The sequence below is a fragment of the Cavia porcellus genome, unplaced genomic scaffold (genome assembly GCF_034190915.1).
Source record: "Cavia porcellus strain 051 isolate PalLab524CR breed Dunkin Hartley unplaced genomic scaffold, mCavPor4.1 scaffold_16, whole genome shotgun sequence".
Lineage (NCBI taxonomy): Eukaryota > Metazoa > Chordata > Mammalia > Rodentia > Caviidae > Cavia > Cavia porcellus.
The window spans coordinates 58,395,213-58,467,301 of NW_026947499.1; positions in this window are offsets into that span (position 1 = coordinate 58,395,213).

Below are 72,089 nucleotides of genomic sequence, written 5' to 3' on the forward strand. Positions count from 1 at the left end.
CAGATAAATGAGTTCAGAGGCCTTTTGCAGTCTCTATGAGGTGAGATCCCACATGCTGAGAAAATGTGGTTCTAGTTTCTTGTTTGGTGACTACGTGAATTTAGTTATGCACAGAATGTGCTGCTGAGAGTCTCTGCCTGGAATTGTTCCCCTAAGGAATGCCCTGCTATGACAGCTATGCCAAGTCCCTGGCAAAGCAGATCTCAGAGGGCAGCCAGGTGAGGGAAAGGAGCCACCCACAGGGGCCTCTAAAGGGCAGTGCCAGCTTACAAGTCTATGGTCAGGATCCATGAGTGAGGTTAAATAAATAAGGTAAACAGTCAGTCTTGGATATTCACTCTTCTTGGAGTTCTCCACATGCAAGGATAAGTAGTAACTGAGTTCTGGGTTGGTATTTCCTCTGAGCCTTGTTGTTTTGGATTCATCTTGGAATTCTAATACTTTTGAGATAGAGAAGAGGATTTCAGATGGAATATCAGCAGATCTGAAGCCAGTAGTCAGTCTGCTACTGATAAATTGAGAACCATTACACTGTTTGCTTCAGTTTCATCATCTGGAAAGCAAATTTGTCCTATGAGTTCTTCTCCATAATCTGTTTCCCTAGGCCTTCCTTACGCAATTTCACATCAAGAGGTAACCATAGGTTTGCATACCTCTGGTGTTGGAAACGGTGCATCAAGATGTCCTCTCTGCAGATTGCTTTTCCTCTTCTGCTGTGAGTGCCAGGCCAGACTTCTCAGCCAAGATTGCTTTCTGGCAATATCAGCCTCCCAAAGTCTGTTAAGGCTTGCCAGAACAGTTCATGAGCAAAAATGCCTAGTGATGGTATTTATAACTGGTTGGCAATGGTCAAATTGTGTCACCTTTCAAATTCATATGCGGAGTGCCTGGTCTCTAGTATCTTGACATTTGACCTTATTTGGGAACAGGGTCATTACACATGTATTTACTTAGGGCAAGGTTGTATGGTACTATATCATCACAACTGGTATTCTTATAGAGAGAAGAAGTTTGGACACAGACATGCATACAGGGTGAGTGCCATGTAAAGACTGGAGTTATGTGACACAGGCCAAGAAACAGAAAACAGGGAAGAGGACTGAGACAGATAATGCTCTAGTGCTTCAGAAAAAAAATGTGGCCTATTTGATGTCTTGATCTTGAACTTTTAGTTTTTGGACCCTATGAAACAATAAGCTCCTGCTTCAGAGACCAGTTAGTTTGTATTACTGTTATAGCACCACTGGCATACTAATATATCCCTAACAGAAATCAGTAGATCACTGCACTATATGTTAGATATAGTTTTCCTGGGTAACTAAGAAATCATGATGACTTGAATTATTTCTGCTAATGTACTGTATTTTATCAAAGTCAGCATTACTACGTTGTTCAAATTATAGCATTAAAAAAATAAGATGGGATAAATTTAGTAGGAAGAATGTCTCAAGTTAAATTGAGCTCAGAAGCAAATCAAATGGACTGGAAGTTCAGTAACATAGTTTCAGCTTTAAACAGTATTTGAAATGTGAGAATTCTCATTTGCCCATTCAATAAAGGAAAAATTTGATTTTAAACTACTCTTAATAGTTTAATCCAATTAAATGACTCCAATTTTTGACCATAGCAATGAAGAGAGAAATTAACTGTGTTTACTTCTTTTATAGGAGCTGTCATCTAAGTATGTCTCCAAGTATACCCCAAACCAAAATATACTGAGAAAAATTGTATGTCAGGGCTTGGAGGTGGTAAGGTTATGATTGGAGAAGCTAGGAGAGAAAGGCAATCACGTCAGCATCCAGAGTTCATCTGGGACCTCGTTAACACTTATTAAAAGACCCATCACCAGAAGTTGCTCCAGCGAGGATTATTTCCCTTAAATCAACTTTTGATATTCACAAAAATCCAGGAATTTCAGATATTTTGGAAATTTTGGGGGAAATTCTACAGCTCTGACTTCTATTATTTGGCTGATAGTCCGATATTCCCTGAAGCAGGGTTTCACTCTCTCTGTGCTGCCAGTTAAACCCATCTCTGATTTCTTGCATTTTCACTCTCGCATGTTTTTGGCTGCTGTCCAGTTCCCAGACAACTGTAGTCTGGGAGACTAATGTTGTCTCCCAAGACAACATCATGTTCAAGTCCTAGATATGGGCATGGTAAACAGTATCTTTCAAAAGTCCCCAGTAATATTTTTGGTCTTGAAATACATTTTCAGTAAATTCATTTACCTTATTTAAGCAAGGAGCAAAAGATTAGCATTTTTTGGAACTAAAAAGGAAAGATGACTTATTTTAAAGATATTTCAAGGTATCAAGAGATGGAGGGAGAGGAGAGAGAGGGGAGGGAAGGGGATCTGAAGGGGAATTAAGATGTGTTATGTACGTGTATCATCTCCACACAAGGTACATAAGCATTATGTACTGCAAAGATTATTAATAAAAATTTCTGGCAAACAGAATTTATGAGAAGGGAAGAAGGTAAAATATATTTTCATATTCTCTTAATAAGAGCAACTGGGTGGTTTAGGGATGTCAGTCTTTAGTCCCTGATGGGGTATAGATCATTTACTACTGATTCTAGAGATATACATTACACATATTTAAAATATTATTATCTTTCCTACCTGTGAAGGTAATTCCCTACCTGTAAAGGTAAATAAAGATGATTACAAGCTTTGAATTTCCTACCTTTAAAGCTAAATAAAGATGATTACAAGCTTTGATATTTTGATGGAAGGATGCATATGATTCATTTCATCAACAGTAAATTAAGAAAGTAGCCTTGGTTTATTGGAAAGGTCCTGGTAGTTTGGTGGAGGGTAGGACTCAGAGCCAGGATGGATCACCCTTAATCCTAGCATTGCATCATGAATCAATCCTGGCATCGCATCCTCGATCCTAGAATCACATATCCTAGATCCTATATCCTAGATCCAGCCACCTCTGAAAAAAATCCACCTATGAAAGCATGAGGCTTTGGGGGACATCCAGACACAAGCTTTAACTCTGGTGCTGCACCATCTCAAGGCTTGGCAGAGGAAGGCGCTGCATCCAAGCTCCCTCACCCTGGAGGTTAGCAGGATTGGATTCTCTGTTGGCTGCTGGTCAGAGGCATTCACAGAGCTCTCCCTAGGGTGGCTTCCAGCATGGCAGCTAGCGTCCATCAAAGACTCAGTGAGAGGCCAAGAAAGTAAACAAGACCCAAACCAGAGTCCTTCTTGTAACCTAATCTTGGAAATGGCACCCAGTTACTGTTGTCTTATTTTATTTGTTAAAGTGAGCCACTTGGCACAACCCATTAGGCAAGGGTGTGAAAAGCATTACGGGGCATAATTCAGAGCCTTTTAGAATCTGCCAACTGCAGGGATGGCAAGTTTTGTGGAATTAACTATAGATGTTTTAACTGAATAATTTGATAGGTTCTGTAATTATCTTTCTATTTAAAAGATATTTCATCTGATAGGGACAACAGGGAAAAGGTACATATTTGATGGACAATTTTGCTGTTTCATGATCTGGCAATGAATGATGTTTGTAGTATACTATCTAGTCACTTAAGCATTGCTATTCTCTAAATATTTTCTTACTAAATTTTGTTTTTAATAGAAGTAACAAGAATGCTTTTAAATATTTTCTTTGTTAATATCTACATTTTTTACACTAAAATAAAAATATTATTTGTCTTAAAAAAACCCCCAGAAGTGCTAACATGAAAAACCTGTGGAGAAGGGTCGATGCTGTTATTTTGTAGGTGTGATGCAGATAGGTAAGCGAGCTTTTACAGTGTTTTACAACTAACTTATCTTATCAGGGTTTTTGGTGTCAAAAATTCTGTACAAGTCTAGGGAAACTGCTGAGATTATTTCTTTGGACTATCTTTTGATCATTTGTTTTTATGAGTAGCAAACAATCTGTATGTACACAAATGCTAAATTGTGTACTTAGAATTCCTTTTAGTTTTTCTTTCTTTCTATTCTTATCTTTTTAAAAATTTTTATTTGTTTTTGTCTTTTTGAGATAGGGTTTCACCATGCAGTTCAAGTTGGCCTTGAATTCACTTAGTAGACCAGGTTGGTCTGAAACTTGAAGTGATCTTCCTGTCTCAGCCCCCTGAATCCTTGGCCCTTAAGTCTTTCTTAATGACCCTGTCCCAGAAATGGGCTGCAGTTGATCATGTTTCTACTGCACAGAAATATTTCTTCTGTGCAGTAGAATGATTAGGGAATATTCTAGCATGCTGATCTGTTGGAACATGGCTCCACTTGCAGGTATTGGCAGTTTTGAAAAAATTTCCCCCCTTCCCTGGGTATAATTCTTGGTCTAATCAGAAAGGAATCTTATTTATTCTCTTTAGAAACTTTTTAAATAGGGGTTCCAATTTGATGATGAGCAGACATAAAGGAAGTCAGCAGAATGGAGCGATGAGGAAATTCAGTGTTGGTAGAAGGCAGAGCAGGACCCAGGTTTGGCTTCAGGTTATGTGCTCAGGCTTTAGCTGTCTGGAAGAGCCAGTGTGTCAGTCATAGTGAACCAAATCAGAAGTGGCTGCTCTGCCCACTTTCACAGGGGCCTGGCTAATATATATGGAAATAATACCCTGTTCTGGTCAGTTACTTAAAAAAGTAGCTAGGCCAAAAAATATTGAAGACAATGGATTGTTTGACAGACTTTGATGGTTTTATGTGGATTTTGATTACCATAATGGCTAAATCAGCTGTACATGTAGAAACTGTCATGCCTATAGCCTGCTTGCTGAAAAATAGTAGCATATGCCTCAAAAACTCTGTGAAAACATCTGAACTTTATAGTTTCCTAAAGGTCATAGTCAAAAAACAGTTTTTCAGTACTTTTTTTTACTAGTGTTTCTAGTTTGAATTATGTGTCTATGGAAATAAACTTAATCCTTTTAACTGTGGATGACCTTGAGTTACCTTTTAATGACTTGTCCCACCCCCAGACAGTGTTGGCTTTTTCCATCTTTAGACCCTGAAGTCTTATTAACTTTCCTAAAACACCTATGTCAGTGTCTGCACAGAAGCCCTTAATGGCTTCTTATTCCTCCAAATTAGAGGCCTTGTTCTTAACATTTATTCCAGGTTTACATCAGTCTTCCCATGTCTTTGCAAAAAATACTTATAAATGAATATGCATCCTTACCATATATTATTAATATTAAAAATAAACTGAGTACTTGATATCTTAACTTAGCAATAAACATCTCATAATCACACATTCAAGGCCAAGGCATAATTTTGTTACCTGTTTTTCATCTAGGCTTTGGAAGTCCTCCTTCTATTTTAATTTCATTAAAAATAAAACTTTAAATGTTTTTTGTATTTTAAATTGACACAAAATAGTTTTACATATTTGGTGGGGTACATTGTGATAGGTCAGTGCATGTATACAATGTATAATGAACACATTAGGGTAATAGAGATATTGATCACCTCAATTTTTTAATTTTAAAAAGAGGAAAATAAAAACAGAAATACAGAATTTCAAAAGAAGATCATAGGAAGTTAACAATGGTTAAATAGTGCATGTGGCTGTCTTCAAAGTAGTTGTTCAGGTTACAAGACGTAGGTATGTGAAATGGATCAAACAATTTAAGCATAAACTGTTCTTTTCAACGAGCCCATGGAAATTAGTAGTATAATTATCTTACCTCCCTTGATATATATATATATATTTTTTTTCCCTTTCTTTTCTCCTTTCCTCTTTTCCAGTTGTTCTTTCCTTTTGTGCCATTTCTTTCCCTTTTACAATATCTATTATACATTTTGGATCTTATTTATACTTCCAGTTTTTTACACTAGGGAGACAATATGATGTTCACAATTGCAAGTCTGATTTATTTCATTTATTAATATGGTTTCTAGTTACACCCATTTACATATAAAAGCTTCAAATTTATCATTATTTATGGCTGAGTAGTACTCCATTGTATAAAAATATCACATCTTTTTTATCCATTCCTCAGTTGATGCGCATTTAGGTTGTTTTCAAGATTTAGCCATTACATATTATGCTACTATGAACATGAGTTCACATGAATTTCCATGGCATGATGTTTTTATTTCTTCTGGGAAGATACTAAGAAGGGGAATAGCTGACTGGATTCTAGTTTTCTGAGGAATCTTCACACTGATTTCCATAGTGGCTGTACCAGTATACACTCACACCTACAGCAGAGAAATGTTCCTTTTTCCCCACAAGCCCAGCATTTGATTTCCTGATGATAGCAATTCTTTCTGGAGTGAGATTAAATCTCGTTTTAATTTGCACTTCTTGAATGACAATATTGTTGAACATTTTTTCAGATATTTATTTGCCATTTGTATTTCTTCCTTGGAGAAATGTGTATTCATGTCAGATGCCCATTTTTGGATTGGGTCTTTGAATCTGAGGGGCCAAAGTTTTTCAGTTCTTTATATGTTCTTGATAGAAGTTCTTTGACTGAGGGACAGTTTGCTAAAAGTTTTTTCCACCTTATGGGTTATCTTTCCACTTTGTTGGTGATTTTATTTTGTATGCAGAAGCTTTTTAGTAAGATGAGATCCCAGTTGTTGATTCTTTGAAGTATTTCCTGTGCAGTGTGGGTTTTGGTGAACTCTCTACTTACACCTATGTCTTCAATATTTCTAACTACTTTCTCTCCCAGTAGATTTAGTGTTTCTGTTTTAACATTTAGGTCCGTTGATTTATTTTGACTTTAGTGTATGGTGATAGAAATAAGTCTAATTTAAATTTTCTGTATGTATAAAGCCAGTTTTCCCAGCACCATTTATTTTTTATTTTTGGTACCGGGGATCAAACTCACGACTGTGTGCTTGCAAGGCAGGCACTTAGGCCACTGAGCTAAATCCTCAGACCCCCAGCACCATTTATTAAAGAGGCTATCCTTTTTCTAGTGTACATATTGGGCCCCTTAGTCAAAAGTAAGGTCGACCAATATGTGTTATGGTTTATATCTAGATGTCCCCCAAAGCCTCTTGCCATCATGGGGGTGGGCCTTTCAAAGGCAGTTGAATCTAGTGTTTGTGATTGATTCATTGTCTAGCACTGCGGTTGGCAATGTGAATGCTGTGCCCACCCACCCAAGGGATGGGTAGCTGGCATTCAATACAAGGGAGAAGGCAGGTGTGCTTTTCCCTTTTTTGCCCTCTTGCTCTTTGACTCTTGTTGCTTGTGGCCACCATAAACTGTTGTCCCTTAGTCACCCCACCCTGCCTTGGAGCCAGCTGAGTATGGACTGAGACTTCCACATAACTGTAAGCTAAATAAACATTTCCTTCTTTCATTTTGAGCATCAATTATTTTGCTCAGCAATAAGAGAAAAGTAACCAAGGCAGTGAGTTTATAATTGTTTCTACATCATATAATCTGTTCCACTCATCCCCAGGTCTGTTTCTTTTGTCAGTACTATGCTGATTTTATCACAGTAACTTTGTAGTATAATTTTATGTCAGGGATTGCAATGCCTTCTGCCTTGCCTTTGTTGCCCAGATTGCTTTTACTACTCTGGGTCTCTTCTGGTTCCAGATGAATTTTAGGAATGGTTTCTGTAGTTCTGTGAGGCCTGCTAATGCTATTTTGATTATGACTGCATTAAATCTATATAGCAATTTTGGAAGTATGGTCATTTTCACTGTGTTGATTTTTCCTACCCATGAGCAAAGGTTATCTTTCCATTTTCTGATACACTCCTACATCTTCTTTTTCAGAGCGCTATAATTTTGAATGCATAGATACTTTACTTCCTTTGTTAGATTGATTCCTAAGTATTTCATTATTGGGGATGCTATTGTGAAAGATGTGGTTTTACTCAGTGCATGTGTTATTTGTGCTACTGATTTTTGAGTATTGACTTTGTATTCAGCTACACTACTGAATTTGGTTATTAAATCTATAAATCTTTTGGTGGAGTTTTTGGGATCTTCTATGTAGAGGATTACTTCATCCTCAAATCTCTTTCTGTCCCTTATATTGTGTGACAGCTACCTGGCCTAGAATGTGTGTAACACTTATACCCTTAATCCTAGCCAGAACAATGCCAAACCAATCAGTGTAATGATTTACTAATTCCACATTCTTGATCCCAATATCACACATTCAATTCCACCACCTCTGACAAAACTCTAGATTCTACGAGAGTTTAGGGGGACATCTGGACATAAACCATAGCATATAATTTCACTTAATCTTGAAGTCATTTGCAGTAGTTATCAAAACAGGAAAATATAAGTATTAAAGAGGTAAAGTAAGTTACTGAAGGACAGCAATAGCTTAAAAGGGTACCATGGTCCTCCCTAAACGTCCATCTAAACTACTTTTCCTTACTCACTTTCAGCATGGTACAGCCATTTCTGGTATCCTTATAATTGGGAAAAACATAAACATTCACTTCTTACAAGATGAAATAATATAGTTATCTATGCTTCATAAATATTACTTCAAATATTGGCTTTAAACTAAATACATCTTTTATTTCACAATTTCTGTAGGTTAGAAATCCAGTTGTGATTTTTCTGGGTCCTCTGCCTCAAGGTTTCGTATAAAAATGCCACTGAAGTATACCCTAGGTGTGTGGTCTCATCTGAGGATTCTTCTGGTGAACTGTCTTTGTACTGGCAGGATTCACAGCATATGATTATTGGGAGGTTGAGGACTTCATCTCATGCTTGCTATGGACTGGAGGCCACCTTCAGTTCCTGACCACATGAGCTCTAACCTAGGGCCCTTATGACACAGCCAGCTGCTTCATCAGACCAAGAACAAGGGAATAGTCAGCAAGGAAGAAGGGGGCATAAGCAAGATGGAAACTATAGTCTTTCAACCCCGTCTCGAAAGTTCCATCTCTTCTTGTTGTTTTATTCATTGAAAGCAAATCACTCCATGTAGCTCACACACAAGGAAGAGGGGCAACACAGCAGGTAAGTAATGGGGCAACGAGGATGTCTTAAATCCATTTGAGATTCTTCTTTCTCCCATTACCTCTCCCTTTCACCCTGTTATAAATTTTTATAGAGCAACTTTTGTATGAGGAGCTATAAGACATGCTCTAAAGAAATTCAAACAGATCTTGATGATTATCAAAATGACTCAAAGAAGTTCTCATAAATATAGATTCTTAGGCTGACCTTTAGAATTAAATTTGAATAATATCTGAGAATCTATTTTATTAGCACTTATGATAACTCTGACAACATATAAGACCATAATCCATTTCTATGTGTTGACCTACCTCAGGAGCTCGGTCTAATGCGGGAAGATTAGACCAATACTCAACAGTCAGTAAACCAGTGTTTACTCCTGAGTTATATCCAGTGAACCCTTGATTTATGAGCTCAAGTCATTCATGGGTGTTGGTTGTAACTCAAGTTTTTGTAAGTCAAGACTATTTTTCCAGGATAAATAAAGGGGATACCCACAATGCATTCTGGAACTCCCAAAGCACCCCTTAACTAACCTTTTCATAATAAAAAGTATTGTAAAATGTGTGTAATTTACCAGAAACACCGATACTTTTCCTAGTGTATTCACTGAAATGTTCTAAACTGTGTCTAGTTTAACAGAAAGAACAATTTCATACTGTACTCACCATTAAAGTTGACATCTTTGATTTGCAGGAAGGGAGGATGAAATGAAAGGTGATTATTGTTTGGAAGGAGAGTCCCCTTCCATAAGAACATCAGAAATCTGGCTCTCTGTCACTTCTCTCCTTGGAAGAGTCTGTAGCCCACTAGCACCCACTTCTGGCTCACTAGCACTCAACCTTTTCAGAACTAAGAACTGGTCTAAGGTTGTCTATTTCTGTCTTTTCTTTAACATTGCTCTGTAGTGTGACATGACATTGTCATTAGCAAGTGAATACAGTGATTGGCCTTTTCCTTGTCTGAATGGGTCTTCTCTACCAATGCAGCTCTGCCCATTTTTTCAGGATTTCCTTTATTTCAGAAGAAGAACATCGCCACACTGACAGTTGATACACCCCCTCCTCTTCAGGAAGCTCCTTAGTGGTCATTCTCTGTTGCTCAGCCAAAAGTTGCTGAAGTTCCTCTATAGACAATTCCTCTGAGCTCCTCCACCAGTTCTTCAACATCACTACTGTCCACCTGCAAACATATGCACTCTGTTGTAGTGACAGTGTCATCAGCCACAAGATCAATTGAAGTCTCAGGCTCTTTTACACAGTCTGCAAAGTCTCCTGCATAATTTCAGGCCACACTTTCTTCTAGGCAGATCTCAGTGTCCTTAAAGAGGCACTGGCCCAGGAAAAAGATGTTGTAATATTCCTTCCAGAACTCCTTAAGGGTTAAATTTGTTGCTGAGATCATCTGTAAGCACTTTAGGAACATTTCATTGGTGGATAGCTTCTTAAAGTTATCTATAGCCTTCTAGTCTGTCAGCTGCAGTAGAAGTGTTATATTAGGTAGAAGGAACTCGACTGAGAGCCATTGGGAGTCTTCAGCCAACTCTTTCAAGTATCAAGAGTGAGCAGAAGCATTGTCCATGATGAGGAGAGCCTTTAGTGGTAAACCTTTGTCCTCTAGATATTAACAGTAGGACAGATAGCCTCCCTGATTCCCTCAGTTGAAAGTACTGTACCCAGGCTTTTGCTTTAGATCTCCACATTATTCTTAATCTATTTTTATGGCCTTATGTTTTCTGAATATTCTAAGGATCTCAGAGTGATAAACCAAGAGAGACTTAATCCTGAGATCACCACTTGCATTGGCACATGACAATAAGCTTACCCTCATAGGCTTGTAGCCTGGTATTTTCTTCTCTTCCTGGATAATGCATATTCTGGACATTTTCATCTAGAAAATAACAGTTTCATCACAGTTGAAAACTTGATGAGAGCAAAATCCATTTCTCTATGTCATCATTTTGAAGTGGTGCATGTAATTTTCAGCAGCCCTTTCATCAGCCCTGGTTGCTTCACTGTGCCTGGTTACACTGTGGGCCACAGTTCTCACTTTAAAATTATGAACTACCCCTTATTAGCACAAAATGTTTCACCACTGTCTCTTATTGATGAATTGTCCTTTATGAGATCTACCCTTATAGCCCTAGCTTTTTCACAGATTATAGACTCAGGCTACAGCCTTTAGTTTATCCACACTAACAATGGCCTTTCTACCTCATCTAACACATTGATCATGACTTAACATTTTGAGTAACACTTTTAACAACATTAGCTTCTTTATACAAACTTTTCTCTGTAAAACTATTGAGATGGTGGGTTTTGACATGCTATAGGTATTAGCTAGATCAGTTACATAAATGCCACTCTCATATTTCTCCACAATTGCCTCCTCTTTTCAATTGTGACTGCTTTCTTGATCTTCCCTTCCTTCTTTATCTTCTTTTCTAGCTTTTTTGGGAGCCATTTGGAGAGCAGTAATTGTAATGATTACACAAAGCACTGACCAAAATCGTGTCCACAAACATGTGCATCTGGGCTCAGACTGATGCTTCTGTAGGCTTACATTTGCTTTTCTGGTATCATGAGTCTTTGTTTATAACTACACAAATGGAAAGCATTTGGGTTGTAACTCAAGGTTTATCATAAGATGAACCTAAAGTTACAGTCATTATCCAAACTGTTCATATGTGTGTGTGTCCACTGTAAACACCATGCTAGATGCTTGCATAGGATGACCTGAAGTATAGAGAGCATTCAGTGGGTGAGAGGACTAGGGGGTGAATAAAACTAGGAGCTATTTCTCAGGTAATGTATTCCTGAGCAATCCTAAAAAAATAGGATTAACAAAGAATAGGGGAAAACAGGGTCTCAGATGAGAGGAATAATATGTAGAAAATTATAGAGGCCTGCAACAATGAAAGGAGTCCAACTAGTTTGGTATGAACGGGAACAAGTATCTTTCTCTAGTAACACTTGGTGGTGGGGGTGGGGGCTGATTTACTTGGTGTCTTAATTTGGGATGCTATAAAGTAATACTAAAATTTGGGTGCCTTTCACAAAAAACAAACTGACAGTTCTGGAGGCTGAAAGTCTAAGATCAAAGTCCCGGCATGGCTACATTCTTTTCAGATTTTTGCTGTATACACATTTGTTGGAAAGAGCAAGAAAGCCCTCCAGGGTCTCTTTTATAAAGCACCACTCTCATTCATTAGGCTTCCACTTTTGTGACCTCGTTGTTTTCCGCATGCCCACCTCCCAGTGCCATCACACTGCGTGTTAAGAAGGCAAGAGAGGAGCTTTCAGGTGAATAGTCAGTTTAAGGAGCCCAGGCTTGGGGCTGTGTGGGAAATGGAGGCCACAGGTCAGCAGGTTTGGGATAGCGACACAGGAGCACTTAAAACCATGGTTCTAGTTGGTGATGAAGTGAAGTAGGAAAGGAGGCAAAAGCTGGGGAATAAATACAGAGTAGAGACCCAGTGAGGTTCCAGGGTTCAGGTTTGGGAGTGAGGAACAAGAAACTGGCATGTTAGAAAAAGGCGAGCCCTGAAATTAAGGTTGTAGCAATGGAGCCCTTCATGGGATGGTTCTAAATTGACTTGGGAGAAAGAGACCGACTACAATTAGGAGTGACAAAGAGATAGGGAAAGAAGGTGGCGAGATATCTGCTATTACACAGTCAGCGAAGTTTGTCTATTTTAAGCTAGAATTTTGGAGACTTCAAAAAAATTCTGTAAACATCAACTAGTAGAATCCTCATTTTAGTGCAAGAAAGATCTTACAGAGGGCAACATACATTTTGGAGGCTTCTTTTTTGTCCTACAAGAATAAAGAATATGTGTAATTTAACTCATGAAGTTTCATAATATAAATTGTATCCATACATTAAAAACATAAACTCTGCCTTTTGTTGATATTTAAAAGACCTCAGATTTTTCCTTGGGGAAAATGCCAATTTACCGGTGAGTAGAAGACTGTCATGTGGTGCTCTGGCCCTCTGTGGGGCGGCCATCCCTTCCACAGAGGCTGCCCTGGGACCACACAGGTTTGCAGGAATCTGGGCTTTCTCCAGAGAGAGAGATGTAGTATGGATGTTTCTGAAAAATTTGTTCCTGAAATATGCTGAAGTTATCTCTATTTGTTTCAGGTCATATAGGCTTAGCTTCATTTGGAATGAACTTGTGCTCTCTAACCATAACTAGAGGGTGCATTATAAAAGAAATGAAAAGGCTTAATAAAAAATTGATGACAAATTCCACTCCAGAGTTTTGGGGGGAAAACCACGTGATACTCTTGTTCATGGCCTCTTCGGAGGTCTGGTTCTGACATAAGGCTGCTGGTTATTACAGTCTCAAATTATTTAATATTTTTAAAATCAATAATTCTGAGCTGTGATGACTACAGTGTAAGCTTAAAACAGAGAGACGCAGGTCTCAAACCATGGTTAAAAAAAAATGGTGCTTGTTGTTTTAGCCCTGTTTCATGGATTCCATACTATGTGTATTTAAACTGTCCCCAGCACATTTTCATTTCCACTCCTGAAACTTTGATTCTGGTGCAAATAGTAAGGTAGAACTAAAGGAGATTTGTGGTGCCTGAGGATCTTCAGAGGAGTGATCTGTGAATTGATATGCATAGACTCAGCATGGTGGGACACTTGCTGGTTGCCCCCTAAAGTCTGAACCTTTCCTCTTATAAACAAACCCCATCCAGCAAAACTTCAGGGACATGACCCAGAGGCTAGCACAGCTCGCAGCCACACTTTGCTCTCAAGATTTATGGGGAGCTGCTGATTGTAATTAGCTGAAAACATTCAGAAGTCTACTTTCAATAAAGAATGAGGAACTCTCAGACTAGTTATTTATTTATTTATGACTGTGGTTGTGGGATAATTTCAAACCAATAAATCTAACAGAATGTCTTATGGAACAAAATCCTAGTGGTTCAAAAAAAGTATGTAAAACATTTATTTGGCTTGATAAATCTGCCATTACTTAAGAACAAATCCTGGAACCTTTTGATTTATCTAAGGAGATGGAAAATGCATTTCCTCTTAGAAATGTATCATTACTGGCCTGGTTTATGACAACTAGGGTGTGACGCAGTTTTTCAGTGTTTTTTTTAAAAGTATAATTTCTTTTTAAAAAATTTCTTTAAATTGTTACATATTATAGAAAATCATGAACATATAATACAAAACACCTTAAAACATCCTTACACATAAATCAAAACAAAGATAAGTGTATATTGAACTAGTTTGATACACATCTGTTTTGTCTTATATAAACTATGATTTGTCATTTTATATTTTGATGTAGTACCTTGTCTTGTGTTTTGCTTAGCTATCACTTCTTTGCCCATGGGTTCCCCTTGTCTGTCCCTGGGGTGGGGATCATATTTTAAGAGCTGAGATACTTTGGGCAATGAGTAGAGACACCACTGAAATGTTTTGAATGGCTAGTGTTTGGAATATGGCATGGTTGGTCCATGGGTCCATGGGTCCATGGGTCTTTAAACATTCTAGGCAAATAGATTTGGGACACATTTGTTATGACTTCGGGTGGCATTGTCTCTTCTCTACCAACCCTGCCTAATGGTCATATCTCTTTTTCTTTTCTCTGTGGTTAACATAAATTGTGTATTTCCTATGTGCTTAAAACTTCCATAACTTTACATTGTAGTGATTGTTCTGGCTGTGTCTAATAATGTTTTTTGTGTTGTGTGCTCATCGGACACAGCTGCTGGATATGGAGTTGGACTAAGACAAAGCAACAAATTTGACCCTGACCACTACTGCTGATGCTGTGGGGTATCATGGCTGTGCAGAGGTCAGTGTGGCCCTCTTCTCAGAAATGAGCACAAAGCTGGGAACCTTGAGTATGGTTTGATTTAATTTTTGATGTTAGGGATAAGGATAGTCAAGTGGCACTAGAGCACAGGACTTCTGTGACCTTGTGAGTTAATCACACCAAAAAGATCTGCCCAGTTTTTTTGCTTCAAGAAATTTAATTAACTTCAGAAGCCAGTTTCATGGTGCTAACACACTTAATTAATTAAAGTCACTTGAGATTCAAAACAGGGTGGAAAGAAAAATGAGGTTAGGAATTTTCCTCTTTAAATCTACAGCTAAATCTTGTCTTAAATTAAGCAATAATAATAATTCATGAATTTATTTGAATAAGTCATGCTCAAAGTAGTTGTTGTTGACATGGCTAAGACAGAACTGGCACATACTATAGTAGCAGAAAGGAACCATTTTCCTAGTAAACATAATATATTGCTTAATCCTGGCCCTGAAAGCCCGATTGGCAACTGTTCTGAATGACTGAGGTGGCTTCAGTGAGAAATGCCAGCTTTCGCTGGGAGTCTGGAATCACATGTGTGGGAAACAGCAGGAGTGGGTGGGGCCAGCAGGGGTCAGGTGGGACAGCCAGACAGATGTCCAGGAGTCAGAGACTGAAGAGGTGGTAGTCTAACGAGGCCAATAACAAATGGAGGCAGTGGGGAGGAATTCGGCCTGGGCTGTGAAGGGCAAATGAATCAGAGGTTCACAAGTTCAGATCACTAGCTGGTCTTGTGTAGTAAAAGCAAGACCCAAGTAAGAATTGAATTGGAAAATGTATCAGCCTTTTATACCCTTTTATGATTCTTTAGCAAATTTAGACTTTCAGTGTTTTACCAAGTCATTCCAAAAGACTTGAGGGATGTTATATTTTCTACTTTTCTATATCTTGCCCTTATTAGCTGTACGCTATTAAGCAAGTGATGGAATATTCCTAAATGTTAGTTTCTCTCCCTGTGAAATGGTGCACTATTTCCTACATTCCACGGACCTTCTGAAAGCAAGTTCAGAGACATTTCATGACAATTTGCTTGTAAATTTAAGTTGTGTGTACTTAGTTGATTATATGTAGTATGTTCCAATAATATGTTTGTTAAAAAATATGCCTTGTAAATAATAAAAACTATTACTGTGAGTGGTTTAAAATGTGAGAAGAGATTGTAAATAGATTCCTCATGAAGTAAAATTTGAGCAAATTCTTTGAAGTTGGTTGTCTCTATCAAGAAAGCAATCCCATTTCAATAGCTACTAAAAATACCTAGAAATAAATTTAACCAAAGAAGTAAAATGTTGATATAATGAAAATTATAAAAAATGGATGTAAGACGTTGAAGAGGATTCCAAAACAAAAACAAAAACAAGTCAAAAACAAAAAACAAAGGAAAGACATCTAATGTTCAGGGATTGGCTGAATTAATATACAGGTTTTATTGAATTTGTAGGTTCCTTTGAGTCGTATGTACATTGTTAAAAATTCAGTAAAACCTATATTAGAACATCAATGATATTCTCTGAAGAACTCAAGTGAAAGAAAAATATTTATGGAATCATGAAACTCTCAAGTAGCTGAGTAATCAAAGTCATCTTGAGCAAAAAGAAGAAGGCAGGAGACATTATGTTTTCTGATTTCAAGATATACTAAACAGGTAAGGATGGCAATGGACACCTATATTCCCTTCAAGGGGAGGCTGAGTCAGGAGCATTACAAGTTGGAGCTGAAACTGAGAGACTTAGCAATAGGTGTCTCAAAATTTAAAAAATGGACTGGAGATGTAGCTCAGGGGTAGAATGCCCTTGAGTTTGATCCTTAGTACCAAAAAGCAAAATAAGGAGAGTAAAATAAAACTGTGAAGCTATGGTAACCAAAACAGTATGGTATTGGCATAAAAACTGACACATTGATTAGTGGAACAGAATAGAAGGCTTAGAATTACATTTACACATTCAAAGCTGTTATGTTTATACATGTAGGGAATGTCCCCTAAAGGCCACATGCACTCATAGGTAGGGGTTTGGGAAGGTAGCCGAATCATGGATTGTGACAATGTTGTTGGGGGGGGTGGTCTGGTCAGGAAAGGCAGGCCACTGGGGGCATGAACTGAGGCTGTATCTCCCTCCCTGTTTCCTCTCTTCTATTTCCTGACTGCTACAAGGTGAACAGTTTCCCTCCACAATGCCTTCTTACCTTGGAGCTGGCCAGCAGTGCACTAAAAAGGTGAGCAAAATAAATCTCTTGTTCTTTAAATTTTGGTTATTAGGTATTTGCCCCAGCAATGAGATGAATGACTAGGTCAGGAACCAACTAATTTTTGGCAAAGACGTTAAGAGTGCATTTGAGAGAAAGGGCAGTTTCTTCAATACATGTTGCTGGAAAAACTAAATATCTATATGCAGAAGAATGAAACTAGACCAGTCATAGAAATCAACTCAAAATGGCTTAAAGACTCACATGTATCTGAAACTATGAAACAACTAACAGAAAACATAGGGGAAATGCTTCTGGATATTGGAATGGAGTGAGTAAAATTTTTTGTTTTGTTTTTTAGAAGATTCCAAAAGTACAGGAAACAAAAGCAAAAATAGACAAGTAGGATTACATCAAATTAAAAAGTTTCTGTACTGCAAAGGAAACCATATAATGGACATCCACAAACTAGGACAAAATATTTCAGACTGGGCATCTGATAGGAGATTCATATCCATGAAATGAAAATAAAACAAAAACAGAAACTCAAAAGCAAAAGAAACAAAAGCCAGAAACAACCTGATTGAGTGATAGACTTAAATAGATGCTTCTCAAAAGAGTTTATGCAAATGGCCAACAGGTATATAAAAAAATTCTAGTCTCACTAATACTCAGGGAAATGTAAATCAAAATCATCATGAGATATGGTAATACTTCATCCCAGTAAAAATGGCTATTATAGAACGGATTAATGATAAAAAGTTCTGGTGAGGAAATAGATGAAGAGGAATCTTTGTAGACTGTTGATGATAATGTAAATTAGTACAACCATCATAGAAAACAATATGGGGGTTATCATAAAAGTAAAACTAGGACTTCTATATAATCTGACAATCCCATTAATGGATATGTAACCAAAGAAAATGAAATCAGTATGTTAAAGAGACCTTTGTGCCTTTATGTTCATTATACCATTATTCACAATTGCCAAGAAATGGAAACAATGTGTCTATATGTGGAGGACCACCTGGACGACTCTTCTTGAAAAAAAGTAATTATCTCCATTTTGGCTAAATCTGTCCCTGTCTCCATGTATTAATATGTACAGAGCTAGGCCATTTTCTTATCCCTTCAGTTGGCTTTAAGCAATGTAAGTTGGTCTGGCTGAGGTGCTGATGTGTAGTCTTTGAAGCAAGATGACAGTCAATGTTTCCCACCCCAAGACTCCCAAAAGCATGTGTGAGCCCAACGGGATGGAAAGCCATGCTCCATGCTGTTGGCTGGGACTGAGCCTGGAGAAAGAAGCTATGACTTCCCAGGGTATAGAAGATTACCCATCAGAGCCTAAGCGCAGACTCAGAACATTAGATACTATCTCAAACTGTGTTAAGCAGATTACTTCTACACATCTTTTTCTCTCTGCATACTGAAGAGGTAATTCCTGGCCAGCTGCTTGACCCTGCTCACAGTCCTCACGTACTTCCCACCACTCTCACAGTCATTCATTCCTGAGCCACTCTCTTGTTAAGAATGAATAAAACACAGGTTCAGCCTGGGTCAAGGCCTTTGTTCTGGTGAACCACCATCTTGGTTGGATCTATGGTCTCTTGACTCCCCATAACTATAAATATGTCTTAGTGTTTCGATTCTTGCTGTGGGTTGCACTGAACGTGGTAGATTAGATTTAACTTATTGGAATTGCAATAACATTTCCATGGAATCACAAATATAAACTTCCCGATTGAGACAAGGGCCAGGAAGAACTCTCTATATCCATCAACTGTTCATTGGATAAAAAATGGTGCATACGTAATGGAGGTCATTATGTTAAGTGAAATAAATCAGACGCGGGAGACAGATACCTCAGGGTGTTGCCGTATGTGGAATCTTAAAAAAGTTAATCTCACAGAATTTGAGAGTGTAATGTGGTTACCAGAAACCTCTGGGAGAGCAAGGGTAGAGAGTCTGGGAAACAGCAATCAGTGGGTGCAAAGTTCAAATTAGATGGAAGCCAGGACTTCTGGTAATTAAAGATAAGGGTAATGTACTGTGTATTTTAAAAAGCTACAAGAAAAAAATTTTTTTTTGTTCTGGGGATCAAACTCATGACTTCACACTTCCCAGGCAGATGTGTGCCACTGAGCTATATCCTTAGCCCCCTGAAGAAAGAATTTTTAAAGTTTTTTTTTTCATAAAAATATGGTAACTGTTCGAGGAGACAGATACGTCCAAATTGATTTATTTAATTTAATATAATTGATTTTGTTTTGTAGTACTGGGAATTCAAACCAGGATCTTTACACTAAGCTTACATTTCAAGACTCTTTTAAAATTTTGAGAGAGCCTTGCTATTGTCCAGACTGGCTCAGAACTTGCAGGCCTCTGGCTTCTGTCTCCTAGAGTGCTGGGCCCACAGGTATGTGTCACCATGCCTGGCTGGTTTAAATAAGATACAATAGATACATGTATGAAAGCATCATATTACCTCACTAATACATACAGTTTTTATGTTTCTCATGTCAGTTAAAAATAAAAATTCAATGAATGAAAACAACAGTAACAACAACACTTGGTGTGTTTAACTAAGCTTAAATGACATGAAGTTGTTTGTTTTTTTAAACATAAGTGAATGTTTCTTTTTTTGCTAAGGCTTTGGAATGCAGTGGGATCTACATCAGAACATTCCAAGAAAATATAGTTCTCTTTCAAAAACCACTTGCCCTAAAGAGTCATAAAGTAACGTTAGAAGCTGCCCAAACTCAGATGATCGTGAAACTTCATTTGTGCCTTAATAATTAGTAACACCCCACAGTTCCCAATAATTTGGGAAATCATAATCACATTATTCTAAGCAACAGATTTTGTGTTCTTTGTCTTATTCATTGTTTTTGCTTCTGGGTCCTGATTACGAACTATAAGAACTTCTACATACAGTTTAAATTCTGAGTCATCGTTCATATTCATTAAATAGGTTAGCCAATTCCAAATAGCAGTGGGAATTTCTGCTTAAAGTTGGCATGTATTTGTGAAACACAATATTTACATTCATTTTGGGGAACTTCCACTTACCCACATCATATCTCATTAATTTCCCACTTCCTATTCTTATTTCTTCCCATCTTAAATAAGTCTGCCTATTTCCTACCATGTCTTACATATTTTACTCTGTATTTACACTTTGGGTTTCTCATACAAGTGAAACCATGTGATATTTAATTTCCATGTCTGAATTATTTTGCTTAACGTTACGGATGCAATTTCTTAAAAACACAGGTGGAGAAGGAGTAGAGTGACAGAGCCCTCTAGAGCATTACTTGTTGATTTCTTAAGAAATATTTTCAGATCTGAAAACAATGAACACCGTATTATTAGGGGAGACAATAAAGTTAAGATAATTAAACAAAAATTTAGAAAAGTGTTCCCAGAAAGATTTCTTTAGGTTTAAAGTTTCTTAACTTTTGAGTTGGGCATGGTGGCGCGTGCCTGAAATCAGACTATTGAGACTGAGGCAGGATTACTGAAAGTTCAAGGCCATTCTGGGGTACACAGTAAAACCCTGTCTCAACCCTCCCCCAGTAAAGCTTCTTAACTTCTGAATGTTTATTCATTCCTTTCATGAATATTTATTGTTGATCTACTATATCCTAGATATTGTAGAGTATATGGATGTTAAAGATGTTACAAATAATGAATATTTTGTATATTATTTTGGATATTTTGAAACACAAGCCATAGTCTGGACCTCTGACCTTATTTTGTGTTTTTATTTTTTGACAGTGAGAGAAAGTTGGAGATTGGGCATTAACATGCTATCTTGTATGGAAAAACACTTAAAAATTGTTGTTATTTCAATGAAGCAATCTCTGTGTTCCATTTGATTTGATGTTTTTGTCAGTTTACTTCTCAAGGTTAATGAATCTACCAGACTGAAATAACTGGTCCTCCTCTAGAATACTAGCCAGTGTAACTCAAATTAATTCTGGAATGAAAGACGCAAATTTAATCAAGGTAAATACATTGGTATCCACTTGAAAATAGGTATATTTTTAAAGATGACTTTGCCAATCTAATGACATATTAAAAAACACACTGTACAAAGTAAACACAGACATGGTGTTAATTGAGAATGAATTTTGCCTTTTAAAATATTGACTACAGATGGCCTAAGACAACACATTTGATCCTAACCTCAGAGCAGAGGCCCCTCTCCAGGTCAGTGGTAGTGGCTGGGCAGTAGTACTGGTATCCTGGCCTCTGTCCTGGGGTCCAGCTCTCTGGTGGCCTTCATAAGGACACTTGTGAAGCTGTTATCCTGTTGTCCAAGATCAGCCTTGGGCTGCAACTTTGAGACCAGCGTTCACTGCTCTGAGCATAAGCAAAAAAACCCACTATTCAAACCTTTTCTCTTTGTGTACGATGTCTGTTTTTTTTGCTTGGGAGTGGGAGGATTTATTGTTCAGCTGAGGGCTGGAAGAAAATGGCCAAAGCATACTGTCCTTGTCATTTGGTTCCAGATTGTATATGCTTTCTTCACATAGACATAAGTGTTGGCTGGATGACTTACCAAAGCTACAGAATCACAGACAGGAGCAGTGCAGGGTTTACTTGGTGAGTGTTGTCCTCTGTGCTTCTTTGTACATATCTGTAGATCTATGTTCATTTGTTAGAGACCTTGTGGGGAGAGGAAACAGTATAAGTACAGAATTAAATTAGAATCCTATAACTAAGCCATATATATATATATATATATATATATATATATATATATATATATAAGTAAAAATTAGGCTCCTATGACCAAGCTATACATGTATTTTTTATTTATATAAACCTATACACCTTATTATATAATTTAATTTACTTTAAAAAAACCTAGACCTTCAAATGTAGTAGAGAAAAAAGTTTTGTTTTTTATATTATGAAATGATGTATATACATGATAAAAATAAAGCAGTTAAAAATAATTATACCATCCATAATCTGGAGTCCCACTCACCAGAAGTAATCACTTTCAACAATTTTAGAAGTTTATAAAATAAAATAAACATATTTGAAAAACATATATGCACAAATGGGGAAAAATAATTGTGCAACTTGCTTTTTCAAATTTAATAATATTTTGAAGATTGTTTAAAGTAACACATGGAGACCTGTTGTATTCATGGTTACATGGTTATTCACAGTGGGAGTATATAATAATTTATTTTATAAGAGATTGTTTTACATCAACAGTCATTATGTATTTTTTAAATTTTTTAAAATTTTAAAAAGAAAAAGTCAGAAAAGAAAAATAAAGAGCAAAAGATAAACAACAACAAGAAATCCAAAACAATAACAATATAGGTTTTCAAAACAGAATGAAAGAAATGTAACAATGGATGTTGTATTGGGTATTGTTCTTTTTTTTTTAAAGAAAGAAAAGAAAATTTAAAAAATAGAAAAACAGAAAAAAGATAGAACAATACCAAATTAAAAAATTAACATCATAAAAGTGCTAGTTGATACATTACCCATTGTTGTCTTAAAAATAGTTGCCAAAGCCAAAAAATCAAAGCATAAAAAGTGGCTAGACACTCAAACACTGATGGCACAAACCCTTCTGTCTACTGACCCAACAGAAACTCCATAATATGGTCATCTATCTTACATACTGTACATACTGTTACATCCTTTAGAGCAGTTTCCTTCCCTTTCACTTTCACAATATCTATTATATGTTTTATGTCCCATTATTCTGTCAACTTGTATAATTTTTTACATTAGAGAGACAATGTGATATTTACTAATGTGAGTATTACTTATTTCACTTATGATGATAGTCTCAAGTTGCCTGTATTTACTATAAAGACCTCAAGGCCACCCTTTTTTATAGCTGAGTAGTATTCCATTGTATAGAAATATCACATTTTTTTCATCCATTCTGTGGTTGATGGACATTTTGGTTGTTTCCAAGATTTAGCTATCACAAATTGTGCTGCTATGGATATGGATGCAAATATATCACTATAACATGAGGTTTTCAGTTTTTCTGGGAAAATACCCAGGAGGGGAATAGCTAGATTGAACAGAACCTCCAATTCTAGTCTTTTGTCTTCTCTCCATACTGATTTCTATATTGGCTGCATAAGTCTGCACTCCCACCAACATTGGAGAAGTGTTCCTTTTTTCCCTACATCCTCGCCAACATTTTTATCAATTGTTTTCTGGATGGTAGCCATTCTTTCCAGGGTGAGATGAAATCTCAATGCTGTTTTAATTTGCATTTCTTGAATGGCCAGTGGCGGTGAGCATTTCTTCATGTATTTATTTGCCATTTGTGTATCTTCCTCTGAGAACTGTATGTTCATCTTCAATGCCCATTTTTGGAGAGAGTTTTTGAATTGGGGACTTGATGTTTTTCAGTTCTTTATATGTTCTAGATATAAGTCCGTTGTCTGAGGGATTGTTGGCTAAAATTCTTTCCCATTCTGTGAATTCTCTTTTCATTTTGTTGGTGATTTCTTTTGAAGTGAAGAAACTTTTTAGTAATATGAGGTCCCAGTTGTTGATTCTTGGAAGTTTTTCCTGTGTGGTTTGCATTTTATTCATGAATTCTCTGCCTGCTCCTATGTCTCCAAGATTTTTACCTACCTTGTCCTCCAGTAGATTTAGTGTTTCTGCTTTAATGTTTAGATTCTTGATCCATTTTGACTTTAGTTTAGTGTATGGTGATAGGCGTGGGTCTATTTTCAGTCTTCAGCATGTGGAAAGCTAGTTTTTCCCCACACTATTTATTAAAGAGGCTATTTTTTTTCCAGTGAACATGTTTGGCCCCTTTGTCAAATATAAGGTGGCTGAGTGTCTTTGTAGTAGTGTTTGTATCTTCTAATATGTTCCATTTATCCTCAGGTCTGTTTCTTTGCTGGTATCATGCTTATTTTATTACTGTTGCTTTGTAGTATTGTTTCAAGTCAGGAATTGAGATACCTCCTGTCTTGCCTTTGTTGCCCAGAATTGCTTTTGCTATTTTAGGTTTCTTCTGTTCTCAAATGAAGTTTAGGAATATTTTCTCTAGATCTGTAACACATGTTAATAGTACTTTGATTGGTATCGCATTGAATCGGTATAACAATTTTGGGAATATGGCCATTTTCACAATGTTGGTTCTTCCTAACCAAGAGCAAGGAATATCCTTCCATTTTCTAATATACTCTTCAATCTCCTTTTTTAGAGTAGTATAATTTTCAGCATATAGATCTTTTACATTCTTGGTTAGATTGATTAAGTATCTGATTTTTTTGATGCTGTTGTGAAAGGTGATATTTACATGATTGCTTTCTCATGGAGTTTGTTGTTTGTGTACAGGAATACTATTGATTTTTGAGTATTGACTTTGTATCCAGCTATGCTGCTGAATTTATTATCTCTAGTAGTCCTTTATTGGAGTTTTTTGGGTCTTCTATGTAGAGTATCATGTCATCTGCAAATAATGATAATTTAACTTTTTCTTTTCCTATTTTTATTCCTATTTCTCCCTCTTGTCAAACTCCCATACTACTACAAAGACACTCAGCCACCTTATATTTGACAAAGGGGCCAAACATGTTCACTGGAAAAAAGATAGCCTCTTTAATAAATAGTGTGGGAAAAACTGGCTTTCCACATGCTGAAGACTGAAAATAGACCCAAGCCAAATATTGCTCTGGCTAATATTTCTAGAAGTATATTGAATAGGAGTGGTGATAGTGGACATCCGTGACTTGTTCCTGATTTTAGAGTGAAGTTTTTCAGTTTTTGTCTATTTAGTATAATGTTGGTTGTTGGTTTGTCATAAATGACCTCTATGAGATTGAGGTACATACTGTCTATTCTGAGTTTCTGTAGGGTTTTTTAAAATCACGAACAGGTGTTGGACTTTATCAGAGGCTTTTGCTGCATTTATTGAGATTATTAGGTGATTTTTATTTTTGGCTCTGTTGATGTAGTGTGTTACATTTATTGATCCCTGCATTTAACCATTTAACCATCCCTATATTCCTGTAATAAATCCCTCTGCTTTTGATGTATAATCTTGATGATTTGCTGCATTCTATTTGCCAGTATTTTATTGAGAATCTTTGCATCAGTGTTCATTAGTGAGATTGGTCTATAGTTTGGTCTATAGTTCTCCTTTTTGGTTGGGTCTTTCTCTGGTTTTTGTATCAGAGTGATACTTGCCTCCAAAAATGATTTATGGAGGACTGCTTCTCTTTCAGTTTCATTGAAGAGTTTAAGGAGTATTGGCATTAAATCTTCTCTAAATTTCTTATAGAATTCAGCTTTGAATCCATCAGGACCTGGGCTTTTCTTTGTTGGTAAAACTTCATCACATTTTGATTTCAGTAGCTGATATTGAGCTATTCAAAATTGTTATATTTTCTTGATTGAGCTTTGGTAGTTTATATGTTTCTAGAAATCTGTCCATTTCCTCTGTGTTTTCTATACTATGTGATTGATATTTTCAAAGTTAGGTGTTCTTGATTTTTTGAATTTTCATTGGATCTGTAATAATTTCCCTCTTTTGAGTCCTTATTGCATGGATTTGAGTTTTTTCTTTTTTTCTTGATAAGTTTGGCTAGAGGTTTATCAATTTTGTTTATTCTCAAAAAAATAAAACACAGCTCTTTGATTCATTAAGTCTTTTCCTGTCTGGTTGGATTTTGTCTTTTTTTGTTTTGTATTTTGTGGTTATTTTTGTATTTTTTCTTTTTTCTCCTTTTTTTCCTCTGGCTTCTTTTTTCTTTTCTTTTTCATTTTCTCTTTCTTCCTTTTTTCTCCATTGTTAAGATTTATTACCTTTCTTTTTGTCTTTTTTCTACTGATTCTCTTTCTTTCCTCAGCTACCTCTTGAATTTATACTTGCATGTGAATAAACATTGTATTTTCTATTTCTCTTTCAATAAAAAAACAGAAAAAAGGTACAAATGATACTCCTTCATTCTTTTCCTCATACATATTCATTTCCCAAAACTCAGGTGATCATCGTTTGACCTCCAGCCTTGACTCTACTATATTTGATCTCATTCATCACTTTATCTTGTTCCCCACCCACCTTAACTCCTTACCCCTGCAACAGAGTAAAATCACTCCACTAAAGAGGAAAACTACTGCACATGAGTACATAGTACATGTTGGATTTTGGTAAATAACTTTATAATTTTCTCCTGTAGTTAAAGATATCAGATTAATAGTTACCATAGTTTTTCAGTATCTAAGATGTACTTGAAATTATTGTTATTGATAATTATACTACTTTAGCCAGAATATCATACATGTTATAATCAGATTTTCTCCCTCATGTGATAACACTGATTGTGTGGGGTTGTAATCTTTACCACAGTCTAGTACCAAAGGACTGAGTGCTGAGACAAACAGTAACTTTGCATACTTTATAAATTGGGAAGGTAGGTTCTTGGGACAGATATAAAGAATCACCTACATCTAAAATACATCGCTAGGGATTCCTCAGTGCCAATGATAAAGCTATAAACCATAAGAAATTGGCAAGTATCAACACAGAAAAAATAAAATTATAAAAGGGAAAATAGAAAATGACAAGATGTAGAAGCTACTGTCAATTTCTTATTGTCTTACCTTGAACTTTTGCATTGTTTACACAAATTTGTTAGGTTTGACTTTGCTCTGTCTTGGTTTGTTAGATTTTATGGTGTCATATGGTAGGGACAGCTATTTTGAATATAATGGTAATCATGATTTTCTAGTACATTGCTTTGAAGTCTTATAATGCTTTCATTTATTGGTTTGATTGGTTTTATTCTGTTTTGTTTGATTTTATTATGTGTGATAGTATGAACAGCTCTTTTGAAGAAAACAAGAGATTATTTGGCAGCCATTGCTGATTTACTATCATCTTGTTTTGAAGCCTTATCATGCTTTTGTTTTTGTTTTGATTGATTCCATCCTGTTGTGTATTATTTGCTTTTATTATGTGTAATGGTATAGACAAATTTTTGAGTAAAATGAAATATTATAGTAGCCATTTTTCATTTTCTGTTATTTAGTTTTGAAGTCCTGTAATGCTTTCATTTTTTTGAATGGTTTTATACTGTTTTGCTATGTTTGATATTATTGTGTGTGAAGGTATGGTAAACTATTTTTTTAAAAAAGAGACATTATGGTAGCGACTGCTGATGTCCGGTTTTTAAAAATTTTTATTTAAAGAAAGACTAAACAAAACAGAAAATAGGTAGAAATAATACATACATTCAGAGGAAAAAAACAGTAAGAAATTACTAGTTGATGTTTACATATTGTCATTTTACAAATAGTTGTTCAAGATACAAAAGTGGAACATGTAAAGTGGGAAATTCAAACAGTGAGACTGCAAACAGTTCTGTTCAACTGTCCACCAAAAACTTAGTAACATGGTTGTCAATCCTATACACTTAAGCATACATATCTTCATTTATGCTTAGATTAAACAAACTAAAGCAGGTTAAAATCATTCTGAACAAAGAATAATCATATTGCTGGATTTCACATCATGACACTGTAATCTACACTAGGTACGGTAGTGTCTTTTTTTAAATTTAATTTAAAGAAACACCAAGCAAAACAGAAAATGGACAGAAATAACACATAATTTCAAAGAAAAAAATAAACAGTAAGAAATCACTAGTTGTTGATTACAGATTGTCTTCTTACAAATAGTTTTGCAAGATACTAAAGTGGAGCATATAAAGTGGGGATTCAAACAGTGAGATTGCAACCAGTTCTGTTAAACTATCCAACAAAAACTTAGAAATATGGTTATCAATCCTATACACTTAAACAAACATGCAGTTATCCATCTCTTCAATTATGTTGAGATTGAACAAACCCTAGCAGGCTAATATCACTCTGAACAAAGAATACTACTACTGCTGGGTTTTACATTATGACACTCCAGGATCAGCACTGGGTATTTTAGTGTCTCTTTTTCTTCAAAGTATCTGTTCATTTCATCATGTGTCATAAGATCAGTTCTCATAAACTGTTTATAGATTCTACACATGCATGAGTCTTAACATGTATTTCTATAATTTCTATATTAGAGGGAGAAACAAAACAAAGCAAGGCAAAACAAAACATATTCCTATAAACACATGAAATGAAATAAGCACATAAGACTGTTGTACAAATCGTTCTATCATGGTTCCTGTGTTGTCTCTTGCTATCTCCAATAGAATTGGCTATATCATCAGACATAGTATAACTGAATATATCAGTACATAACAGTATTAATAAAAACACAACTTTGTATATAGTATAGAACTTCAAAAACCGGCAGTTATCAAACCAGAATGTGTATCATTGAGTCTTGTCATCCTCAGTACAGTTGCCTATACTCTCAGACTTGATACTATCAATCATATCAGTTTTGAATAAAATCTTCTCTGCCTCATTTCTGTTATGCTCTTTTTTTGCCATCAGTTGTCTGCTTATCTTCTTCATTTTTCTCCTGTTCCATGAATTGAGGCCTCTCTGCCACCGTTCCTGGAATCCTAGTACTTTTCTCTCTAGAATGCCCTGGAGTATTATCTGTAGAGTTGGATTGGTGGGTGGGAATTTCCCAAGTTCCTTTTGGTCTTGGAATCATCTTGTTTCTCCATTAATTTGTAGAGACAGTTTAGCAGGGTATATTAATCTGGGATGGAGGTTATTTTCTTTCAGGGCTTGTAATATTTCGCTCCAGGCTCTTCTTTTTTTTTTTTTTTTTTTTTTGGTCTTTTTCATTTTTATCAGTACCAGGGATCAAACTCATGACTGTCTGCTTGCAAGGAAGGCACTTATGCCACTGAGCTAAATCCCCCGCCCCTCCAGGCTCTTCTTGACTTGATGGCTTGTGTTGAGAAGCCTGCCGTTATTCTGATGGGCCTTCCTCTCTAGGTTATCTGTTTCTTGTCTCTAACAGCTTTTAATATTCTGTTCTTATATTGAATTTCTGGGATCTTGATTATTATATGCCTGGGTGTAGCTCTGTTTTGGTTGTAGGTGCCAGGAGTTCTGTATGCTTCATATATCAGAGTATCATTTTCTTTTCCTATGTTTGAGAAGTTTAACTTAATTATTTCTGTGAATAACCTTTGTAGTTCCTTTGTTTATACCTCAGCTTCTTCATTTACATTCTTTATTCTTAAGTTATAGATCCTCTTGTCATCTGCTAACTTTTCATTGTTACTGCTTGTTTCCTTGTTATTTTTAAAAAGTTTTCCCTTTCATACTCCCACATTGCAAAATTGTCCTCCAGTTTGGATAATCTATCCTTAGTTTCTTTCAAACTGATTTGCCATCTTTCCATAGAGTTTTTCATTTCCTGGTGATCTCTTTAAAACTGCTTCATGAATTTATATATATATATATATATATATATATATATATATATATTTTTCATCAAATGCTTCTTTCCTTTGTTTGAGTTCCTCCCTTCTTCTGGTACAACAACTGTGGAAGTCAGTCTGGAGATTCCTCAAAAAGCTGGAATTGGAAGTCCCATTTGTTCCAGCTATTCCACTTCTAGGCATATTCCCAGAAGAACTGAAAGCATCATACCACAGTGATATATGTGCACCTATGTTTATAGCAGCACAATTTGTAATCGCCAGATCTTGGAAACAACCCAAGTGCCCATCAACTGAGGAATGGATAAAAAAGTTGTGGTATTTCTATACAATGGAGTATTATTCAGCTATAAAGAAGGATCACATTGAGATATTTATCAATAAATGGGCACAGCTTGAGACCATACTCATAAGTGAAATAAATCAATCTCGCATGTGTGAATACCGAATAGTTTCCCTAATGTAAGTAATGATTCAAATATATAAAAATATGTGGTAATCATGATTCCCCATTAGGTGGCCTTGAAGCCTTATAAAGTTTTCACTCATTAATTAGAAAGGCTTTATTCTGGGCTTCTTGATATGAAAATATTTGAAGCTAGAGTATATGAAGTTTTACCCAAATATTTCAAGGAAAAAGACACTATGGTAACTACTATTAAGTCAGGTTATAAGGTGGTGAAGTACTAGGTTATTGAAACAGTCATGCTGTGACCTCTATTGTTATATTGTTATGTCCTGTTTTATCTCAATCTCCCCCTTATTGTTTCAAAAAAAAATTATTTAGTCATTTCTTATGTTTGTCTTAATTAAAGAAAAAATTCAAAAAAATTAGGATATATAAATAGTAACTCTTTTCGATTTCCTATTAACTTGTTTTGAAGTCCTGTAGTACTCCCACGATCTTGTTTTGACTGATTAGACTCTGTTCCATTCTATATGATAGTATCAAGTTTGAAGACATAGGCAACTACTTTGAAGACAATAAGATTCACTAAGATACCCATTCTGGTTTGACTATTGTCTTCTTTGGAAGTCCTGTAATGTTTACAACGCCTAAGTTTTATTGGTCTTGTTCTCTACTGTTTTGTCCAACTTTATAATATCTAATAAGATAGACAATTCTTTTTAAGGAAACAAGGGACAACGTTGATAACCATTGTTGATAAACTTGTACTCTGTTCTACACCATGTGCTACGTCTATCCTTGGTATTGACTGACAGCTTTGTTTTGCCATATTTGACTGTATTCTCCCCCCCCCCAAAGAAAGTAATAAGCACTAAGGAGTAATAAAATCCAAGATGTGTAAATTTTGTTGTAAAAAAGAGAGGGAAAAAAAAAAAAGAAAAGGAGCTCTAACGGATATAACAGCAAGTGTGTTTGGGGGTGTTAAATAGCTGACTTTATCAATGTTTTTGGAACATTGAACACAGCTGTTTGCAGTCTCCCTGTTTGAATGTCCACCTTGTGTTCTTTGATACTGTGATTTGAGGAACTATTTTCAAGAAAATAGTGTGTAATCTACTAGCAGGTAATTTCTTACTGTTATGGTTTTTTGTTTTGTTTTGTTTTGTAGTTCTGTATTGCGTGTACCCTTACGCCGCTTTGGTTTGTTTTGTGTTTTTCTCTTTTTCCTCTTTAAAAAAAAAAAAAAGTTGTGGTATTTCTATACAATGGAGTATTATTCAGCTATAAAGAAGGATCACATTGAGATATTTATCAATAAATGGGCACAGCTTGAAACCATACTCATAAGTGAAATAAATCAAACTCGCATCTGTCAGCACCAAATAGTTTCCCTAGTGTAGGAAATGATTCAAATATATAAAAGTATGTGGTAACTATGATTCCCCATTATGTGGCCTTGAAGCCTTATAAAGTTTTCACTCATTAATTGGAATGGATTTATTCTGGGCTGTTTGATATTATGGCCTCTGATGCAATGAACAGTTATTTTGAAGAAAACAAGACATCATAATAGCTAGTGTTGATTTAATACCATCTTGTTTTAAAGCCCCACCAAACTATGGCTCTTCTGTCTCCATTGGTTTTATCATGTTGTGTCTTGCTGGATTTTATCATATGTGGTAGTATAAACAAAAATTGTTATAGGCAAAGAGACAATATAGAAACCATTGTTCATTTTTCTGTTAGCTGGTTCTAAATACTCTACAATGCTTTCATCCACTTGAATGGTGTTACACTGTCTTGATATGTTTGATGCTATAGCATATGAAGTTATATTCAAATATTTCAAGGAAAAAGACACTATGATAGCTACTATTAAGTTGGGTTATTTGGTGATGAAGCACTAGGCTGATGAAACTGTCATGCTTTGACCTGTATTGTTATGTTGTTAAGCCCTCTTTTATCTCAACCTCTCCCTTATTCATTAAAAAATTATTTAATTTTTTTCTTTTTTAAACTAAGGGGAAAAAATAAAAAAAACTAGCAGGATATGTTATAGTAACCTTTTTGATTTCCTATTAACTTGATTTGAAGTCCTGTAATACTCCCACTATCTTGTTTTGAACTGAGTAGAATCTGTTCCGCTCTGTATTATAGTATTAAGTATCAGAATATAGGCAACTACTTTGAAGGCAATAAGATTCACTTGATGCCCATTCTGGTTTGACTATTATCCTCTTTTGAAGTTCTGTAAGGCTTACAATGTTTAGGTTTTATTGGACTTGTTCTCTACTGTTTTGTTCAACTTTATAATACCTAATGAGATGGACAATTCTTCCTAAGGAAGCAAGAGGCATTATGGTAACCATTGTTGATAAGCTTGTACTCTGTTTTTACATCATGTGCTTTGTCTATCCTTGGTTTTGACTGACAGCTTTGTTTTATCATGTTTGATTTCATTCTCTTACAAAAAAAGTAATAAGATCTATGGGAGCAATAAAACCCAAATGTGTAAATTTTGTTGTAATAAAGAGAGGAAAAAAAAAGTGCCCAAAATGATACAATAGCAAGTGTGTTTAGGTGTGTTAAATAGATGACCATATTAATATTTTTGATTGGATCATTGAGCACAACTATTTGCAGTCTCACTATTTGAATGTTCACTTTGTATGCTTTGATCCTGTGACCTGAATCACCGTTTCAAAGGTGATAGTGTGTAATCTATTAACTGGTGATATCTTACTGTTTTTTTTTTCTTTTTGTAGTTCTATATTACTTGTACCCTTACACTGTTTTGTTTTGTTCTGTTTTTTTCTCTTTTTCTTTTAAATAAAAAAAGTTTTCCCTTTCATACTCCCACATTACAAAATTGTCCTTCAGTTTGGATAATCTATCCTTAGTTTCTTTCAAGCTGATTTGCCATCTTTCCATAGAGTTTTTAATTTCCTGGTGATCTCTTTAAATCCGCTTCATGTATTCTATATTTCTTTTATATTCTTCATCAAATGCTTCTCTCCTTTGTTTGAGTTCCTCCCTTCTTCCGTCTGTGTCTGCTTGAGGAATGCTTAGTATCTCTTTAATTAATCTTCTTATATGGTGCTTTATTTGGCTAAATATTTCACCTTTGAACTCATCTGTGAGATCCCGAATATATCTCTTTATGTCCACTGGCACTGTGTTTGATATTGCATGTTTGGTGTTCTCGTTCTCCTTTGTATTTACCTGTCCTGGGTCAGTGTTCTCAGGGTTGGGACCTGGGGACTTTTTGTTGTTGCTTCCTCTTGCTATCTTTTTTGCTTTTTCCAGGAGGCCCCAGTTTCTTTCTTTGTTGGTTACAGTTCTTCTGAAGCACGCTGGCTAGATGACCTTTCACAATGCTCCGTGCTAGTGAGTTACAGACAGGGACAGTGTATGCTGGCCCCTTCCCTCTGGATCAGTCAAGCTGCTGTGGCCTGCACTGTATTACTTTGTGCTCCTCCCCTCTGGGTGGCAGTGGCTGGAGCTTGGTGGCAGTGGGGGCAGAAGTGGATGCAGCTGGGGAGGAGAGGATGCAGCTGAATGGTGCCAAGTCACTCTGCTCCTCTGGCCTCTGGTGGGCCCACGGCAACAGGTCTTGCCTGGAGGTCTGGAGGCACCGGATGCGACGGGTGGAGCATGGTGGCACAGGGATTCAAGCTGCTGGGACATGCACTGTATTTCTTTGCGCTGCTGCCTCTCTGGGTCACTCAATGCAGGCCAATGCTGTGGCCTGCATTGTTCGTCAAACTTCTGAGGTTTCCGATGTCCGGTTTTCTGGTTGTGAAATACTATGTTGCTTGTGTTAATCTATTCTAATTTGCTTTGATCTGTTCTTTTGTTTTATTCTCTTTAAAATAAAAAATTTAAACCCCCCCAACACCAAAACTTTCTGAAATGATAGCAATAGAAGTGAAAACACATGTGGAAAAGGCTATCAAGAAAGTAATCTCTCAGGTACAAAAAGAAATGACACTTAAAATGAAAGATATTAGAGTAGATTAAAAACTCTACATAAAATTGGAATATATGGTCTTTACCTAAATCTAATAAAAGCCATTTATGAAAGACTAACAGTTAACATCATACTACATGGTCAAAACTGAAAGATTTTACCCTAAAATCAGGAAAAAGGTAAGGATGTCCACTATCACCATTCCTCTTCAATATAGTTCTGGGAATATTAGCCAAAGTAATTAGACAAGAGAAAGAAATAAATGGAATAAGGGTAGGAAAGGAAGAAGTTAAATAATCGTTATTTGCAAATGACATGTTACTTTATATAGAAGACCCCAAAAACTCCACCTAAGGACTTCTAGGTTTAATAAACAAACTCTATAAAAAAACCAACACTCAAAAATCAACAGCATTTCTGTTCACAAATACTGTAATCCCAAATAATGAATATTGTCATTCAAGTATCATAATCCTTTTTCTAGTCTTAAATTCAAAAGTTATATTTGTAATCCCATTGAGACTTTATTGGAGTCCCAGCAAGTTAATTCTACCCTACCACCTCCAAAGTAGCCCATGATGAATGTAAAGAAACCAAGACATATTCAAAGTTAAGGGCAGCCAGGTGTTCTGAGTCTGATCCAAGTGAGGTTGTTCAGAGAAAGGCCCTGATCCAAAGCCTTTCCCAGTATTTATTATCTTGTGAGGAAGGAGATGGCTTAAGAGGAGTGACAGTGGGGATGGTAACTTGAACTGTTTAGGCAGGTGAGAGAAAAGCATCTTTGCAATATGCAGGGAAAATGACATGCAGAAGGATCAATTTACATAATTCAATTAAGGTAGCATTTGAATTGTTTTTGGAGGCTGTTGCTTTAGTTTCTGGTATGCAAATTTTTGTGCCCTGGGGACTCATAGCTTCTTTATTTTGAGGCTTCTACCCAGTTGACATTCCAGAGGCTGACTGGCTCTCCATCCTGCTATGCTAGTATCTTTTACAGAGCTCACTATTTGAAGAAACAGGAAAGTGTCAGAATGGCCCCAAAGATTGCATATCAACATTTGAGTTGGCCTTATTTGCATTGCTTAGAGTCAATTGAAGAGAGAAAGAAACACCATAGCAAGCTCTGTATATATCAGAATATGAAAATAAGACTTGAATTAACTAATGTTGCAGCAACTGTTCTGCGTTCAAGGTAGGTGCCCATGCAGTTTTCTATACAAAAACAACTAATTTACTGAGAGAAATTAGGGAAACCACACTCTTTTAAAAATTTTTTTATTTTATTTTAAGGAGATTAAGACAAAAGAGGACATAACAAAGCAATTCACTCCTAGACAAATCACTCCTAAAATTCATCTGGAGTGAGAAGAGACCTAGAATAGCAAAGATAGTACTAAGCAGTGAAGGCAAGGCAGGAGGCATCACAATCCTTGACTTGAAATTATACTACAAGGCAACTGTAGTGAAATCAACATGGCACTGGAATCAAAACAGAGATTAAGATCAATGGAATAGATTAGAAGATACAACCACAACTACAAACACACTCAACCACCTTACCTTTGATAAAGGGGCCAAATATGTTTACTGGAAGAAGGACAGTCTTATAATAAATGGTGTTGGAAAAACTGGCTTTCCATATGCCAAAAACTAAAACTAGACCCATGCCTATCGCCATGTACTAAATTAAAATCTAAATGGATCAAAGATCTGAATATTAAAACAGAAACACTAAAACTATTGGAAGACAAATTGGGTAAAAATCTTGAAGACATAGGGGTAATTAGAGAATTGATGAACAGGACTCAAACCACACGGGAAACACTTCCCAGAATCAATAACGGATCATCTCTTATTAAAAAGTTTCTGCATGTGAAAAGAAATCTCTAGCATAGTGAAAAGAAAACCCACAAACTAGGAATAAATCTTAGTGAACTGCCCCTCAGACAAAGGACTTCTGTCTAAAACATACAAAGAACTAAAAAAAAAAAAAAATTCAGACCCCCAAAATTCAAAGATGCAATCCAAAAATGGGCATCTGAGATGAATACACAATTGAAGAAATAAATGAAGAAATGATGAAGAAATAAAAATGGCAAACAGATACCTGAAAAAATGTTCATCATCATTACTCACTAGAGAAATGCAAATTATAACCACTCTGAGATTCTATCTCACTCCTGAAAGAATGGTCAGGATCAAGAAAACCACCAACAACTGATGCTGGAGAGGCTGTGGAGAAAAAGGAACTCTCCTGCACTGTTGGTGGGAGTGTAGACTGGTGCAACAACTGTGCAAATCAGTCTGGAGATTCCTCAAAAAGCTGGGATTGGAAGTCCCATTTGTTCCAGCTATTCCACTTCTAGGCATATTCCCAGAAGAACTGAAAGCATCATACCACAGTGATATATCTACACCCATGTTTATAGCAGCACAATTTGTAATAGCCAGATCTTGGAAACAACCTAAGTGTCCATCAACTGAGGAATGGATAAAAAAGATGTGGTGTTTTTATACAATGGAGTACTACTCAGCTATAAAGAATGATCACATTGAGATATTTATAAATAAATTTATAAATAAAAGCTTGAGACCATACTCATAAGTGAAATAAATCAAACTCATGTGTATAAATACCGAATAGTTTCCATAGTGTAAGAAATGATAACAATACATAAAAGTATGTGGTAATCATGATTCCCCATTATATTGCTTTGAAGCCTTATAATATTTTCATCCGTTAATTGTAAAGGTTTTATTCTGGGCTGTTTGATTTTTATTGTCTGTGATGGTATGAACAGCTATTTTGGAGAAAACAAGACACATAATAGCTAGTGCTGATTTAATATCAGCTTGTTTTGAAGTGCCATCAAGCTTTTGTTCTTCTGTCTCCATCAGTCTTAACATGGTGTATCTTATTGGATTTTATTATATGTGATAGTATAAACAAAAAGTTTTATAGACAAGGAGATAATAGAGAAACTGTTGTACATTTTCTGGTAGTTGCTTCTAAATACCCTGTAATACTGTCATTCTCTTGAATGGTTTTACATTGTTTTGATATGTTCATTGCTTCAGTATATGAAGTTATACTCAAATATTTCAAGCAAAGAGACACTATGGTAACTACTATTATGTCGGGATATCTTGTGGTGAAACACTGTGTTACTTAAACTGTTATGATCTGACCTGTGCTGTTGTGTTGTTATGTCCTCTTTTATCTCAATCTCCTTTTTTTTAATTTTTAATTTTTATGTTTTTAAATAATGGAAAAAATAAATTTAAAAATAGCAGGATATATTACAATAACCACTTTGATTTCTTATTAACTTGATTTGAAACCCTGTATTGCTCTCACCATCTTGTTTTGACTGATTTTACTCTATTCTGTTTTGCTTAACCGTATCAAGTTTGAGGGACTAGGCAACTACTTTGAAGACAATAAGATTCACTATGATACCCATTCTGGTTTGACTAGTATCTTCTTTTGAAGTCCTGTAATGTCTCCAATGTTTCAGTTTTATTGGTTTTGTTCTGTATTGTTTTGTTCTGTATTGTTTTGTTCAATTTTATTATACCTGAAGATATAGGCAATTCTTTTGAAGATAGCAAGAGGCATTATGGTAACCATTGTTGATCACCTTGTATTCTGTTTTTACATCATGTACAATGTCCATCCTTTTGATTTGACTGACTCTTACATTTGGTTTTATTCTCTTCAAAAAAAAGTAGTAAGAACTGTGGGAGTAATAAAACCCAAAATGTGTAATTGTCATTGTAAAAAAAGAGAGGAAATGAAAGTGCTCTAAAGGATATAACTGCATGTATAGGTAAGTGTATAAGATAGACAACCATATTAATGAATTTTTGTAGGATCATTGAACAGAACTCTTTGCAGTCTCACTGTTTGAATGTACACTTTGTATGCTTTAATTTTGTGACTTGAACAACTATTTCTAAGATGACAATATGTAATGTATTAAGTAGTGATTTCCTACTGTTTATTTTTTTGAAATTCTGTATTACTTGTACCTTTTTTCTGTTGTTTTTCTTTTTCTTCATAAATAAAATTTTTAAAAAATAGATTAAGACAAAAGAGGACATAACAAAGCAGATCAGAATAGAATCATGTAAGCAAACAGTATTTTACCACAAGAAAACTTGTAATTAACAGTAACTAGCACAATGTCTCTTTCTTGGAAATAGTTGAGCATAACTTCATATAGAATAGTATCAAGCATAACAAAATAGTTTCAAACCATTCAAGAGAATGAAAGTATTACAGAACATTCAGAACCAAATAACAGAAAATGAACAATGGCTACTATATTTCCTCATATTCCATAGAAAAACTGTTTATATTATCATACATAATAAAATCCAATGAGACATAGCATGATAGAATCAATAGAAATAGAAGAACAAAAGCATGATAGGACTTCAAAGCAAGATTAAATTAAATCAGCAGTGGCTATCATAATGTCTTGTTTTCTTCAAAATAGCTGTTCATACCATCACACATAATAAAATCAAACATAATAGAATAAAACCATTCCAACTAATGAATGAAAACATTATAAGGCTTCAAAGCAATGTGATGGGGAATCATGATTACCATAAAGTCTTACGTACTTTTACCATTTCTTACACCAGGGAGACTATACGGTATTTATACATGTGAGTTTGATTTATTTCACTTATGAGTATGGTCTCAAGTTGCATCCTTTTATTTATAAATATCTCAACATCATCATTCTTTATAGCTAATTAGTGTGCCATTGTATAAAAATACCACAACTTTCTTATCCATTCCTCAGTTTATGGACACTTACATTGTTTCCAAGATCTGGCTATTACAAATTGTACTACTATAAACATGGGTGTACATATATCACTGTGGTATGATGGGTCGAGTAGGTCTACCAATCCTACCATTTTGAGGAATCTCCAGGCTGAAGTCCACAGTGGTTGTACCAGTCTACACTCCCACCAACAGTGCAGGAGAGTTCCTTTTTCCCCACAGCCTCTCCAGCATTTGTTGTTGGTGGTTTTCTTGATCCTGGCCATTCTTTCTGGAGATGGATTGTCAGTGTTGTTTTAATTTTCATTTCTCTAATGACCAATGATGATGAACATTTTTTCATATATTTATTTGCCATTTATATTTTTTCATCAGAGAACTGTGTATTCATCTTGGATGCTCATTTTTGGATTGGGTCTTTGAATATCAGGGATGTGATTTTTAAAAATTCTTTGTATGTTTTAGATACATGTCCTTTGTCTGAGGGAGAGTTGTGGGTTTTCTTTTCACTATGCTAGAGACTTCTTTTGATATGCAGAAACTTTTTAATAAGAGGTGATCCCAGTTATTGATTCTGGGAAGTATTTCCCATGCTGTTTGAGTCCTGTTCATCAATTCTCTACCTACCCATATGTCTTCAAGATTTTTACCTAATTTGTCTTCCAACAAATGATCATATGATTCTTACTTAGGTTTATTGATATGGTGGATTACATCAATTGATTTCCATATGTTGAACCATCCCTGCATGCCTGGGATGAATTCCACTTGGTCGTGGTTTATAATCTTCTTGGTGATTTGAAGCATACTGTTTGCCAATATTTTATTGAGGATTTTTTGCATGTGTGTTCATTAGGGAGATTGGCCTGTAGTTCTCTTTTTTAGTTGGGTCTTTCTCAGGTTTTGGTATTAGAGTAATATTTGCTTCTAGGAATGACTTAGGAAGGATTGCTTCCCTTTCAATTTCATTAAAGAATTTGAGGAGTGTTGGCATTAAGTCTCTTTTGTATTTCTTGTAGAATTCTGCAGTGAATCCGTCTGGGCCTGGGCTTTTCTGTATAGGTAAGAATTTAATTACATTTTTAGTTTCATTAACAGAAATTGGGTGATGCAGCATTTTTACATCTTCTTAACCTAGCTTTGGTACTTCATATGTCTCTAGGAACTTGTCTACTTCGTCTGTGTTATCTTTTAGTGGGTACATTGAGATCATTTACATTAATGGCTATCACTGTTATATTTTGGTTTATTGTTGACATGTTTTCTTGATGCTATTGCATCTTTATCTTTCCATTATGTTTAATTGTGTGCTTTGTTTAGTGGTTTTTTTCCTAAGTGTATCTAATCTGTCTTTCAGTATTCTGTGTGTGGTTGGCTTGGTGATCATGAAGTTCTTCAGCTGTTCTTTGTCATGGAAGTATCTTATTTCTCCATTGATTTTGAAGGACAGTTTTGCAGGATACATTAGTCTAGGTTGGAAATCATTTTCCTTTAGAATCTGAAATACTTTACTCCATGCTCTTCTTGACTTTATTTTGTGCTGAGAAGTCTGCTGTGATTCTGATAGGTTTTCCTTTATAGGTGATCTGTCTTTTCTCTCTGACAGCTTTTAATAGTCTAGTCTTATTTTGGATTTCTGGGTTGGTGATTATTATGTGTCTGGGTGTAGTTTTACTTTGGTTATGGCTGTTTGGAGTTCTATATGCTTCACTGCTCCTGATGTCAGTTTGCATTCTCATGTTTCGAAAATTTTCAGCTATTCCTTCTCTAAATATCCTCTTGACATCCTTTATGTTGTCCTCTTCTTTCTCATTTATCTCTATCAATCATATGTTGTTTTTCTTTACATCATCTTGCAGCTGTTGAGTTGTTATTTCCTGATTCCTTTTTATTTTTAAAAGATCTTGCCTTTCCTGTTCACTAGCTGCGATCTTTTCTTTGAGGTCTGAAATTCTATTTTCACTTTCACTGAGGCAGTTTTTACAACTTTCAGTGGAATTTTGATTTCCTGTATATCTCTTTGCATCTGTTTTATGTATTCTGTTTTTTTCTTATATTGTTTATCCATGGATTCTTTTTGTTCAGTTCCTCTAATTTTTTAACTGTGTCTTCTTTAGATATGTTCAGCATTTCTTTGATTTCTTTTATCTTTTCTTCTTTTACTTGGGAGCTTATTTCTAGTTTGAATTCCTTTAAAGCTTCCTGGAGTTGCTTCTTAATTTCAGTTGCTATTATGTCAGGTATTTCAGGTGTATGGCATATATTTTCTTCTGTGTACATAGCTCCTAGGGTTTCTTGGGATGGGCTGGAGGTTTGAGATTGTAATTTGGTCTTTTGTTTTTTCATTTTTCTATATTTCTGTGTTTCAAGTGTTATTCCAAGGCTTCCCCTGGGCCTATTGGAAATCCTCTTCTATGCTCTCAGCTCCTAGGACTCTGGCCACCCAGTTCCCCGGATTTAGAGAGGATCACTGGGTGTGGAGCAGGCTAGCCTGCACCCTATGGTGCAAGTTGAATGTGGCAGGAAGCTGTGAAGTTACTGGGCTGGTGGGAACAATGATCCCAAACTCTGGATGGTGTAGGGTCACTCACCTCAGTCCACCCAGTTTCTGGAATTTAGGGCGCTGGCATGCCCAAAACCCCAGATTCTGCCAAGCACAGCAGGGAGCAGGGAGAGGGGCAGTTGTTGCAGGAGGGCTCAAGACCCACTGAGCTGGTCCAGTGAAACAGGAAGCAGCAAAGTTTCCTGGCCAGGCCTGAGCCAGGTTTCCAAACTTCCTTGGTTTGGGGGATGGTGCGGGGATACTCACTTCAGGCTGCTCAGCCTTCTGAAGTGAGGGCACCAGCAGGTCAGGGACTGCTAGCTTGAGTTTTCTAAGAAAAAAAGTCAAAATATATCACTGCAAAACCGTGGCAATCATCTGTAAGTTTTATTTCTGATGTAAAGGCTAGCTAATACAAAATATTTTAGAAGAATCATGTAATCTGTGCGTAACATTATTTTATATGTTTTTCTTTTGTAACAGTTGCATTTTGTTTATTTATATTTGGTTAATAATTTATTATTTATTTCTCATGTTCTTATTTGTTTCTTCCTATATTTCTCATATTATTAAAGTTTTTCCCTTCTGATGTGAAACTTTACATAGATGTCAGCTGTTTACATTTAAATTTCTTGTATAGAGATATTTTTCTCCTGGACCTATATTTTTATATTTTTATACCTCTTCTGATTAACAGTTATTCACATTTTATGACTACATAAATAAATTTTTATTTTAAGAATCCAACTTATTAATAAAGATAATGAATGAAGTGGAAATTGAATTCCTTATTACCAAGTATTTACTTTAGTTACCAAGTATTTACTTTCAGAGTGTGGTAGTTCGTATCCACAGATTTTCTTGAACAGTTATGCTTTAAGTAAAATGTTCTTGGATGAGTACATATTTTTTTCTTCCTAATAAACACCTTCTTACTTGTATAATTTTCTCTTTCCAACTCCCAAGCCCATTAGTATCATGTTTATCTTTTCTCTGGACTCTGACTTTTCTCACTCTTTGCAGTATTTCTGTTCCCAAGGAGGAAGTAAAAGATTTGACTTAATAAATGTCACACATTTCTTGGGATTGGAGAATGGGAGTGAAACTGTGGATTTACTTCCTGTAAGCAAACATTTTGTGCATCTTTTTCAAGTGCTGATTTCCTTTGTGAGTGGCTTCTGGGACTGTGAAGTTCATCTGGTCTCCAGCCCTCTTTGCTCTATGTTTCTCCTCTTGGGCACCAGCCCAAGGCTGGACCCCACAGAGCCTGTATAGTGAGTCACAGGCTTGATGAACACCAATTCCCATCTGTTCATTCTTTAAGGATATTAGGGTTAAACTTAAAGATTAGCTTCATCTTTCTGTCATCATATGAAATCTGAGACACATCATTTCCTGGAATAGATAATGTCTAATTAAATGTTAAACTGACTTGTCATCTAAAGATGAAGTTCTATTTTGTACTTCTATTCCATTGCACAATTAGAGAATTCTAGAAGGTTAGCAACCATTAATTTATGACTCTAAGGTGCTCCATCCTTTCTTTCTTTCTTTCTTTCTTTCTTTCTTTCTTTCTTTCTTTCTTTCTTTCTTTCTTTCTTTCTTTCTTTCTTTCTTTCTTTCTTTCTTTCTTTCTTTCTTTCTTTCTTTCTTTCTGTTTTCCTTTCTTTCTTTTTCTTTCTCCTTCCCTTCTTTTCCTTCCTTTCTTTTTCTTCCTTTCTTTCTCTTTCTGCTTTTCCTGTCTTTTCACCTTCATCTTTCTCTTTAAATGCTTTAGTTTACTCCATCTTTTCTCTTTTATCTTCCTCCTTTATTTCTTTATCCCTCCTGCTTTATTTCTCTGAGGTCATCATTCTTCAGTCTGCTATCTTCATAATATGGCCGTTCAACTGTGATCTCATATGTAATCTCTCTTATCCTCTCTACTCAAAATATACTTCATTATTTTCCTCTTTTTTATTTATCCTTCCTGTATAGTAATTACTGAACTTAGAAATTCTTCAAAAATAAACATTATTGTCAACAACTGACATTAGGCAAATAGATAAAAAGTTAATGTGCCATTATTTAAAAGTTTAAAAATAGAAATTTTGGGTGAAATTACTATTTATCCTCAATTTCTATATTGATGTTAGGGGTACAATAAACTGAAATGTGTTCTTAATAGTGTTTGATAACATATTAACAATCATTAACACCCACTATCTATTTTGTTACTTAGGATGAATGTGAGAGTGCTGATTAATTCTGAGGAGAAAAATATTCAGATATTATAATGTGTATCATCACAGCATATGTGATGTGAAAAACTAAGACACAGAACGTGGTCTGGGAAAGTGAGGTTGCATTTTTTTAGGGGAGAGTGGAGATTCTTCAAAACAAAATAAACCATAATAGAGCAAAGTTTACCAGGAATATGTGCTGTCTTTCAAGTTTTGCTCAGGGCAGACTCAGCTTGACTCATATGTGGGGTTTTGGCTTCTGAAACATGTCCTTTGACCATTGACCAAACACTTAGGAGGTAAAGCAGCTGGGCCTTATGTTTAGAAGTTTCATTGCTTGGAAATTTACAGTAATAAACAGCTAAACAGATCTTACCATAAAATAAATATGTACCTTAAATTAGTCTTAAAATACCTAAGTGAATGTACTGTCATGAATTCCCTGATTAGACATGATGAAGTCTTGGGAAAATGATTTCAGTCCAACTGGGAAAAGATGTTGTACCATGCAACACTGGCTTATTGGTCTACATAGTTAGAAAACTTTGTAATAAAATGAATATTCTTTTGGTGATTACATTGAAAGATAAGGTAATGATATCAGTATTTGCAAATATATGCAAAAATTCTGTAAGGAGAAAGACAGTTAAAAACTTGATATGATTTGATGCTTTCTAGGTAAGATGGGTTTCTAGAGTTTCTGGTGTGCACCTTCCTGTTATAGAGTCTTATATGCACAGCATAAATATGTCTAGCTATGATAAATAGCAGAAAAAGTTTGATTATAATTCGTCATTTTTCTTATAATGGAAGAAGATAAAAATTCTTTGAAGTGTGTGGTGGCTAAGCTTCTTTTATTTGTTAATAAATAAATGTTATTGTCTTATTTTTCCTGTCCTTTGCATTGAATCAGTTAACTATTTTAGGGACTCTTTCTATGCACTGTCACTCATTCCTCTGAGCCTGGTTGGGTCAGTTTCTACCTTAAACATATGGGATTGTTGCAACTACATCTTCCTCATCTACATCCTTCTTGTGCTTGACCTCTTGGTGAAAATACAGCATTTCCATTATTATTTTTTTTTTTTGGAACTGGAATTTGAACTTAGGACCTTGCACTTGTCAGACAGGTACTGTGCCACAAAGCAATATCCCCAGCCCTCCCAGTCACCTTTTATCCTGGTAGGAATGAAATGGCATTTCATCATGATTTTGAGTTTCTTAATGATTTTTAATGAGTTTGAGAACCTTTTGGGCCTTTATTAGCAATTAGAGATATGTTTGTTAAGTACTTTTGAAATTTCTTGCCCATTGTAAAAATCAGGTTCTCTGCATTATTGCTTTTAAGAATTTTTGTATATTATGGATTAAAGTTCTTTCTTGATTTTGTATGTGCTCAGGATCTTCTCCTAGTGTATGACTTTTTTTCTATATGTTGTCTTTTGCCAAAGAAAATTTACTAATTTGTGAGTTGTTTAGTTTATCAATCTGTTCCATCATGATTACTATGCTCTGTGCCTTCAACTAAAATTTTTTAGAAATTTTATTTAAAGAGAAAAAAAAAGCAAAACAAAAAAGGTAAAAGTTTTCTTGTGGTGAAATACTGTTTGCTTACATGGTTCTGTTCTGATCTGCTTTGTTATGTCCTCTTCTGTAATAATCTCTTTTTTTTTACACTTTATTTAAGGAGAAAAATAACAGAAAAAGGGTACAAGTAATACAGAATTTAAAAAAATAAACAGTAAGAAATCATTAGTTGATAGATTATGTATTGTCATCTTAGAAATGTTCAAGTCACAAAAGTAAAGCATATAAAGTGGACATTCAAACAGTGAGACTGCAAACAGTTCTGTTCAATGATCCAACAAAAACTCAGTAATATGATTATCTAACTTACATGCTTAAATATACATGCAGTTATATGCTTTAGACCACTTTCTTTTCCTCTCTTTTTTACATTGACAATTACACATTTTAGGTTTTATTACTCCCACAGTTCTTATTACTTTTTTTGAAGAGAATAAAACCAAATGTGACAAAACAAAATAGAGTCAGTTAAAACAAAAGGATGGAAATAATACATGATATAAAAACAAATACAAGGTGATCAAAAATGGTTACCATAATGCCTCTTGCTATCTTCAAAAGAATTGCCTATATCATCAGGTATAATAAAATTGAACAAAACAATACAGAACAAAACCAATAAAACTGAAACATTGGAGACATTACGGGACTTCAAAAGAAGATAATAGTCAAGCCAGAATGGGTACATAGTAAAACTTACTGTCTTCAAAGTAGTTGCCTATACCCTTATGCTTGGTACTATCAAGCAAAACAGAATAGTGTAAAATCAGTCAAAACAAGACAGTGAAAGCAATACAGGGCTTCAAATCAAGTTAATAGGAAATCAAAAATGGCTACCATATTATATCCTGCTATTTTTGGAATAGCTGTCCATGCTATCAAATCTAATATAAGAAGACAAACTGGAACAGAATAAAACAAAACTAAACAGAATGATGAAAACAATACGGGTTTCAAATCATGATACAAGATTACCAATATTCTCTGCCTTCCCTTTTTAGACAATTCCTCCTCTTTCACTTTCATGGGGTGCATTGTACATTTTGCATCCCACAAACTCCTTTAGTTTTTAGATTAGGGAGGCAACCCGCTATTTACCCAAGTGATTCTGAACCTTTTTACCCCTGAGCATGATCTCAGGTTGTATCCATTTACCTACAAGAGCCTCAAGGTGTTTCTCTTTATATCTGAGTATTTTCCATTGTATAAAAGTGTTATGGCTTTCTAGCCAATCTGCAGGTGATGATCAAACTACTCCTGCTTTTATCTGGTTCCATGTCACACAGAGAATTGTTTTCTCATCTTTGACTTCCAGTCTATAAACCCTCTTTTGGGTTAATTGTATTTCTTATATAGAGCATATTGATAAACCCTATCTCCTGATCCACTCTGCCTGTGTTTCCTCTTATTGGTGAATCAAGGGCATACATATTTGTGGTTATAGCCAACCTTCTCTGCCTCATCTGTGCCATGTTATTTTTCTACCATTAGTTGTCTACTTTTCTCCTTCATTTCACTGTCTGCCCCATTCAGTGAGCCCCCTCTGTCACTGTTTCCGAAATCATGGTATTTTTTTTCTCTCTCTCTAGAATGTCCTTCAGTATTTTTTGTAGGGTTGGTTTGGTGGTCATGGACTCCCCAGTTCCTCTTTGTCATGGAAGTATCATGTTTCTCCATAATTTTGAGAGATAGTTTTTCAGGATACATTAATCTTGGTTGGAGGTTATTTTCTTTCAGGACTTTGGAATATTTCACTCCAAGCCCTTCTTGAGTTGATGGTTTGTGTTGAGAAGTCTGCCGTGATTCTGATGGGTTTTCCTTTATAGGTGATCTGTTTCTTTTCTCTGACAGCTTTTAATATTCTGTTCTTGTGTTGAATTTCTGGGATCTTGATTATTACATGTCTGGGTGTAGATCTATTTTGGTTATAGCTGGTTTGAGTTCCATATGCCTTATATATCTAAGTATGGTTTCCTTTTCCTATGCTTGGAAAGTTCTCTTTAATTATTTCTCTAAATAGCCTTTGTATTTTATTTGTGTTTAACCCTGATTCACATTTTTTATTCTTAAGTTATATATCCTCTTGTTGTCTTCTAGCCTTTGTATTGTTACTTCCTGGTTCCTGGTTATTTTTAAGAGATCTTTCCTTTTGTGATCACAAGCTGCAAGCCCGTCTTCAAGGTTTTACAGTCTATCTTTAGTTTCTTTCAAGCTGTTTTGACAGCTTTCAATGGAGTTTTTAATTTCCTGGTAAACTCTTTGAATCAGTTTCATGTGTTCTAATTTTTTTTTTATATTCTTCATTGAAGGTTTCCCTCCTTTTTCTATGCTCCTCAATTCTTTCATCTGTGTCTTGTTTAGATATGCTTAGAAATTCTTTTTTATGTTTTTCATATCTTCTTTTACCTGTAATAGTATTTCTGTTCTAAGTTCTTTTATAGCTTCATGTAGTTGTTTATTTCAGTTACTGTTGCTGGTGTGCAACTCCCAATCTCTTCTGTGTTTACATCTCCTGGATCAGCACTGTTTGGGTTGAGGCCAGAGACTTCCTTTTGCTTCTTCCTCATGTCATGTTCCTAATTTCTTCTGGACAAGTGGGTAACAGGGTCCCCAGCACTTCCTGTACTGGTTATAATTACTCTGAAGTGTGTTGGCTAGGTATTTCTGCTGTTTTCGGCTTTCTTCAGTCTTCTGGTGGCTACTGGAGTGTAAGCAGGGACAGGGCAGGCTGGTCCCTCCCTTCTGTGCTGGTTAACCACAAGGAGTCTTCACCACATTAATATGTGCTGGGCCGGTGGGGTTGGTTAAGGATAGCTTTAGGGAAATCTTGGCTTGGCTATTGGACTGTGCAGAGAGGCAGGACTCAGTCCAAGCAATTTCCACCAGTCTGCTCTGAGTTGGAGTGGCTGAATGAAGTCAGCTGCAGTTCTGTCTCCAAAATGGCACCTGGCCAATCTCCCTCTCCTGCGGGAGAACTGAGTCCCACACACTCACCACCAACCAGTGCAGTTCTCTGGTCTGCTGCTCCCCTCCACCACTACGTCTGCCCACCAAGGCCTTTGGGCTTGCTAGCCACTAGCTTCACTGTGCCCATGCATCTCCAGGTTCCAACAGTGCTTCTGGCACAGTGGTTCCAGCTCCTGTGAAAGTGTCACCTGCTACCACCTTCTTCTGTTTAAGTTTTTCTTTTCTTTTTATTCTCTCAGTGGGCTGCAGTTCTCACTTTAGTTTCTTCCTGGGTTGAGGGGACTCACTTCTTTCCTCCTTGTCTTCTCCAGAATGGTATATTCCAGTGTCTGGACAGTTTCTCTCAGAGAGGCTATTTACTCTGTTGCTTACTGTTCTGCCACCTTCCCAGACTCCTGTTCTATGTCCTGGTTAGGAAACAAAATAATCTTCTATGCTGTTTCCTAAGAACTTTATTATTATTTTTGTCACACTTAGTTTCATGTATGGTGTGATATGGCAGTTAAGTTTTATTTTTCTATGGTTATCAAATTTCCCACAATACCATTTACAAAAAGAATTTATGTACTGACTTCTCTGAAGTACCACTTTTCATAAGCATATTCCATATACGTGTCAATCTTTGTCATGATTTTCTGCTTGGTTCCATGGATTTGTTGGTCAAAATGTGCAAAAGTCATTCTGTTCTTAATTTTCTTGGAAAGAAAAGTACTTTGGGTTTGAGTAGGCTGTATAAGAAATTACAATGATCCTTTTAAAGTTTTATTTTATATCAATTGAATTTTACTTTTGTCTTTGAATATTTTTTAAAAGCTGGTTTGTCTTCTGTGAAGTAGAGGTAATGTCTAATTTTGAGATCTATATAGCACTGTAGGCAATTGAATTGTGACGCATGATGCACTGTTGGAACTTACACTTTTCATGGGCTATGGGTGATGCTTTGGCACATGTATGGATGAAGAATAGTATAGTACATTCTGTACTTTAAAAATTCCCATAGCTAAGCACTAGAAAGGAATATTCTTGACATACTTATCCTGAAAGATTATATTCAACATCTATTTTTTGGTATGTGCAGAACAAACACACTGGCAATGATTATATAAATTGGCTTTTCAAGGGTATGATAAGACTAATTTTCCTCATACAATGAAGAGAGTCTTAGAATTAATTATCTCTCTGATTCAAGAGAAAAGTCTTTGGCCATTATGGCTCAATTTTGGGTTAATGAAATGTGCTTATAATCTTTTCTATTTAAGCCATTTAGTACTACAAGAATAGGGAGAAATTCAGATAGTTAAGGAAATAGAAAATAAAAAGTGACAGACATGGAGCACATTGGACTAACCTTTCTTCTGCCCCTATGGGAAAGCATTCATTTGTTTGCAAGCCATGGGGAGAAGCTGGGGTGTATGAACCTGACTCAGGATACAATGAAGTTCAGTGATACTTACAGAGTCCATAAATTTACCATGAAAACTATTTATGGTAAAATCTTTGTACACTACTCCAGGAGCATTTTCCTAGTGGTCATAGAGTGTTAGGATGGTGAACAGGAAATAAAGTTTATATTTAGTTGATGCCACTCTCGGTAACTGATTGCCCATATGTGGAATACACACACAGAAAAACCCTTTTTGTATTTTACAAATAAAAGCAGTGTCTATACTTTTATTTGTAATAAAATAAATGACTAAGGTTGATTTCAGGGAAAAATTGCTAGGTAAAGACTTCATATTTAAAATGCAGGTGAAGAATTTGAAGATGCACATTAAATATTCATCAAGGCCTCCAAGAAAAGACCTAACCTCATGGAATAAGAACACAAAATATCTGGAGGATTAGCTCCATAGAAACAGATACAGTAATCTAATTAGACCAGAGCAGAAGTTGCATCCTTTCCTTACTGGTGAGGATCTCCTATTTCCTCAAAAAGGAGCATGACCGTTAATCAGGATTGTATAGCACATTAAGTACAGTACACTTATGAATGTTTCTGTGGAGTGTTTCTAGGCATGATTACCAGGTAGGCCAGCAGACAGAAACAAGAGGACCTGTCCTGATTGTGGGTGGCACCAAGCAGTAGGCTTGCAGCCCAGATGGAAATATAAAAGAGAAAGAAAGAAGTCAGTTTGTGTATAAAGGGTCCATTCTTCTTGAAGCAGGTACATCTTTTTATGATTGCCATTTCCTGTAGATGAAACTCCAGCTTCTTCTTGTGGACAGACACCAGAAACTCGATAGGGAACCTCCAGGCCTTCAGCCTTGGACTGGTGCTGCGTCTTTGATCCTGCTTATTCTGTGGCTTCCAGTTTCTTGATTTGAGCAGCTACTAAACCCCCGGGCTCTCCAAGATTGGCCACTGTGGACTTTTCCACCTCTAATCTTTAAGGCTACCTAATAATATGCCTCTTGCATAATTATATATCTATTATAAATTTTATTATATTTATATGTTCTTTATGTTTATTCTTTTTCTCTAGGGAACCCAAACTAATAAAAATCTAACTTTTAAAAAAACTGGTAAATTATAAATCTAAATAAAACTACGGAATCTTTATTTTTATGTATGTGTGCATGTGTGTATAGTACATTGTGTTTACGTGTGCACTTCTGTTTATAAATTGTTTACATGTACCAAATTAATTTAGATATAAAGACACAGTCTTTAATTAAAAAGCATAAACCTAAATGCTTCTTAGTTCACATTAATTAGGCAAATTTTTGACAAGTTAATTTAAATCTGTTGGCAGGATAAAATAAAGATGCCTTCAGAATGTTAAAATACACTGGCCTGGCTAACCAATCAGAATTATATTGTAAGTGTTTGACATGTGAAACCTATTGTTTTTTAACTTGATGTACAGCAAATTTTGGACTTCTTTCTCTTTGGAAAAATAAGTGGCTTTTCTTTGCCATTTTGGAACATAAATAACATTGTTCTCATCTGGTGTCACAGGTTTTGTGGATAACTTAAATTAGATAGGCATGAATGAAGTAGTTACACATATAATGTGACATACGTAAATCATCTAAGTTGTTAAAATTAAAAACAGGTGAAATATAAACCTGTGTGATCTCACGAGCTCCAGCCAGGTGAGCTATACTGTTTTTTTTTTTTATTATAAATTAACAAAGAAAAGCTTTGGTTTGATGTTAGAGGCCAATTTGTTCCTCTCCTTACATTTTAAAATATACAGAAGTTCTATACATCTATATAGATGCAATGTAATTCCTCATCCAATTTGAAAACAGTTCAAATGAAGACAAATCATTTGTACACTAGGTGTATCTGTGATCCATGAGTGAGCCCCTTAGGAATGTTTGGGACAACTTGGTGTCTGCAAATTTGAGTTGGGAGAGGTAAGTTAACTGAAAACATTTAAACTTTTAAATCTTTTTTCAGATTTCCTCAAGGAAAAGCAGTGTAGCATTGGGTCTAAAGCTAATTCCCCTATTTTAGAATCTGTGGACAACATTTTATCAATCATGGAGTTTTCCTCTCTGATGGAGGTAACTACTTCAGATCTTCAGGTCTAGGATTATTGGTTCCCCTCCTCTTGGATGGCTTCTTATGGACTTTTGGGATCGTTTCCTCATGTATCAGTACCATCTGAAGACAAGAAAGCAGTCTGCCAGTTTCATGTGGCTTTCTCTTGAGCTATAAGGTCTTTGGGTCCTGGGTCCTCTCTATGGTCCTGCTATGTGAGCTTCTGGGCCTTCTGTGGGTTTTTGCTTCCTGTCCTCTGGCCTAGAAGGGTTGGAAAGATGGGAGGTCATGATCCACCTTGTTAATTTCCTTTTGCACAGGCATTATTTTCCTGTGCCGTCTGATATCTTAAAATATACAGAAGTTCTATACATCTATATAGATGCAATGTAATTCCTCATCCAACTTGAAAACAGTTCAAATGAAGACAAATCATTTGTACACTAGGTGTATCCGTGACCCATGAGTGAGCCCCTTAGGAATGTTTGAAAACCATTTTTGTGCTTGCCATTTGTGTTTAGTTGTTTCAAGTGGGAGGTTACTATGTTCTCTTACAACACAGCAGATGTCCCCTATCTAGTTCCTTCTTTGATTCTCATTCCACAAACCTGATTACTGCATTTTATTTATGAAGTAATAAGATAAAATCAAGCGTCTGTTTGCTATTGTCTTGGTTTTCTCTCCATGTTTTGCTAAATAGATATAGATGCCCCAGGAAGGAAACTACAGTTGCTATGAATTCTATTTCTCAGAGGATGAGGGAGCAGATCAAGCTCCCCTCAGCAGCTGGTGGAGCTTTTGCTCACACAGGCACACACAAACACTCACACCAGATGAGTAGACACCCACAGAAGAACATGCAAACACTTGCATATGTGTATGGAAACAACCACATGGGTACACATAGATGTTCACCTGTGTGCATAAGAACACTTAGACACTCATACAGCTATACCATGCACACATCAGTATCTAACTTTGGAAGTGAAGTCATGACCAGAATAAAAGACATTGGAGATTATCTATGAACTCCTCAGCTGTTGTTGTATTGACCTTAGAAGTAGTTGCTGGGTACTGTGAGACTGATAATTGCTTCTTATAATGATCTTTCAATTGTTAGTTTGAATTTTCACCTTGTCTGCTGTTCCTCGCATCCTCTTTTCAGTCTCTTCAGGCAGCCTGCTCTCGTGCCTCTGAGCGTTCTGTTAGGACACTCCTGTCCTTCTTTGGCAAGTTCTGGCTGATCTCCCTAGCTGTGGGTCAGGCGTCTCCCTGTGCTGTCTTGGGTTCTCCTGTGATGTGTCCCCAGGATACCTGGTCACCTCCATAAGACACCCAGCAAACTGGCTTGTTTCAGTCTTGCCTGGCTCCCTCACTGGGAGCTCTGTGCATCAAAATTTGTCCTTCTTGCTCTATGTCTCCAGTATTCTGCAGACAATTGAAATAAGTATGAAAGATAACTTTTTTGATTAAACTATCTTTATCTTAAGAAGGTTCCAAGTATCCTACATGTATTATGTCATAAAATACACCTGAAAAATCTACAGAATGGTTACAGCTGTCCTATGTTATGGGTAGAGAAGCCAGATAACTTGGTTTATTGAGTGCCTAGTCTGCTCTGTTCTGTGTCTCAGTGTGGAAAATGCCTGATAATCAAAAAACGTTTGTTGAATGAACAGCCTGGAACTTTGCAGTCCCTATGTGTTCATCAGAGCAGAAGGCCTATCAAGATAGCTTTTTAACTGTGCAGAGAGATTCTAAGGCATTGGCGAGGACCCTCAGTAGCTACCTTTGTCCTGTGGTGGAGCCTTCTTCCTAAGCTGGGGCTCGGTGTTTTCTGAAAGCACTTTCTCTTTGCCCCCTCAGTATTAAACTCTTTCTTTTAATCTTTCAAACATCTGAGTGGTGGCAGCTGCAATGCTGAATAATATGCACTTTTCTGGTGTTAGCAGTGTGTGCTCAGCACTGCTACACTCACTAGCTCACTGTAGAAGCCGACTTGAACTCCATTAATCCCAATGAGCCTGACCACATGTGAAAACTGCAAATGTCATTAGAAAAAAATGTGTAATCAATCGTCGCTACATTGAAATGCCACTCCTGACTGAGAAATTTGAGTCATTTTCTTGATGTTACGCACTGAAAATTGGTCAAAGGTTAATAACACATCTTTGAAGAATGTTTTCTAAAACATAGAGCAAATGTAGGCAGGCCATTGTGGTGTGTGAAATGTTGACTTCTCCCAAAGGCAGTCACATCCTTATCTCTCAAACCAGGATTATATTGACTGACTTGGCCAAAGTAAGTTTGAGAATGTTAAGGATTTGAGATAGTGATAGTCTTGGATTGTCTGGATAGGCCCAATTAATCACAGGGGTTCTTTTCTAGGTGTAGGTAGAAACTAGAAAAGGTAAGGAAATCCTCCCTGAGAGCCTCCAGATAAGAATGTGGCCTCAAAGCTGCCTTAACTTTAGCCTAATGAGGCACATCTTGGTATACAAGATAGTTATATCAAGTTGTTTTAATTCTGCACTAATTCATTATAGCAGCTGTAGAAAATGAATCCAGATAGTGTTTTTCCATGTGTGGCATCTGCCTGAGCTATCATGTTGCCTTCAGAGCAAAAAAAAAATGATCATGAATAAAGAGGAACATTACCATTACATGATGCTAAGGAGCCACTTCTCTAAGGAGACACAACAATATGTATGTTAGAGATGTTCTTTAGATGTCTAACAACAGTATCAAGGTATTTGCTGAAAAAGCTGATAGCACTTCAGGGAGAAATAGATGAAGTAATGATTATAGTTTAACACACCTCTGTTAGAAATGGAGAAGTCTAGAGAGAAGAAAATCAGTGAGGTAGCTGAATTTGAGAGCATTGCTAACAATGGGACATAAAGGACATCTGTAGATTACTTCAACCAAAAATAGCAGAACACATGTTTCTCCCCAGATCATAGGGAACATTCACCAAGATAGACCATATTCTGGACTGTAAAATACATCTTAGCAAGTGTGAAAGAATAGATATCATACAGTGTCAATTCTCAGACTATTATGGGCAAAGTCTTCTGACTTGCTGAGGTTGAGTCCTTCTCCAGGTTGGATGCTGTTGAATCTGTTGGTCCAGAACTTGCTCTAATTCACTGTTTCATTTATTACCTTCAAGAAGCAACTCTGGGAACTGATGACTTGTGGTGATATTTGTTCACATTTTCTAGATTGTCCCTAGTTGGTGGACACCATAAACATCATTGTTTACCTCTGTACTCAGTAGTCATGCTAAGAATGAAGTCTTCAATCCTTCCTGCCCTCCTGGGTCAAAATTTACACCTGGGGGCATGTAGGATTGGTGAAATACATTTATCGCTTTGGACAGAGACTTAAGGTGCTCCCCCAAATACCTGACAATCCTGTACCATCTTGTCTTTGCATTTATCTTTCTCTAGTTACAAAGACTTTTAGATAAGCATGTGGGGCTCCTGTTTTCACATCTGAGTTCTTTCCTTTGATGGCAGGCAAGGGGTGCACTTGGATCCCCTCAAACACAGGCAGGAAGGAACGGTCTCAAAAGACAGCCTCCTCCCATATCGCCTCCCAGGCTTAGATCTTTTACCCTCAGTCATCTTCTTGTATTTCCCGCTGGGAGTGTGCCACAAGCAGGGATTTCCATAAAGCCAGATTTCTGAATTATTCTCTCACAGTAAACTGTGAGGAGCTCACGTTTGTAGGACCTCTAAGATTGGACAGTCAGTATTCATTGTCCTTAGCTGTGAGCTTTGGCCTTGATTTCAGGAAAATAAGAAAAAATTCACTCAATATCCTGCTTCATTCCCTGATGGGAGCTTTATATCCATTTATGAGCTGAGAAATAGCAATTTCCATCAAAACTGCTTATATATTAAACTATTTTGTATTTTAATGATATAAATTATCATAAATGATCATGTCCCTTTGGAGACTGCAAATTGTAACCAAAATTTTACTCTGTATAGATTAAATTACTTTCATAAAGATATTTCTTAGTACTTCCCAAGTTGACTAGTTTGAGTCTGATACTGCTGGTTAAGTTTTAGAATATCATTATAATCTGGATAAAACTTGAATTCTGTAAAACTTATCCATTATTAGATGGTTCCTGGAGACAAGAGGGGAATGCTGAGCATATTGCAAAGAAATGTCTTGCTGCATTAGAATTAGGTACAAATCCAGGCTACATAACTAGGTTTATCATCTAGTTAAAACTCTTTGTAAGATAAGCATTCTTTTTCTTTTATATAATTTTATTTTAGTCACATTTTTGACTATTATGAGTTTTCTCAGTTGAGGTACCAAGTAAGGTGAGAGAAAAATTTAAATTTTAAATAGAGTCAAATCTGAAAACATGAGAAAATATAAAATTTACAAATTATATTATATAGGCTTAAAATAAGAATTATTGTGATGAAAGTAAAAATGAAATAACTTAAATATGCATGTGAACACCAGGAAAATATTGCCTAATGAGTGCAGGTCCTTTGAGTTTACAAATGTCACAAATTATTTGAAATTTTAAAAAGTCCAACTTCATTGTACTCAGTATTTTCTTTCCTTACTTATATTACACCATATGTAATTTTTAAGTGATTTATTTCATATGTTTTGAACTCATTTGGCTATGTCATCTAATTCTGTTTTGTAATAACATATTACAGCCAAGTAGCCTTTCAGTGTGTTTGAAAATAGTTTTTTTTTTCATTATGCTACTTTTTCCCTCATTAAAGGGCCAACATTTTTGTTCTAGTAGGTTATTCTAACTCAAAGATAATTATTTTATTGGCCACTCTGTAACTTTGAACGCTAGATGATTTATTACACTAAAAATTAATTTCATGTTATTTTAAGATAATCAGTTTCATTTTCTGTCTGTGGTTAGAAAGCATTTTATGTAGATAAGAATGGTAATTCTGAATATAATCATGAAGGCTAATATAATTATCTTGTAACCCAAAGTCCCAAACCAAATTTCACATTTGACACAGAAAACAGATTCTAACTACTATAGTTGAGTATAATATATTCAGGGAATGGGTTTAACATTTTATATATAATTTAAAAACATTTGTTGTTTTTTACATATTTCTGAGGTGAACATTTTATCAAGACATTCTGTGTTGGATCAGCTTAGGTGTTTGCCCAAGCCCAAGGATAACTGGTAAAATAAGGATTTGAATCAAGACAGTCTGGTTTGAAATAGGTTTTTTTTTCTCAAAAAAATTCACAACTGCTTTAATTTTCATATCTAAAGCAGCAATACATTATTGATTTTCTTACAAGAAGTTATACTCTCTACATGTTATAATTTAAGAAATCAGGATACTTATGAACTTGGATATATTATTTTTCTTAAGTTAAAGGACTCCTTAAATTCACATACTACAAAGTAATTTTCTTATTTAGTTTTACCTTTTTGTTGTGGCTGGTAAATTTCATTTTATGCTTCGGTAAGAAAAAGTCCTTCAATGCCTAGCATTCTATTTCTGGAGTACCCATAACAAAGGAACATAATAAAATTTTTCTCTTAAATTCTTCCATCAATTTTTGTAGGTAAAATATACAAAATTTGCACAAAAATTTAAAAATTATAATCTTTGGCACAAATGGCTTAAAAGAACAGAGGTTGGCCCTGCTGTGTGGAGGGTGAGAAGAGGGACAAACTGCAGTCACACTTATGGAGGTCCTGTCTGCACAGGTGACAAAAGTTGAAGTTATTTCTATAAACTATTGATTTTCCAGACTAGCTATACCACATGCTAAACTTCAAGGAAGCAGCAAATATAATTGTGAAAACAGAGAGGAACTTGAAATCAGTGAACAGTATGCTTGCTCTAATGTCTAACTGTTTAAGGAATGAACTAATTTTTCCAGAATTTGTACTGGTTTAGAATTTCTTTTGGAAACAAACAATAACTAGAATATTCATGTCCAAAGTAGATCAAATTAATCTGATGCACAGTTAACTCACATCACTTCTTATAGTAAAATGTACTGCTTTTAGTAGCTAAAAAATGCAATCTAGGATGAGGTTTAGACTTTAAATAATTCAAAATGTGTATTTGAAGTAGCTTCTGCTAGGGTTACCATATTATTTTGCTGATCTTCTGGTACTTAATGTGTTCATCAGTACTTGGATGATTCTATCAATCATGTTGGTTTCATCTTTTCTGTTGCTTTCCTTTTTATTCCACTGTATGACATAGATTTAAAATATCTGACCTTTTCTCTCTTAGGGGTTTATAAATTAATGCCAGGGTTAAGAGAAGACCACTTTGGGTAAGGCAGCAGAAGACAGAGAAGAATTTTAAGTTGGGCAATGCTGTCTTGCAAATGCCCCACCAAAGCCCTCCTCGGTCCCGCGGCTACACCATCTGCAGCAAAGCTGTATGGAAGGAGGCCAGAGAGCACACAAAGGCTGGGTCTGGAATCTGTAGGGAAGATTCTTGTGTTAACCCGAAAACTTATTCTATGCTATTTAAACAAAATTTTTCTTTACTCAGACTTCCTTAGCAATCATTAACATTTCCCATATCAAACTGAAGTCTTGAATAACATTAAAATAACAAGATGACTGGAGGAGAAAAATTACTTTGTTTTCCTTATAACAATGGCTCACCACCTTCATAAAGAAATATGTTTCTTGATTTAAGACATTCTGTATGTTTTAGGTCAAAGGTTCTTTTTCTCCCTCTGTGAGAAAATATCTCTTCTAGTTGCTCTGAGTCAATGAGACATTGTCTATTTATAATAATTAGGCTTGCTGGGCACAGTGGTGCACCTCTGCAATCCTAGCAATTAGGAGGCTGAGAATTGCTGTGAGTGTGAGGCTCACCTGGGCTATGTAGTGAGTTCAAGGCCAGCCTGAACTACGTAGTGAGACCCTTTGTCAAAAAACTGTAAAACAGTTAAGGTTGAATAAAAGCCATTTTATTCTATAGGTGTGAATAATAAAAGCATTGCTGGGGAAACAGTAAATTGAAGTGTGTGGATGCTGGCAAAGGGGCAAGTGTTTATATAGATAGCCATGAAAATATAAAATATCTGAATAAAACATATGAAAGAAAATTATGGTGTTTGGTATTTTTCTGTTTCTTTAGTAAATGGTTACTACTTTAATTTCCCTTAACTTCAATGCACTAAAAATCATTATGGGCTCCTTAAGAAATTTAACAATAATTATGAAAAACAATAAAGTAAAGAAAACTACAAATAAAAACTAAACCACCTCCTAAAGATTGTTCAGCTTAAATAAAATTTCTCTGGGGAAATAAATTTCGGCATGTGACTTGGAGATTGTGTTGTTTATTTGCTGCTCTATGGAGACCAAACCCCGGCTTAATAGTGAGCTGTTTGGCAATTGTTTACTTGGAAAAGTTATTTGTAAAATTCTTGTACGAAAATAACTTTTTGGCCATTGTTTTAATTAAAATTTTTGAGAGGCACATACATTTTTGGGCTTGATTACTAGTTACTAATGCACTGTAATTATTACTACATTCTCCACGTTCACCGCTTTGAAGGTTACTAAATGTAGTACAGTTACTCAACTCAGCAAATGGATTTCCCAACAGTCCCGGTGGTTGGTATACCAAGTAAGGTCAGATTTCTCTTCTTCCTTCCAAATGTTTTTGTTTTAACATCTACGATGGTCAAACTTTAGAGCCTCAGCAGTGAAATGATTACTTTTAGATTTTAACATTTTGTCAGTGTCACCCATTTTCCCGGTATTGTGGTGACAAGAAGACTTTAGTGATACCAGAAACAAGGACATTTTATTCTTTGCAGAAGCCGACAAATACTTTCATGAGTGTTGTTTTTCACGTTCTTGAGAGTGATCCTTTCTTCACAAATCTGGTTTTGATTGGTTGAGGCCTGATCTTCTGTCCTCTGTACTTTATCGTTTTGGTTATTTTTTTTCTTCCTATTGAGAGACAAATACCTTCAAACAGAGGAATATTCACAGTTTACCAGTCAGTGCTACCACCCAGTGAATGAACGGATGAAATCTCCTGTGCTTTGGATGAACAAGAGGAGGATGTAAAAGGTGTCACAGAGAGTCTTGTGGAGACAGGAGAATGAAACCAGGAAAGCAGGAAAGCAGATGGCAATATTAAAATGACATCTCCTGCCTAACCTTGAGAGAAATAATTGTGTGTGGTAACAGCTGGCTTTTCAGAACTACTGAGCAAGCCAGCAGGAAGTACTTTCTGGCTCTAACCTGGGCCTCCTCATCACTTCCCTGTGAAGAGTGAAACATGTGGGACAAGGTAGAGCCCCCCCTTTCTATATCAGTAAGGTGTACTTTTTAAACACCCCAGGTTCTTGCTTTTTGTTTTTGCATAATCAGCTGCACAGAAAGTGGATAATTCCCTAGGCAGTGGGCATTTAGTTTTCAGGTGAATGGATTTCTTTAGTATTCTACACAAAGATTACAAGGAACTGGCTTGACTCAGCATCACAAGTCACTACGGATGTGGAGGCTGCCTGGATATTTTATGTAGATTAATAATCCAAGTGTTGTCTGAATATTTGAGTGTTTCTTAAAGAAATGGTGAGTTTGAACCTCTTTGGGGGATTATGGCTTAGATTCTTTTTTAGCTGTTTAAAGACGTGTGTGTGTGTGTGTGTGTGTGTGTGTGTGTGAGTGTGTGTGTGCACGTGTGTTAAAGTGCATCCTTACTTCTCACCTGCTGCTCAGTCCTCATGCTAAGGTTGAGTCACAGCCTCAGAGGTGAGGACAGGCTGTGACCCGGAGGTGTCCTGGTTACCTGCTCTGTTGCTATCATTAGCTGCCCCGAGGAAGCACATGCGACCCTGGGAAGTGAGTGCAATATTTTCCAGACTTTCCAGACGTGCACGAACAGTCTGGGTCCTGTGCTGGAGGGAAAAGAGTCCTCTGGAACTGGGCCACTTTCTGCAGCTTTGGCAGCTGCTGGGCCTGAGAGGTGGGGGACAGAGCGGGAACTGATTCTGTCTCCAGCAGCTGTGAGCAATGTGATTTTCTTTCATAAGGTTGAGAGTAATTCTTTAAGGGAAAAAGTTTCTGATTTTAATTTATTTAAAGAATTCTACAAATTGTGAAATTAGATAGTTATGGAATTGGAAAGCTATTTAGATGTCCAACCACCTAGTTTTGTGCTGGCATGAGAATTAAAATCCAAAGAGGGTATAGAAATTTACCAGAGACAGTGAAGTGAATTCGGAGAGGTGCTGGTGACCTGTCTTTCTTGGGTTTTCAGTAGTTTTCTAAATAAAAATCTTAATTTGGCAAATACAGGATTTTGGGTTTTTAGCTGTGTTGTATTGTTACATTGTTACTTTGTTTTTAACCTATATTGATGTTCTGCTTCTTAAATGCAACTAAAATACCATTTATGGGCCCAGTTTTAATCTCAGTGCCACCAATTCCAGCCATGGGGCTACTTTCTTCCTCTTCTCCATATAACTTCTTACAGCTCTCACCATGAAGTAGAACTTGACTGAGAAGCAGAGGGTTTCTTCGAATCCGCAAAGCATGCGTCTCTCCTCCATCAGCCCTGTCCCTGACTACACACTTACGATTTCCCATGACATGCAAATGGCAGATTGATCTGCAGTGCGATTCTTCCTTCACAATAGAATCACACACTCTGAGGCCTGGGCTTTCCTTTGGACTTCAAGGAATGACCACATATCATGTGCTTGTTGCCCTCTCTGGCCAGTCCTGCTTTACTTTCTTGTCCTCTTTGTTCTCTCAGCCTCATCACCAGAAGCCTGCTGCTTTTCCTAGTATTTTATTTTATTTTAAAGAGAGTAAAACAGAATAAAACCAATGAAAACAAATCAGTGTAAGAGATACAGGACTTCAAAAATTATGAAATCAACAATAGTTACCATAATGCCTCTTGATGTTTTCAAAATAGCTGCAGATACCTTTAGACATAGTGAAAATCAAACTGTTCTGTTTTGCTTTTGTCACATTTGGTTTTTTTTTTTTTTCTTTTCTCTCTGTGGGAGTAATAAAACCCAAAATGTGTAATTGTTATTGCAAAAAAGAGAGGAAAAGAAAGTGATCTAAAGGATATAACTGCATGTATATTTAGGTGTGTAGGAGAGAAAACCATATTACTGAGTTTTTGTTGGATCATTGAACAGAATGGTCTGCAATCTCACTGTATGAATGTTCACTTTGTATGCTTTAATTTTGTAATTTGGACAACTGTTCCTAAGATGACAATATGTAATCTATTAACTAATGATTTCTTGCTGTATATTTTTTTCTTGAGATTCTGTATTACTTGTACCCTTTTACTGCTTTGTTTTTTTCTCTTTAAATAAAAAAGAAAAAACCAGAACAGAATGGAATAGAAACAATAAAAACAAACCAATGAATACAATAAAGGATTTCAAAACAAGCCAATAGCAAAGCCAAAATTGCTACCATAATATATCTTGCTATCTTTGAAATAGCTGCTCCTACCATCAGATTTGACATGATCAAACAAAACAATAGAAAATAAAGCCCAACCCAACAAAACAATGGAAGCAACATAGGACCTCAAAACAGGACCATACAGAACCAACAATGGCTACAACCCTCAGAAAGAGATCCCCCCAGATGTCACAGTGCCTACTACTATCCTCTGAGCCTATGATTAGACCACCAGCCTTAGACCTGCAATGTTAGTGAAACATCAAAGCACCACAGGCATCCAATTGCATTTCACCTCCATAGCTATCATCACAGCCTTTTTTAAAAATCAGGATAAGTTGGTAACTTAAGGTGGGAGTCTGAGATAGGTTGGTACTTCTTGTTTGCCAGCTCATGCGAAAGAAGGGGTTGTAGTCTGACTGTTCCAGTCTGGTGGTGGCCTGTGCACAGTGCTGGCTTGCAGATTGGGCTTGCTGATGTGGCCTTCTGCTCTCTATCTCTGGTCCGAAAGTGGTGCTGACTCATGGGGAGAGTCTGGGCTCTGCCTTCCCTTCCTATTGTTGTACTCTTGGAGCACTAAGTACCTTCCTTGTCTTTACCTCCATGCTAGTTCTAAATTAAAATGTTTCACCATGACAAATTCTTTGGTCTCTGCAACAAAATACTGTAATGGACTCTTACAATTCCTATCATCTTGTTAATAATATTATCAAAACTACATTAATGTGATTTGCTAAAATAATCTCATTTGTTTAGCATATAAATTGAGTATTTTGCTTTTAAAAAATTTTTTAAAAATTTAATTACAGATTAGATTGTTGATGTTATCTTTATAAATTTTAATTTATAAATTTATAAAATTTAAAAAAATTTTTAAAAATTAAAAAAAATTTAATTACAATTAAATTGTTGATTTTGTCTTTATTTGAATATACACAAGAATTTCACCAAATGATAGTCCATTTAAAACTGACATTTCAAATGTACTATGAGACACCATAGAATTTTAAAATCATGGTGTAATGATACTCTTTGGAGAATTATTTGTTGAACAGTGAACTACACCACTAATTACCTTTTTGTCCTTTGGCACTGTGAGGAAAGATATTTTTAACCAAAGTTTTTGAGCACTTCTATTAAATTTTGTTCAGGCTCAAGCTTATACAAATGATTAAAAGCTTAACAAGTGTTAATCTTTTATTATCTTGTTTTGAAATTTGGTATCATTGTTTTTATTGTTTTTTTCTCTTTAAACTAAACAAAGCAGAAGTTCTGTTTTAGTTTAAGCCTTAACAAAGTAGAAATTACCCTTTGCTCCTCTTTATCCTCTATAGCCTTGTCCTCCAGGTCCTTGGCCCTTGCAGAAAAACAAAAACAAAAACAAAAACACAACCCCCTTCAAAAAAAAAAAAAGAAAGAAAGAAAAAAAAATCAGAACAGAGTTTTAAAAGTACTATTTTAAACAACTAAAACATTCACACAAACTGATTTAAAATTGGGAATGAGATATAGGAAAAAAGTAAATTAATTTTTTAAAACTTAATCTATTTCCCCTCATATGATTTCTAGTAGATGAGTAAATTGGTATGGCATTTTGAGATAGTGAACTTCAGAAAGTAAATTAAAGTTATTTTTCTGCTCTAACAAGACACACTCATTCCACTCACAAATTTTTTTAGGAAATAAATAAGTGCAACACCTACAATGTACATATAAATATGTTAATTCCAATATTGCATGAAATAGTAAAGCTTTGAGAATGATCTATATGAATCTTGATTCATTAATTCGATGGGCTGCTAATCAATTTTAAACAATAATAATATACTTCTTTTTTGTGTTTTATGTGGACATGTCCATAATGTGCTAAATAACAAGCTAAAAGGCACTGTGTATGCTTTATAATTCTATCTTGGAAACTACATATACAAATATGCATATATATATATAAATATAAGATGAATGTTCATTGTATTTTCAGTGATGATTTCTATGTGACAGAATGAGATATACTTTTAAAATTATTTTGTTATCTTTATGTGTATTTTATTTTAAAGTAACAAAAATAATGCTTTTGTAGAAAAAGGCAGTGATGTTATTTTTGGCATTTTTAATTTAAAACATTATATTACTTACTTTGATTACTATTATATTCCCAATTTGTACAGTCAGTTGTTCCATATAGAGAATGAAGCAAGTGTTGGTTAGTGATAGAAGACTCATGTCTGCAGGACATACTTCTGTTCGCATTTTGAGTTTAAATCTTGACTCTTTTGAGCTTTTGATTTTGTACCTACAATAGGTATGTTGGGTAAGTTGAGGCTGGAGGGCCTCAACTACCTCATTGGCAAGGGGCATTTGGACAGAAGTTCAGAGAAGCCTGCAGTGATGGGGAGATGGTCTCTCATAAGATTCACACTCTTAAGACAAAGACTGTGTTGAACGTCACCATAAAGTAATGTTAACTTTAGAGTTGATGTTAATCATTTTCACTTCAGCCCTTAGCCACCTTCTTTGATGTCAGCAAGGGGCTATCCTAAACCATCATTTCTAGTACAACTCTCACTGCTTGAGAGATGACTCCTTTTGCTCATTCTGTGAAAGTTTGCTACAGTCCAGATGTACTGTGTTTATCTTCCAATAAATGTCTGTGGAATTGATTCCCCCTAGAAGTAGGAAGTAGAAGTTTTAATTAAAGATTCTTTAGTGCTACAATGAAACTAAAGGGCAAAGAGATGAGATTTAGAGGCGTGTGATTATTTAAGAAATACAACCAACCAAATTCTCACTCCATCTTTCAACTGAAGGACACAATGTCGTCTTTAAACCAAAAGGCAGTGTTTTGTGTATTCATACAAATGTGTCTGTGATGGTTGATTCACTGTGTCAGCTTGACTAAGAGAAGTTTAAATTGACTCGGCAATTGACTCTTTGCCTCAGATGTCATCTCCTGGTTTCCAGTGCAGATCCTTTTGGCATAGATTTTTGGCCTTCCATCACACACTCATCAGTCTCCTGATATGGACTTGCATGGAACACTGCAGTGATCTCCAGACCTCTGATGAAATCCTTTGGTCTCCAGGATACAGATAGACTTTCTGCCCTCTTCCTCATCTGACTCTGTGAGTGGCTGTTGTAAACCCATAAATATATGGATATGGATATAACACAAATGGATATAACACAAAATACACATATGTATCTCAAAATATGTGTATTTTGTGTTATATCCATTTCTCTAGTAAATGCTAATAGAGTATACAATATTTATATGTATATATATTTATATTCATCTTATTGGACATGCATATATGTTGTATGTGAAAGCACATCACAAAAATTATCTCAATAAAGCCAAAGAAGGAAGTTTGCCTATCGCTGAGTGTACATGACCACAGTCTTGATAAAAAAGTCCAGCACCAGTTAATTTAGCAGTTTCTCTGTACACAAGTCACCCTATAATATATGATCAAGGAATTATAAAAGTGTGTAATGAGCTTATTGAGAAACATCTAAAGAAATTAAAAAGATCATTCTAGAGCTTGTTACTAGACGAAAAATTTGAGGTGGCAAACAGTCTTTTTGGAAGAAAATATTAGCTGTGGACTATAGAAAAGAAGAGGTAAAGAATTCTAAGCAGGGGAAAAGAAGAAGAAAGAAGCAAAAGCAATATGTCTGTGATTTGCAAGGGGGACAGGAAAGCTGTTAACCTAGAACCTAGGATCAAAGCAGGGCAGTGACGCCAGTGGAGGGCCTCACTGGTTATTTGAACGATCAGTTCTTCGTTTTCTGGGGATCTCAGAACATTAATCATCCTTGGTTACCATGTAGTTAAGGCTAGCAGCTCTTCCCAGGCATTGTGATGACCAAAGGTTTTTCGACAAGTTTTTAAACAGCGCTGGTAGGAGATTTACCATCCCAATCTGAGGAATCACTCGGCTGAATAATGCCAGCTTCTGAAGGCCAGAGTGATGTTATGATGTCACCAAATTTTTACGTATGAAATGGTTTTGTGTTTTTCCTCTTTCTTGATGGAGTCATACTGTAAAACTATACTTTTCTTCAAGGTTGACAACATGTCCACATCCTCTATCTAGGATAATTTTCTGAAGTATAATTGAGCTTGGAGTTAACTCTGAGGCCTGTAGCATCCATTACATACTGCCTTGATCTCAGTTTATTGCTGTTTATAATTATTCATTTATAACAGATTTGGGTGAAAGTTAGGGACAGCAATGGGTTCATCAAACATCTGGAACAGTTTTTCAAAACTTTTGGATTTACTATGACTCAAATATTGTGCCAACCACCTCTTCTCACCCTCTTTCTCTAAACTGTAAAAACACATATATTTGAGGGAACATTGATTCCATGTGTTCTTTCTGATTTTAGTTTGTATCATCAACAATGTAAAAAAAGTGATTTGGCAATTGAGAGGCCCATTGAGCCTTTAAAGTAAACTCAATAACCTAAAAATGTCAGGCAAATATATGGAAGCAGTAAAAGGATGAAGTTTTGATGGCAGCTGATTGGCATTGAAATTTGGCAGGTTTATTTTCCACACTGATTCAGTGTTCTATCCAACTTCCAGCCCACAATCTGGACAGAATGAATTGGGCTAGCTAATCTAAAAAATATTTGCATTAAATTCTCTACACCGAGACATAACTTCATCTGGGAAAAGTATTAAGAAGCTAATGTGAATCTAGTCATTTATTGATTCTTAATACTGGAGATTTTGATTATACAGTTGGCAATAATGGTGTCAGGGACTCTTAGGACAAACAGGAAAACGTGAGAAATAACAAGAATAATAGTAATTTCAGAAATTAGTTATGTTAATTTAGGATCATGATGTAAGTCAGTAATTCTCACAACTTGAGAGTAAACTGAAGGTTAGATCATGAGTGTTCACTGATAAATGTATAAACTCTTACACACACAGTTATACAAACATTCCTGTTCATACATTTATGTAAATTTCACTATAGCAATTGAGGCAGTGAGTTCAGTTATATGGAATGGTTAAAAGCCTTATGATAGGGAATGGTTAAATCTATCCATCTGGAGTACCTGAGGAGAATTTTCCAGAAGACTATGGAGATAATTTTGAGGGTTTGAAAGTAAGAATTTTGGGCAGGTCAAAGGGTAGAAATATATTGTTAAAAAATTTGGTTGACAGTTAAATATTACTAGGATAAAAATGTAACTTTAAATGAGATACCATTCTTCATTTTAGAAAATATGGTTAAACATGTCTTATAATCTTCATTTTTTCTTCCACGCTCTTTATGACCTCTCACGAACATCTGTGTTGCTGAACAAAATACGCTATAAATTTGAAGATGCATATTGAATTTAAACATGTCAATAATCTTTAACGCAGTAATTCCATTCTTGACAATGATTCCAAACATCCCTCTATTTTTGGAGGTTCAATTGAGGGAAAAAATTTGAAGCAATATAAGTGTTTCAAAATAGAAGTACCTGAGGAGAATAAGTAGGTAAATAAATACATTGTGATAGCCAGACAATGGAAACCTGCAGAGTGGTAAAAATGATGCTGACAAAAGTCTTATGCTGAGTTAGAGAACAGTTTATGTAAAGTGAATCACAAATTATTATATCAATCTTAAATAGCACAGAAGAAATAAGATACACAAAATGTAATAATGGCCTTACTTTATCTACTTCCTAACACTGAGTTCAGTGTGGATTTCAGAGCTTAACTATCCAATAGTAGTTAATGATTTATTTTAGCACATGTAAGCATGTAGTAAGTGGAGGCTATTTATATATGAAAGCTATAAATTTAATTACATAATAAGTTAACTCTTTTTTAACAAAAAGGAAATTATTAGGAAAAAATTAGACTTTTCTCATAGTATTTGAGAGTGAAAAGTATGTAGTGAACCAGCTTTAGAAAAACGAAGACTTTTAAGTAGAAAGTCTTCATAGTTTAAGTTACAATTTGAGTTGTGTATAATTATTATGAAAATTAATTTCTCTATTAAGTATAACATTTTATCATTAACATTTTATGTTGTGTATAGCAGAGCCATTGGATTTGCAAAAAATGCCATTACTCTTCCAGGTGCAGTGAAGGGGAGAGGTGGGTTTGAGGCTTCCACATCAGCCTCCCCATTCCCGGCTTCATTTGGAGACCTGCTGAGCTCCCGATAGGTGGGCTGGCCCACACTACCAGCCTAGCCCAGCCTGTTTAGCTGCCGCGTCTGGCCATAGGTCTGCAGAGGAGGAGCTGGGCAGATCTGGGGTGCCCTCACTGGCCTCTCTGCGTGTCTGGAGGACTCTGGATTTCTGCGCCCAGACTGCTGGAGTTCCCTCAGGCTTCCAGGTGCAGTGAAGGAGAGAGGTGGGTTTGAGGCTTCCACATCAGCCTCCCCATTCCCGGCTTCATTTGGAGACCTGCTGAGCTCCCGATAGGTGGGCTGGCCCACACTACCAGCCTAGCCCAGCCTGTTTAGCTGCCGCGCCTGGCCATAGGTCTGCAGAGGAGGAGCTGGGCAGATCTGGGGTGCCCTCACTGGCCTCTCTGCGTGTCTGGAGGACTCTGGATATCTGCGCCCAGTCTGCTGGAGTTCCCTCAGGCTTCCAGGTGCAGTGAAGGGGAGAGGTGGGTTTGAGGCTTCCACATCAGCCTCCCCATTCCCGGCTTCATTTGGAGACCTGCTGAGCTCCCGATAGGTGGGCTGGCCCACACTACCAGCCTAGCCCAGCCTGTTTAGCTGCCGCGTCTGGCCATAGGTCTGCAGAGGAGGAGCTGGGCAGATCTGGGGTGCCCTCACCGGCCTCTCTGCCTGTCTGGAGGACTGTGGATATCTCTGCAACCAGGGAGGGTCCACAGGTTCCTGAAGCACTGCGGCCTGTGGTGAGTACCCTAACCCGGCTGCGATTGAAGAACTGTGGAGCTTCCAAGGGGCAGGTGGGCGCACAGTGTCCCTGAGGCCCAGCTTGTCTGGAACTGCGGAGTTCTGAGCAGGCAGAGGAGGGCCACTGGTTCTGTAGGCCTAATTGCTTGGAGTAGCGCGGCGCCAGAGTCCCAGTAGCTCCAAACATAGAAGGGGATTTTCAACAGATCCTGAGGAAGCTTTCAAATAACACTTGAAACACAGAAATATAGGAAAATGACAAAACGAAAGACCAAATTACAACCTCAAACCTCCAGCCCATCTCAAGAAACCCTAGGAGCAATGTATATAGAAGAAAATATATCCCATTCACCTCATATATCGGACACGATAAGCAATTAATTGACAAGCAACTCCAGGAAGCTTTAAAGAAATTCAAACTCGAAATAATCTCCCAGATAAAAGAAGAAATGATAAAAGAAATGAAAGAGATTCTAAATATATCTAAAGAAAACACAGATAAAAAATTGGAGGAACTAAACAAAAAGATAGAATCCCTAGACGAGCAATATAAGAAACAAACAGAATACATAATGCAGATGCACAGAGATATACAGGAAATAAAAAACTCCACTGAAAGTTGTAAAAACCGCCTTAATGAAAGTGAAGATAGAATTTCAGACCTTGAAGACAGGATTGCAGCTAGTGAACAGGAAAGGAAAGATCTTTTGAAAATAACAAGGAACCAGGAAACAACAATTCAACAACTGCAAGACGATGCAAAGAAGAATAACATAAGAATGATAGGGATTAATGAAAGAGAGGGAGACAACATGAAGGATGTCAGGAGGATATTTAGAGAAGTAATAGCTGAAAATTTCCCAAGCATGAGATCAGAAACTGACATCAGGATCAGTGAAGCATATAGAACTCCAAATAGTCATAACCAAAATAAAACTACACCCAGACATATAATAGTCACCATCCCAGAAATCCAACACAAGAATAGATTATTAAAAGCTGTCAGAGAGAAAAGACAAATCACTTATAAAGGAAAACCTATCAGAATCACAGCAGACTTCTCAGCACAAACGATAAAGTCAAGAAGAGCATGGAGTGAAGTATTCCAGATCCTAAAGCAAAATGATTTCCAACCAAGACTGATATATCCTGCAAAACTGTCATTCAAAATAGATGGTGCAATACGATACTTCCATGACAAAGAACAGCTGAAGAACTTCATGAACACCAAACCAACCCTGCAAAAAATATTGAAAGACAGTTTAGATACACAAAGGAAAAAACCACTAAGCAAAGCAAATAATTAAACAGAACCGAAAGATAAAGATGCAACAGCAGAGAGATAACATTCCTACAATTAACCAGCATTTAACAGTAATAACCATTAATGTAAATGGTCTCAATGCACCAATCAAAAGAAACAGACTAGCAGAATGGATCAAGAAACAAAATCCAACCATATGCTGTTTACAGGAAACCCATCTAACCCAGAAAGATACTCACAGACTGAAAGTCAAAGGATGGAAAACAATTCTTCATGCAGCAGGAATCCAAAAAAAGGCAGGAGTAGCCATTCTGTTTGCAGACAACGTGAACTTTAAACCAACAATGACCATAAAGGACAAAGAAGGTCACTACATACTCGTAAGGGGAAAACTCCAAGAGGAAGAGATAACTATCTTAAATATATACGCACCAAACTCCAGAGCACCCAGTTATATAAAACAATTATTAACAGAAATGAAAACTCAAATTATCAGTAACACAATTGTAACAGGAGACCTTAATACACCACTGACACCAAGGGACAGATCAACCAGACAGAAAATGAGCAAAGAAATAACAGAACTGAATCACACCTGTGAACAAATGGGTTTGATAGACATATACAGAATGTTCCACCCAACAACATCAGAATACACATTCTTCTCAGCAGTACATGGATCATTTTCTAAAATAGACCATATATTAGCTCACAGAACATATTTAAGCAAATGCAAAAGAGTTGAAATCATCCCTTGCATATTATCGGATCATAGCGCTCTGAAATTAGAAATTAATGACAAAGGATACTGCAAAAATTCCGCAAACACATGGAAACTAAATAACACACTCTTGAGTAATCAGTGGGTCACAGAAGAAATTAAAGAAGAAATTAAACAATACTTAAAAGAAAATGAAAATGCAGATACAACTTACCGGAATCTGTGGGATGCAATGAAAGCCGTTCTGAGAGGAAAATTTATTGCATTGAGTTCCCACATCAGGAAAACAGAACGAATACAAATAAATAACTTGATGCTACACCTCAAACAGCTAGAAAAAGAAGAGCAAGTCAAGCCCAAAGCCAAAAGAAGAGAGGAAATTATAAAAATCAGAGCAGAAATCAATGCAATAGAGACTAAGAAAACAATCCAAAGAATCAACGAATCAAAGAGTTGGTTCTTTGAAAGGATAAATAAAATCGATAAGCCCCTAGCCAACCTTATTAAAAAAAGGAAAGAAAAAGCTCAAATTCATGCAATAAGAAATGAAAAAGGAGAAATCACTACAGACGCAATAGAAATACAGAGGATCATCAACACCTATTTCGAAAACCTCTACTCTCAAAAGTTTGATAACACAGAAGAAATAGACAGATTCTTAGAAGCATATGAAGTACCAAAGCTAGATCAAGAGGATATAAAACTGTTGAATAACCCAATCTCTGCTAATGAAATTGAGAATGTAATTGGGTCCTTGCCCACCAAGAAGAGCCCAGGCCCAGATGGATTCACTGCAGAATTCTACAAGAAATATAAAGAAGACCTAATGCCGACACTCCTCAAACTATTCAATGAAATTGAAAGGGAAGCAATCCTTCCTAAGTCATTCCTGGAAGCAAATATTACTCTAGTACCAAAACCTGAGAAAGACCCAACTATAAAAGAGAACTATAGACCGATCTCCCTAATGAACACAGATGCAAAAATCCTCAATAAAATATTGGCAAATAGGATCCAACAAATCATCAAGAAGATTATACACCATGACCAGGTGGGATTCATCCCAGGAATGCAAGGATGGTTCAACATACGCAAGTCAATAAATGTAATCCACCATATCAATAAAGCCAAAAATAAGAATCACATGATCATCTCTATAGATGCAGAAAAAGCCTTCGATAAGGTCCAACACTTATTCATGATAAGAACTTTACAGAAAATTGGAATAAATGGTCTTTACCTCAATATAATAAAGGCCATTTATGACAAACCAACAGCCAGCATCATACTAAATGGCCAAAAATTGAAAGCCTTTACTTTAAAGTCGGGTACAAGACAAGGATGTCCTTTATCACCACTCCTATTTAATATAGTACTGGAAGTACTAGCCAGAGCAATTAGGCAAGAAAGAGAAATAAAAGGGGTAAAGATAGGAAAAGAAGAAGTTAAGTTGTCATTG